Source organism: Xyrauchen texanus, chromosome 12 (genome assembly GCF_025860055.1).
Source record: "Xyrauchen texanus isolate HMW12.3.18 chromosome 12, RBS_HiC_50CHRs, whole genome shotgun sequence".
Taxonomy (NCBI): Eukaryota; Metazoa; Chordata; class Actinopteri; order Cypriniformes; family Catostomidae; genus Xyrauchen; species Xyrauchen texanus.
In genome coordinates, this window is record NC_068287.1 from 8827415 (window position 1) to 8899503 (window position 72089).

Below are 72089 nucleotides of genomic sequence, written 5' to 3' on the forward strand. Positions count from 1 at the left end.
CATGTCTGCAGGGAAGCAGCACGTCAAGTTGTTTTATGTTATGTTTAAGAAATACATGTCTACGTGTTTGTCAAGCCGGTCCCAGCTTCCTCCTTTGCCATCCTTGAATTTTTACAATTGTATATTATTTTTATTTTATGTTAAATGTTGTTAAATAAAATAAAATTGTATTCTCATTTTTCTCAATGGTGATTCTCATTACTGTAAAACATTACTGTATTTTTTTCAGTGGGAATTTCTTTTTATTATTTTTGTTTTCAATATTTTTTATATTTATCATAATTAAATAAAATGTACATGTATTTATAATATAAAATGTTCTTTTATTGAATTACCATAATGCATTTGACATTTTACTTTTAAGCTTTTTTATAAAAATTCTCATTATTCTTTATCATGAGTATATTGTATATTACTGTTTTACAGTAAAATGAACTGTAGTCATTTATTTATTAAAATAAAAAATAATTAAATACAGTCCAACAATATGACCAACATGTTTAAATGCTTTACAATTTAAATAATATATGATTTTTTTTTACACTACAGCAATGAATTATTATGTTTATTTTATTTTTGCATTATGGTAATGAGATGGGTGTTTGATCGATTGTCATTGGTATTTGGTCCTACAAATAGGCACATATCATTTCTTATTTATTAATTTTTTATTTATTGTATTTAATTTTTATTAGTGAAATATGACATTTTTTTTTAAATTCCTCAATTTAAAAAAAATTCTAAGACTCATTATATTACATAAGTCCAGCTCCCTAACAAGCACTCATGCATGTACAACAATAGCCTTTCTATGATCCAGCATGCAATCTGTTGATGTCATATGTAATTCTTTGTATGTGGGTCAAGGACTATTCCTCTGCTCAACTGTCATTTACTGTTGGCCCCACAGGATGTATTTGAGAACTAAAGAAAATTGCTTCTAGGTTCAGTCAGAGAGCACTTACCACAGGCCTTTATTCAAGCGTAAGGGCCACAGAACAGGAGACATAGGCATGTCATAGCCTAACCTTCCAGCTTTCAAGGTTTTAAGTGGCTGGGAGATTTTAAGGGCATTGTATTAAAATGTGCTCAAAAATTAAACTGCTGTCATGGCTGTAAGTAATATGGTTGACTGGGTACTTTCCACCTTCTAAGGTGCATCAAGGGACTCGATAAGTTGGAACATGATCTTATATGGCAATGGGGAAATTTCAGCCCTTCTATTTAGGGGGCCTTGCAAATAACAATCAGTTGCTCCGCTGTGTCATGGTTAAGTCATTGGATCCTTAGTTCATGCACACAAGATAATATGAGACTTTATGTGGTTTCTGAGTGTGTAATTCACATTTGGTTTTGTCTCTAAGCCCTGAAACATACTCTACATACAGTAGGTTTGCAAATGCTCAGCCGGCACAGATACTCCTAAGCAACTGTACAAGCTCTAAAGACGACACAGTTTATTTGTGACTGGCCAGACTCACCGATGACAACAGTGACATAAGTTTCATGGGCTGAGTTCACAATGCTTTTAAGCATACTTCACATACTGCTTCTGCCATATCAGTTTTAAAGAGTAGTGCAGTTAATAAATTGATAAATTGTCACACATTATACATACATTTCTGCATATACATGGTGAAATTATTTATTTTTCACATATCCCAGCTAAGCTGGGGTCAGAGTGCAGGGTCAGCCATGATACAGCACCCCTGGAGCAGATAGGTTCATGGGCCTTGCTCAAGGGCCCAACAGTGGTGTCTTGGTGGTGTTGGGGGCTTGAACCCATGACCTTCTGGATAGTAACCCAGAGCCTTAACCACTGAGCCACCACTGTTCTTATAACAATTATTGATCTGTAACAAGCAGCACATAACCTTTTCAAATGAATAATGTTTCTAGTTATTATGTGTAAAATTCAAGCATCTGTCTATCTGAATTCCACTTTGACTCCAATAAAGAAAGCAAACATTGTGCAATATTCCATGACTGACTGATGTATGTTCAGCACAGGACAGGAAGCGCAAAGTGTCCGGCTTGATGGCTCTTTTTTTTACTCCTCCCTGACTGCAAACGGCAAATCTTGCTGATCGGTAAGTCAAGGCGCAGTTCAAGTGGAACACACCTACTTTCTTCATTTGTCTTTTCATCTTGTTCTTTAGTTCTGTTCTGTTATTGGTTATCTTATTATCTTGTTACCCTGATCTGTGTATTTAAGCCCTGTGTTCTGTTCAGTCTGTGTCAGCTGATAACCTCATGAGACCAAAGCGTGACTGATGTGTGCATTTTTTCATTTCCTCTTTTTCTTTTTAACTAGTAGCGCATGTAAATATTCAAAAAAATTCAATTAAATAAATGTCTATAGCAAGCAGCTTTCCTTTGGCAACATGTGTGGACAGCGGGAATATGTTGTGACATTTTAAATAAAACTATAGAAAGTTAGTTTTTTTAAATCATATTGCTTAAAATGTCTCCAGGAGTGTTTGTTATTCGTGTTTTTGATATGTTACAGACATTACATCTGAAAATAGCATAATTCATTCTGACCAGCATCATTCAATCACTGCCAACCATGTTAAAATAAAATTATACATTATATATTCTGAATATGAAACTGAACTTTTAGTCGGATTTAAGTGATCTGCATAGAGAGCTTTAGGATGCTCCCTTGCTCCCTATTTAGTGTGCTGTCTGTCTGCACTGATCTCAAAACAGTTAAAAATGCACATTATTTTCATCCTAACTCCATATAAAGCTTCTGAAAGCAAAATGTTTCAGCTTTTGGATGAACCTATTGATTCTTAATGTGATAATGCACAGTAAATATAGGAAATTGCATATCTGAAATATATAGAATATATATATATATATATATATAGAAATCTGCTGTGATCGGCGCCATGTTGTTTAGTCACATGACTCCATCTGTCAAGCGTTTGAAAATGAGTCACCATTTCTCACTGGGTCTCCTGAACTGAGATCAGTCGGTTTAAATTAATTTAAATAATGCGTTGCGTATAGCAAAGCCAAAACACAACATCCACGTATGTGTAAGCAGGGTAACACGAGGTTAATGTAGTTAAGTTGTGGGTTGGCACATGTTTTGTTTCTTTTGTTATGGTTTTCCAGTTTACCCAGTTCTTGGATGCTTTGTTCTCTTGATCTTGGATATATGTTTTGGGTTTTCATCACATGTTAATAAATTGCAACTGGGTTCACACAACTCATCGTGAGCCTGCTTCTATATTACATTTACATTGTGTCTTACTAGTTTTCAGCCTCTCTGGTAATAGCACAATGTTTATAAGATGCTGTGTCAAGTTAAACATAGTTTGAAATGTTGAAAATGTGTCTCTAGATCCCTGCTTTTTAGTGTGCTCAGTTTTGAGTGTAGAAGGCTGTGCTGCCTGCTCTCTTTGGTTTGACGAGACACGTTGCCTGTACAGCTGGAGTTGCGCTGACTGCCCCCTTCTGCCACAGAGTCTCAAAAACATCAAGGTAGTACATCAAGCTTAAATTACTCAGATGATATAAACATTCATATGCGTAGAATATGAAGGAGACATGTGGAACATGTCTCCTTCACTGTCATTAAAACCAAACTTCATCCACCGCACTTTTTTATGGGACAAATGTGATTACGTTGTGTTTTTCATGAAGCCAATGTGAATATTTGTAAATAAAAAAGTAAACATTCACTGATCAATCTTTTAAGAGAGTATAGCTGCTCAACCACATACCACAGAGCTCGTCCTGTAGCATCGTTTCCATGGTGACCATGTCACTCACCCGAGCTGGTTCTCAACCAACAGTCATTGGTCACGAACTCAATGTGGCAAAATACTCTCCACTCATGTTTATACTGTGACAGCAAGCAATATAAGTTACCATTTGGCATCTGTTGATGTTTTTGATAATGACCTAAGATATTATTATGGTATTATAGCTTGCAGCTAAAAACAGAATAAGCTTAATTATGCACACAATAGGCGCTCATGCTTACACACGAATTCATTTTCACTTTGCATCTAACACTGTATCATAGTGGATGACACAACATTGCCAGGGCTTACCAGTTCATTTGCCCACTTTGACAATTGTGTGAGTCACTCACGGCAATAATGTCAGATAAAATTAAGGAAAGAGGCATAAAAAAACAATTCTCAATGCTTCCAATCTCAACAGAATGATAATTGTAAACTTTAAAAAAGCTAAATTAAAGTCACAGTTATAAAAACTTACACACTAAAGAGACCAATCTATTGACTCTAAACAATTAACTCTAAACTCTAAACAACTGTAAACAGGTAAAGCGATCTATCGACAGGAGTCTGCAGTTGTGCGTAAGTGTGTTTATTTCATTGTTTTTACTTTGTTGAATAGTGGTATTCATCGCTGACTTGTGCTGTTTGTTTACTAACTTGAACTCGCGTCGCTTAAACGTGTGTGTGTGTGCTATATTGTTTGACCGGTCCCAGAATACACACTGCTAGATTTAGAGTCGGTTATCCAGTGTGTGTGTGTAAAATTACTGTTGTTGTTTCTTAGTATCTATATACAGCGCTTCACTTATTTTAGAGTATTATTTATTGCTAAAGTGCAGCATCATTTATTTGCTGTGTACTGAAACCGCAATTTTTCCCGCACTTGTCACCTCGCGCGCCCCTCAGTTTCAGTTTACCACGTGACTAGCTTTGTTGAGCTAGGTAGCATTAGGGCGTGACCAGCTTTTTTTCCCCACTGAACGGCTCGTTTACAGCATGTATATATTTTGATCTGAATGCTGATGCGGAAGCGGCAGCAGAAGTGGTAGCCCTCGTGTAAAGCCCTCCTCGTGTGAAGACCTACATGTGTAAAGACCAGCGAGTCTACCTGTGTCAGTCCACCGAGCAAGGACACCGACAAGGCGCCACTCACCTTAGCACTTAAGTATCTTTTCATTCTCTTTACTTGTTTTTTGGCCATCTACTCACATCTAGACACCTCACGATTAACACATGCCTTCAAGCATATCCCTGTTATGTATTATAGACTATCTACATGGTATAGATGCAAGAGCAAATGCAACCCACACAACCTACGGCCACTTTGCACTTTAACAGCTGCTCCGCTCTCATATGCAGTGGGACTCTGTAACTGCCAGTCAGCTGTGAACAAAGCTGACTTCATTCCAGCCTTTGCCACACAGTCCATCTTTAGCATCCTAGCATTGACGGAAACATGGATACATCTGGAGGATTCAGCAACACCTGCTGCTCTCTCCAACATCTCCTCCTTCTTTCACACTCACACTTTGGTCAGCACGGAGAGACACTTATGGCTCAACTTTTCGGGCATCAGAGACAAAGTGTTCCTCCTCGATGCCCCGGTTTCACCTTCTGGCATGTTCGGTGACACTATGAACAAGGTCATCACCAGGTTCCAGGAGGTGAAGAGTCATGAGGAGGCCTTCGGGCAATTCCTTCCTCGCCGCACACAGGGGGAGGGGCCGCCGGCCACCCAGCTCTGCCCCGGTCCTTATAGAAGGGAGGCTCAAAAACAGAGCGCGGCGAATCACGCTCCCCCTTGTAGAGACTGGGGTCCAGTTCGTCACCCTCAGCAGCCCCCAAAGCCAGACCTCAGGACCGTCATCTCTAAGAAGAGAAAGCCCTGATAGTTTTGCACCCAGCCTTGTGGGGGTAGTCCCCCTCGGGACAGGGCGCATGAAACATCCACCTGTACTTTCCCGATACCCCCACGAAACCTCTCCATTCCCACCGCCTCTGGTGTTTCGGGAGTTAGTGGTTTCCAGCGAAATGTTGGGTGTTCCGTTGCTTCCCGCCGTAGTCCAGGACATGGAACACTCGACATCCCCTAAACAGGAATTGTCAAAATTGATACCCATCTCAGAGAACCTAGCAGTGTGGAAACTACTGCCGGGTGTCTCTATGTGGGTCCTAAGAACAGTAGAAAACGGCTACAGAATTAAATTCGTTCGCCGTCCTCTGCGTTTCAACGGCATGGTTCCCACTACCGTGAAACCAGAACAAGCATGTCTACTGTGGAAAGAACTGCAAAATTTCTTGGTCAAAGGGGCCATAGAACATGTTCCCCTTCCAGAGAAAGAGTCAGGTTACTACAGCAGATACTTCCTGGTTCCCAAGGAGGATGGGGGGTTGTGTCCGATTTTAGACTTTCAAGGCTTGAATCGCTCAGTCAGGGCGCTCATTTTCAAGATGCTAACCGAAAAGACGGTCATGTCTCAAATCCAACATCACAATTGGTTGGTCACAATTGATCTCATAGACGCATACTTTCATATAGAAATTCTGCCACAACACAGGAAGTTCCTGAGGTTCGCTTTCGAGAGCGAAGCTTTCCATTAGTTTCTTCCATTCAGCCTAGCCCTAACACCCCGCACATTCACAAAGTGCATGGATGCAGCACTGGCTCATTTGCGACTCCGGGGCATCCGCATTCTGAATTATATAGATGACTGGCTGATACTAGCACAGGGATATTGTCTTAGCTCATCTGGTTTCTCTGGGCCTGAGACTCAATGTCAAAAAGAGCATTCTCTCTCCCACTCAGGAAACTACCTATCTGGGGGTCATATGGAATCACCCATCCCCCCTGGGTCTGGACACGATGGCACATATATGGCCCAGAATGCGCCTGTATGCATTTCCTCCGGATTCTCTACTCCCGGGAGTCTTGGCCAGAGTTCGCCAGCAAGGGTCTTGCCTCTTACTGATAGCGCCGCGCTGGCCGAACAGGGTATGGTTCTGTGAGATAATGTCTCTCCTCGACGGCTCACTTTGGGCAATTACGGACAGGAGGGACCTTCTGTCTCAGGCACAGGGGACAATATTTCACCCCCGGCCCGAGTTGTGGAACCTTCATGTTTGGTCCCTGAAGGGTACCAACTGAGGGACACTGGGCTTTCACCTGAGGTTATCGAGACCATTCTAAGTGCTAGGGCTTCCTCTACTAGAAGAAGTTATGCCAACAAATGGGGTGTCTTTGAAAGATGGTGCAGTGCACATAATGCAGATCCAGTAAATTGCCAGATTGCTTCAGTTCTGGGCTTTCTGCAGGAAAAATTATCAGCAGGCACATGCCCCACCACTCTCAGGATTTATATGGCTGCTCTATCGGCTTGCCATGCCTTGATTGACGGGTTGCCATTTGGGAAACATCCTCTGCTGGCTTGCTTTGTTCATGGAGCCATGCGATTGAGACCTCCTGCTAGGACCAGGATACCTTTGTGGGACTTAGCGATAGTCCTTGGGGGTGTGGTTGAGACCCCCTTTGAACCTCTAGAGTCAGCGTCTGATAAACTTGTGACTCTAAAGATGGTGTTTCTTATGGGAATTTCTTCTCTAAAAAGAATTGGGGATCTGTAGGCTCTTTCCGTCTTGCCATCCTGTTTAGATTTTTCCCCAGGAATGGCTAAAGTAATACAGCACCATCATCCTGACTACCTGCCTAAGGTTCCTTTAATTGGTCGTACATCCAGTCACTCTTGAAGCCTTCTTTTCCCCGCCGTTTACAACGCCGGATCAGGAAAGACTTGATGGACTGTGTCCAGTCCGTGCCCTTCAGGCTTATGTCCACCGCACTAGCCTGTGGCGTAAGTCAGGGCAACTATTTGTTTGTCATGGGGGCCATAACAAGGGGACAGCCGCCACCAAGCAAACAATGTCACATTGGGTGAGGGATGCTATTTCCCTGGCCTACGAGGCATGCAGTCAAGCTTTGCTAGTAGGTATCAGGGCTCACTCTACCAGAGGGGTCGCCTCCTCTAAAGCTTTGGCCAGAGGTGTCCCTCTGCAACATATTTGTAATGTGGCAGGCTGGTCCTCTCCACACACATTCATAAGATTTTATAGTTTGTATGTTCATGCCACTCCGGGCTCTTATGTCCTTGAGTCAAAATCACAAGCTCATGTCTGCACGTACCATACCACCAAGCCCTTGGCTGTCTGACGTCCTTCAGGAACATCGGACTGATCTCAGGGCAGCTGAGAGGAGATGGCGGAAATCTAGAGATCCAGCAGATCTAGGTAAATATCAGTCTCTGCTTGCAACGTTTTCTAATAATGTTAAATCTGCAAAAACCTTATTTTATCATAACAGGATCAACAACACCACAGACACTCGCAGTTTGTATAGAACATTCAACACACTGCTTTGCCCTCCCCCACCACCACCTGACACCCTTTTTACTAATAAGGTTACAGCCATCAGCAATACATTCACAGCACCACACCCCATCAAACAGCTGTTGCCAATATGCAACACTTCTGTCTCTACATTCTCTCCTCTGACTAACACTGAGGTCTCTAAACTCCTCCTTTCTAACCATCCCACCACCTGTTCCCTTGTCCCCATTCCCTCTCACCTTATCCAGGCCAACTCTCCGTCCATCCTACCTGCACTCACAAACATAATCAACACGTCTCTACTTACAGGCACTTTTACCATTACATTTAAGCAGGCTTGAGTAACCCCACTGCTGAAGAAACCTGCACTTGACCCCACACAACACTACAGACCAGACTTTTCTCATCCCATTCATGGCAAAAACACTTGAAAGGACATTAAAATCTCTGCCTATCTCTCACAGAACAAACTGCTGGATGACAATCAGTCAGGCTTCAAAAGTGGACACTCAACTGAGACTGCCCTGCTGTGTGTCACTGTGTCTCTGAGATGGGCGAAAGCTGAATCCAGATCATCCGTCCTGATTCTGCTGGACCTTTCTGCAGCCTTTTACACAATCGACCATCAGATTCTGCTCTCCACCCTCTCCTCGCTGGGTATTATAGGAACTGTGCTTGACTGGTTTAACTCCTATCTCTCAGGTAGGTCCTACAAGGTAGCCTGGAGAGGTGAGGTACCCAAGCCACATCAACTACTTACTGGGGTACCTCAGGGATCAGTGCTTGGGTCACTTCTCTTCTCTATATACACAACATCACTGGGACCCATCATTCAGGCACATGGTTTCTCATACCACTATTACGCCGATGACACACAACTCTACTTGTCTTTCCAGCCCAAAGACACCACCATGACTGTTCGAATCTCTGCCTGCCTGGCAGAAATCTCGGCCTGGATGAAGGAACACCACCTGCAACTCAATCCAGCCAAAACCGAACTCCTGGTCTTTCCAGCCAACCCTGCTGTTCAACACAAGATCACCATGCAGCTGGGTTTTACTACAGTAACGCCTTCAAAATGATCAGAAATCTAGGGGAAACCATTGATAACAAACTACATTTCACAGACCACATCTCAAAGACCGCAAGATGATGTAGATTTACACTACAACATCAGGAAGAACCTTCTTATCTGAACATGCCACACAACTGCTTGTTCAGTCACTTGTAACTGTAACGTTCTCATTGCAGGCCTCCTTGCCTGTGCAATTAGACCTCTGCAAGTGCTCCAGAATGCAGCAGCATGTCTGGTCTTTAATGAACCTAAGGGAGCACAGGTTACACCACTACTTGTCTCTCTCCACTGGCTACCGGTTGATGCATGTATCAAATTCAAGGCTCTGATGCTGGCATAGAGAACAGACACTGGGTCTGCTCCAACATACCTCAAATTATTTCTGCAGAGCTACACACCCACTAGAAGACTACGTTTGGCTATGGAACATCGCCTTGTTGTACCAACACAAAGGAGGCACCAAAACACTTTCTCAGAATTTCAGGTTCATCATACCACATTGGTGGAATGACCTCCCCAACTACATCCTTGAAGCAGACTCACTCTCTGTCTTCAAAAAACTACTTAAAATGCATCTTTTCCAAGAGCACTTAACTAGTCACTATCAAAAAAATTACCAATTATTTTATTTTTTTAAATATTCACTTTTATATGTTTTGAATACTATTCTGATGCTAGTGAAACTTTGTAATATGGCACTTTTGTACCATCGTCTTTTGTAAGTTGCTTTGGATAAAAGTGTCTGCCAAATGAATAAATGTAAATGACTCTGAAAAACACCAAAAGAAAGATGCCCAGGCTCCCTGCTCATCTGCTTGAACATGCCTTAGGCATACGGCATGGATGCATGAGGACTTCAGATGTGGCCAGGTCAATACATTGCAATGTCCATACTGTGAGAAGCCTAAGACAGTGATACCAGGAAACAGGAAGGACAGCTGATCATCGTTGCAGTGGCAGACCACATGTAACAACACCAGCACAGGATCCGTATATCCGAATATCACACCTGCGGGACAGGTACAGGATGGCAACAACAAATGCCTGAGTTACACCAGGAACGCACAATCCCTCCATCAGTGCTCAGACTGTCCACAATAGGCTGAGAGAGGCTGGACTGACGGCTTGTAGGTCTGTTGTAAGTCAGGTCCTTACCAGACATCACCGACAACAACATCACCAATGGGCACAAACCCACCTTCGCTGGACCAGACAGAACTGGCAAAAAGTGCTCTCCCTGAGTTGTGGTTTTGTCTCACCAGGGGTGATGGTTGGACTTAAGTTTATCATCGAAGGAATGAGCGTTACATCGAGACCTGTACTCTGGAGCTGGATCGATTTGGAGGTGGTGGGTCAATCATGGTCTGGGGCGGTGTGTCACAGCATCATTGGACTGAGCTTGTTTTCATTGTAGGCAATCTCAACGCTCAAATTATCCCATAATTTACTTTATCCTGGCTCTTCCAAGCCTTATAATGGTAATGAATGGTACCTTAGAGTTTGAAGCCCAAAAAAGTGCAACCATCCATAAAAAAAGTAATCCATACAGCTCCAGGGGGTTAATAAAGGCCTTCTGAAGCGTTTTTGTAAGAAAAATATCCATATTTCTAACTTTATGAACTATAATCACTGGCTTCCTGTAACGGCTGTCCATGCATTCACTGGCTTCCTCTATCCTTTGTGCTTTCACGTTCGTCACTTCTCACCGGAGCTTACACTACGCCTACTTCATACGCCAGAACTCAACTGTCTCCTGAACGTGTGGACGGCTGTTACGGGAAGCCAGTGATTTTAGTTTATAAAGTTATAAATATGGATATTTTTCTAACAAAAATGCATCGCTTCACTTCAGAAGGCCTTTATTAACATATGGATTACTTTTTTGATGGATGGATGTGCTTTTTTGGGCTTCAAAATCTAAGGTACCATTCAGTCCCATTAAAAAGCTTGGAAGAGCCAGGATATTTTTTAATATAACTCCAGTTGTGTTTGGCTGAAAGAAGAAAGTCATATACAACTAGGATGGCTTGAGGGTAAATTATGGGATAAATTTCATTTTTTGGTGAACTAACCCTTTAATGCAGCTGGTGGCCACACCAGATACTGACTGTTACTTTTGATTTTGACACCCCCTTTGCTCAGGGACACATTCCATTTCTGTTAGTCACATGTCTGTGAAACTTGTTCAGTTTATGTCTTAGTTGTTGAATCTTTTTATGTTCATACAAATATTTACACATGTTAATGTACACTGAAAATAAAAGCAGTTGAAAGTGAGAGGACATTTCTTTTTTTGCTAAGTTTATATTATACGTTAGTACTGATTGTAGATGTTGGAGTTTGACTGAAAAGCAGGTCGGTAAATTAAATTAGACATATCATTTATGTATTATTGCTTGGTTTGAAAAATATAATCTAAAGTTATCCAGCAAAAGAGTGAGTGTTTTTCTCTAGCTATTTGCTGTCACATTGTGACCTACAAAGGCAAAATGCAGTAACTATGCCAACACTGAAACTGAGAAAATGGAAAAATTCCCAGCCAGATTCTCATTATAAAATGACACTATAAACAAACACTTCGTTTACTCTTAATCTTATGATGGTTGAGCCAAACCGTATGTCACAGTATCACTGTAAAAATTGGTAACCTGCAATTCTTATCATAAGGAGTTATTTCTACTTGATATAAACCCCAAAGCTAGCCTTTTGTGGTGAAACTTAATGTAGTTTAGTTATGTTAAATAATATTTTTAACTTCAAACCAATAATGAGTAATTTAGATGTTAGGACATGATGCACATTTTAAGTCGAAAGACTCTACTGCATATGTAAAAAATCAGGTAGCTTGTGTTGGGTAAAAATGTACTTTATGTGGTAACATCTAAATTAACTGCTTTTTTAATATGATTGAATCAACCTGATTACATAACTGTAAGTTCCCCGTCTGTCGCTCACTTCAACGTTGTGTCGAAGAAGTGACACTAGGGGTCTCTCTTGAGCACCGAATATACCTCTGATCTATGAAAAAAGGCCAATGAGAAGTTGGCAGACAGAATTTGCATGTACCGCCCCCGGACATATGGGTATAAAGGTGTAGAAATTTGTCCGTTTCATTCAGAAATTTTCTTTGGAGCCGATGGTCGTGTATGCAGTGAGCTGCGAGTCACACACCTGTTCCTCTACCTCTGAGCGATTACTGCTGTTGGATCTACAGCGCACTTCAGCGGCTTTCTCCTTCTCTGCACGGCAGTGCAGTTTGCCCCTGGGCACTTCGACAGCGCTAACTAAAAGAGTGTTTGTAAAAGAGTGATTTTCTTTAAAAGAGTATTTCCTCTAAAAGAGCAATACACAGCGGCATTGAACGTCCTTTTCAGGACGCGTCTTTATAAAGATGCCCTTCCACCCGTGTAATTCCTGGATGCGGTAGAGTGCTCTCCACTTCAGACGGCCACAGGCGCTGTCTCGTGTGTCTGGGCTGTGATCACACCGAGGCAGTGTTTGGGGGAATGGACACTGGCCAGAGGCATCTCCCTGGCAGACATATGCAGAGCAGCAGGTTGGGCAACACCTAATACCTTTGCGAGATTCAACAATCTCAGGGTAGAGTCAGTCTCATCCTGTGTTTTCTCAGGTCTGAGCCGGTAGAACTCGGTAACACGCTGATGGATTGACCGGGTGAATTGCTTGCACCTAGCGCCTCTTCCCTCGGCTGAGGTAATACTGTGCGCTTTCTGTCCCAGGAGAGCCCACTCACTTGGCTCCCTGGATGACTCCTCCCTAGCCCTGTGGGTCCGCAATTCGGCGTTGAAATCCGCCGACCCAATCCACTGCGGGTACTGAAATCTACCCTGTACTGGAATAGGTGCTCCACAGGTTAGGGCTCCTACGTGGACTTTCCGCCTGTGTGTATTTTCCATGGTACGGTCTCCTTACTAGTGGACCCGCGTCTCCCTTGGGCTGTCTAGGTTACGGATGTAACCTTCATTCCCTGATGAAGGGAATGAGACATTGTGTCCTCCCGGCCACGTCGCTGAGCCAAGCCACTGTTGTGGCCGGACCATTTCCGGCTCCTCAGAAAAATCCTGAATGAAACAGACGCATTTCCCCGCCCTTATACTCGTATGTCCGGGGGCGGGACATGCAAATTCTGTCTGCCAACTTCTCATTGGCCTTTTTTATAGATCAGAGGTATATACGGCACTCAAGAGAAACCCCTAGTGTCACTTCTTCGACACAACGTCTCGTTCCCTCCATCAGGGAACTGAGGTTACATCCGTAACCTAGACATTATGCCAACAAATGTAATATTTTTAAGATTAGATCAGGTTGAAATACTGTAGATCCACAATTAATATACCCCTTTTACAGTGTAGGCTATATGAAATCTAAAGCTTTCTGGTAAATGAAATGATTGAATTCCATGTGATCCCTTTTAATTGTACCCAATATTTTTTTTTTTAACACAGCATAAAATATATTCATATTCAGCATATTCTGTCCCCTCACTTTTAAAATGATGGCCATGCCCCTGGGAGCACACAGAATTTACATATGGTTTGGGGGCATGATTAATTGCATTGTTATTTTTCATATAATTAAGCACACTAATTCAGCATGTTAAATTGACAGCTATTCACAGCATTACAAACTTTAAAGCAATATGATATGAAAATCTAACTAAAGGTACAAGACAGCGTACTTAAATTATTTTTTTAGGATATTCTGCTGCTATGTGAATGTTGCCATAGACAGCTGAAATGAAGATGAACTTGTTCTACTCTGATGAAATGTAGAAGAGAAACAAAGCAACTGCACATACTTTTGTGCCCTGGGCATTAACTGTTGCCATTTTAAATTGGCTCACTGGTTTTGTGATATGACTGCTTATTGAGGGTGATGGTAGGAGTGGGTTGAACTCTCAAATATCCAGAAACATCTGCTTAGATCTGACTTGTAGGATTAAATTACCCGAAAATTAAAAAAGTTATGTTATCATTTATTCATCCTCATGCCGGTTCTGACATGTATGACCTTCTATCATCTGTGGAAAACTAAACGAGAACTCTGAAGACAGTGTTGGTTGCATATTTCCATGCAATTCGCTTTGTTTGCAAAAAAAACACTTTCTATGAAGCCCATATTTATAATGCATTGTAAAGTCATAATTAATTTCATAATACACCTTATAAACTTCTCATAATTAATTATAACCACATTTATAATGCATTATAATATTAACCTATTCATAGTTATACATTAGAGTATAATGAATTATTGTCACAAACTGGCAACGAAAGGGAGATGGGTCATGTAACACAGGTAAGTTTATTAGTGAATCGGCTGGAACACAGTGTTCAAACAGGTAAGATGGTCAGTAGAGGGGTTCTTAGAATGCAGGATGGTATGGTAGTGATTGAGGGATTGCCTTACAGGTTTCCGGAGCACACACACACACTTGGGAGGAGACGAGGAGACAAAGGAAGACTGGATGTTGACGTAGATGACTGGATGATAACCGGGAAGACTGGAGGATGGGATGTTGACTTGGGATGACTAGAATGATGAAACAACGCTGGTTGGATATCATAGAAGTTTGTCTTAGGTAGGTTTTGAGGTAGGTAGTCATGTAGCTTCTGATGAGGCCAGGCAATGACTGAGGGTATGTGTACTCTTCTATATAGTGGTGGTGATGAGGGTTGATGAGTGACAGATGTACCTGATTTGTGAGTGAGGGAGAGCCTGGCATGATCGTGACAAATATAACATCAGCAATGTCCATTTTTATATGCAGAAGTTATTATGTATTGTATGCTGTATATTTGAAATATATAAATACAATAGGTATGCTTTAAGTAAAGTGACAAAAGCAATATCTTATAAACATCCATAAGATATTTTTAAGTGGTTATAAGAAATTACATACATTAAACATGCAGAAAATTCAAAATAACACCCATTTTTAGATATTACAAAAAACACTTGTAAAGCAACAAATTTAAAACATTAATAATATATAATAATATTAATAAACTTTAATGTTTGTGAATCTTATTTGGAGACTTATTTTATAAGTAACTTCCATAGCATTGACTTGTAATGTATTGTGTTTTACAAATATATGTTATGGCTGTTTATAAGAAGGTATTGCTTTGTAACTTAAAGAAGACAAAGACCACTTATAATATGATCATATCATGAAGGCTTTTGACTATTTACACTATGGTGCTTTTGCACGACAGCATAAAGTTATAAAATGAACTTTATTAGCTTCTGCTATGTTAAAATTGGATGTTGCTTGTCTTATAATTCATTATACAATTAAGTATAAAAATAAATAGGTGTCTTGTAATGTACTCTAATTGTAGTTATACATATTTACGAGAAGTTATAACTTATTATAAGGTGTATTATGAGACATTATGAATGCAATATAATGCATGTATATTGCATTTACAATGTATTATAAACATGGGCTTCACAGAAAGTGTTACCAAAGTTTGTTCTCCCCATTGCTCTTTTCTGAAAGCAAAATGATGCAAGGGAATTTAGAGAAAATAAAAAGGAAGTGAAAACAAAATCTGGGAAGATTTCCAGTGTTTGACATTGCACGTATGGATTACAGGCCTCAGGCAATTATTCAATGCAAAGAATTTGCAGTGAAGCACTATATATGATTACATCATTTAAAATTATTTTAATTTGCCAAAATAGCCTTTGTAAAAACTCATCCCGTTTTTAATGCTTCCTGAGTCTGTGATTTTTATTTATGGTTTTTTTTTATATATAATTTTAAAACATTTTTGTGCAAACTTATTGATGAAACGTGATTTCTGCATACATGTATATATATATTATTTTTTTTTAATCCAAGATATTTTGTACAGAATAATTATATATTTACCTAATGTGGCAGATAAACTAGTGTGCAGCTATCTTGAAAATGTATTCATGGATCTTCTGTTGTAGCCGTTGCTATATAGATATCTATTGTGTTGATTTCAAAGTGTAATTAGTTAGCGAAGTGGATTTACAAGCTGTAGAGTTGCCAAAAGCTATCATGAAATGATTAACAAGTTGTCTATAAAATAAAGCAGAATTACAAATATAACAATTAAACACTTGTATCATGAAAAAAGTGCAGTGTGTCATAGCTGTCTGAATGTGATCTGCCAGATCCAATTTACCTCCGTGGGTGTCAGAAAACAAACATTTACAGTGACAACAAAACACCTCACTAAAGGTGGTGTAGACTCACACCATCACCTCTTGGTGAAATATACTTTGTGTTCCCAAACGTTATTCCATTTGGATCAACTCTTCTCAGTTGCTTCAATACAAATAAAATCTGGAAAAGATGACCGCTGAAAAGGGGCGGGTTCTGAATAAGGTAAATTAGAAATAAGTTTATACCGAAATTTCCTTTTAAAAATACACCTACCCTGAGAAATTCACTGGGATCAGCTATCCCCAGTTGCCTCTGTATTGATTTCATATTTTAAAGGAATAGTTCAACCAAAAATGCAAATGTTGTCATCATTTTCATTACATTTACAGTACATGGGTGTCATCAAATGTTACTATGGAGATGATGCAAAAGGCAGCAGTGCATTTGGATATGTCGTGAATGCATCAAGCTTTCCAACATGTATTTTGCTGCTGTCAAACACGAAGAAAAGTGATGGGATTCCCTTAGATTTACATTTTTGGTGGAAAATTTGCGGTATTTATAAAAAATTGGAAACAGCTGCAAATAATGGGTAAAATTCACACTATTGGCTTAGTCACTACTAATTAGTTACAATTAGCTTCATTTTGTTGCACCTCCTGTTCATAAGGCAAGACTTAACTAGTAGGTTGTAAGCTCTCTGTAAAGCATAGTCGCATAATATGACGTTTACATACAGTGATCCAATAAGCAGCCTTCAAATTTGTACACAGAAGTTTAAAAAGCTGTGAATTTCAATTTGATCTTGTTCAAACCTAGTTTGCACGTAACTGTTGTAACTTGTCAGCTGTAATAAATGATATCGCCATTGAAATACGATACGTAACAAAACAAGATTTCATTAATGGTGTATTTATGTAAATAACTATTCAATAACTGTATCTAAAATGAATAAGGGATAATAAATAAATAAATAAATAAATAAATACTAATACAACAGGCTGGAAAAATAGATATTTATTCATTTTAATATCTTATATATATCATAATTGTTGAAACTTGACACCATACACAGGAAAGTGCACCGTTATATCGGGTTTATGCTGAAGAGGTACGTTTGTTACATAATGTTTTCTACCGTAAATGTAAACGAGTGTATAGGCCAATATCATCATATACATGTCGAAAGGACTGAAGTCTGTCAACCAAAACATGAGGTCATTGATGTCAGTTAAGGAGTCTGCTTTTTTATTCCATCCGTTACTCCTGGTCGGAGTCTTCCATAAATATTTAGTTTACACGTAGGGTTACATCCTACCTAAATTTAATTGTGCAACGCTCAAATATTTAGTAGTGCATAAATTGTGACTTAGTGCCCATTTACACTACAACTAGTCTGAGTTGTTACATACGTATAGCTGGTGCAACCGGCCCCTTGTGTGGATAATTGTGTACTGCATATATGGAAATGTTATTAAAGGAGGTAGAATGCATGAAATCTCAGTCATTTAAAATCAAATGTGTTGGAGTACAGAACTAAAGATAAACAACGTTAGCAATGTTTTTACAATCTCCTTTATACTATGTGTAAGACATATGGTATTTCTAGAAGCACCACACGTTTTAGAGTTAAATCCATTATGTATATTCTCAGTATTACGTCTTTTCAGTACCTCCACTGATCAAAGACACAAAACAAAACAACTGCCCAAACAAACTTCAGATGCACAGTAGCTGATGTTGGAATGTCCTTAACATATCCCTAAACAAACTTCTGCACATCCCATTAAATTTACACATTTGGTTGGAGGATACAGTGAAGTTTCTGGAACATTCAGATAAGGATTCTAATTTTGCAAGTCAGTGCACTTCGTGGTGGCCACTAATGGCTACTGGAGTAAATAATTACAGAAGTAGTCTCCGATAAATCTGATTAGGTTTCTTCTCTGAGCTAAAGGAAGCTATGTGGAGACTGTTTTGTTGTAATTACATAGACTGTAGTGTAATGTTAATCCATGAGTCTGTTTGGGAAAGAAGTGCAGTCTGTCCAGAGCATTAAACTATCATTCTGAAATAAATTGGGTGTCATTTTAATGTGGATTAATAATCATGACCTTAAATATGGTATGAAGGATGCACAGATATATGTGGTTATAAGAGGCACTTGTTTGGACAAGTGCCTACAGCGCAGCAGAAATGACAAATGCAATCTTAAAGAAATTGACATTTTCAGTCATTTCGACCTGCTTTCCTATAGAGTGTAGGCATACACTATACCTCACATTCTATGAGCTATCCTAATTAATTAATATTTGTCTTTTCCTGGAGTATAATGTGATTTCTATTTTAATTCCCAAAGAGCCAGAACAACTCAAGCGGGTCATTGACTTAAATCTCTGCAATGACACACGTTATTCACACATATTCTTTGAATTTGCACGCAGAATATATGGATAGTTTCCTTTAGAGCTATGCATTTGGACTTGAATTTGGACTTGATGAATAATGTGATGATCACAAAAAAGTTTGAATGATCACAAAAGGTTTTGGATCCCTTCCTGTATTTAACGCTTTCAACAACCAGAACATCCAAAACGGATGTTAATACTAGGTGTAAAGGGGGCCATAGTGAAAACAGGGAAGAACGAGTTAAGTTAACAAAAGGACAAACTGAATGAGAGTGAGAAGAGAGAATATGGGCAGAGAGAGGAATGGGAAGTGTAGAAAAGGGCACACAAGTGCTCTCTTAGTCCATGCAAAAGCCTGAAGGCACCTTAAAATTTTCTGTGTGGCGTGAGAGTAATTGCAGCTGTGGCAGTGGGAGATGGAGAGGGAGCTGCTTTGTTTGACTTTTTGAGACTTGTTGGTGAAGAGGGCAGGATGCAATTTGCCGATGGAGTGGCTCAAAGAGCCGCTTCTGCCTGCGGACTCTCTGTTAGTGCATCAGTCCGAGTACCTGCTGGTTAAGTGACATGGAGGAAAGGGAGGCCAAGCCATCTAAAAAATTTACTGAAAATAAACATAACAACTAAAGTGACAAATCAACTGTTGTTTTATACAATTTACATGCTACGCTCCTGATGCAAAGGCCTACAAAACAAACTAACCGTGAATTATATGCATTTAAGTTAATGTAAAAAGATCAGCCTGGTCTTACAGAATCACATAACTATCCAAACATTTTTGCAGAAAGATTTTTACATGGCTCATTGTATGATTCATTGTTCTGCATAACGCGCTGGCTTTGTCACGATGTGGGAAAGCAGGGGAAGGCAGACAGAGGGTAAGATCCAAATGCGGCTTTATTAATGAACACAACGGTGAGGGTAAACAGACATGAACAAATGAAACAACCACGGTGGGTAAAACAAAACTAAAAGAGGGAGACATCAAAGGAACACAGAACGGATAAACATGGCTAGACGGGCAGCAGAGCGAACATCAGGACAACAGCATACACTCATGAACAAACAGAACTCTTCTTCTTCTTTCAAAGTTTTATGGCGGTTGGCAAACCAGCTAAAAGGTGCATTTACCGCCACCAACTGGTCAGGAGTGTGAAGCATTAACAGAGTGAAGCAAATTATCAAAAAAAAAAAAAAAAAAAAAAAAATATATATATATATATATATATATATATATATATATATATATATATATAATAATAATAATATAATATATATATATATCAACCTATATTCTGTTAACCAATCCTGTTTCCTTTAGATACCTCATTAAAGCGCTATAGACCCTTTTCTCTTTCTGTGCGTTTTGAAATATGCTATTGACTGACAATGTATCAATACCTATGTAGCTTAATGTTTCTGCAAAATTGATTCTTTCTCTGTCGTATTCTGTGCACTGAATCAACACGTGTTCAACTGTTTCTGACAAGCCACATTTATCACAATTTGCAGATTCTCTTTTCCCTATGATGAACATTGAGAAATTAAGGCATGTATGCCCTATTCGAAGCCTAGATATTATGGAATCTTCCTTTCTGCTTCCGTATTTATTTCTCTCACCCCCAACTTTATTTTGAATTTTATACAGATGTCTTCCTTTTGTCTCCTTGTCCCATTTCTGTTGCCACATCTTGTTTAGGGCAGATTTTATTATTGCTTTGACTTCAGTTTTACTCAGTGTTACATTAATGTCTATTACATTACGCTTCAGAGATCTCTTTGCCAACTGATCAACCTCCTCATTACCCTCTACCCCCACATGTGCTGGAACCCATAAAAATGAAATATTTACACCTATTCTGTATATTCTGTACATATTTTGTAGTATCTCATACAAGATATCCTGCCTGGACGCTGACTTTCCACTATTTATACTCAGTAAAGCTGAATAGGAGTCTGAGCAAATCACTACATCCATAGGATGAACATCTTCCACCCATTGTAGTGCCATTAAAATTCCAATCATCTCTGCAGTATATACTGAAGCATGATCTGTAATTCTCTTTTCAATACTATATTTAAAATGTGGAATGTAAACTGCTGCTGCTGCATGTCCAGTATCTGGATTCTTAGATCCATCCGTGAATATTTGAATACTGTTATAATATTCTTGACTTAGGTGCTGCTTCACAACTATATCCTTTGTTATGCTTATTTCCTTTGTTTGTATCTTGTCTTGCAATGTTAGATCTACATCCGGTTTAGGGAAAAGCCATGGAGGTATTGATGGTATTACCACTGTGGGACTAATATTTATATTATTTATTTCTATGTTCTGGGCTTCTTTTTCTACATTCCATCCAAAACTATTTATTTCTCCTTTTCCATACTCCCAGCATTTTTCTAGGATCTTTTTCACTGGGTGATTCTCATTGTGTCCCTTTAGAGTACTCCAATATGACATTTTTAATTGTAACCTCCTAACATCCAGAGGCATTTCTGCCATTTCTACCTGCATTGCTGGAATAGGGATGTTCTGAATGTTCCACAACATATTCGTAATGCTTGTGACTGAATACCATTTATTTTCTTTAACTTGGATGCTGATGCTGAGCTGTATATTATGCATCCGTAATCTATTATTGGTCTGATCATTGCACAATATATTCTTTTTAGTGATTGCCGACTTGCACCCCAATCTACCCCTGCCAGACATCTTAAAACATTTATTCCTTTTTACACTTATCTATTATTTTCTTTATGTGACTGTCAAATTTAAGTTTTGAATCCATCCACAACCCCAAATATCGAATTTCCGATACTTGTTCTAATGTTTGTTCATATAATTTTATTTTTATTTGTGGGCTACTCTTCTTTTTTGAGAAACAGATAACTTGCGTTTTTTCTACTGACAATTTGAAACCCCAGATGTTTACCCATTTTTCCACTTCCTCTACTGCTCTCTGCATGCTTTTTTCAACAAATTTAACATTCCGTCCTCTTTTCCACATGGCTCCATCATCTGCATATAGGGATTTACCTATTCCTTGTCCTACCTGAGAAAAAATGTCATTAATCATTATATTGAACAATATTGGGCTACAAACACTACCTTGAGGAGTACCGTTATCTATTGTGTATATTTTTGAGTAACTTGAACCGATCTTGACCTGTATTGTACGCTTGAAAAGGAAATCCATTATCCAATTATACAACCTTCCTTTAATGCCTATTTTATCCAACTTAATTAATAGTCCCTCCTTCCACAACATATCGTATGCTTTTTCCACATCAAAAAACACTCCAACTAACACTTCTTTATTTATAAATGCTTTCCTGATTTCTGATTCTAGACATATGATAGAATCCATTGTATTGCGACCCTTTCTAAATCCACTTTGATGTGGGCATAAAATATTTTTATTTTCTATTGTGTAATTTAGTCTAGCTATTACCATTCTTTCCATTATTTTACATAAGTTTGATGTTAGTGCAATTGGTCTATAGTTAACTGCTCTGGAATGATCTTTCCCAGGTTTGGCTATTGGGACAACTACTCCATGTTTCCAGGAAGAAGGGAGTTTTCCTGCCTTCCATACTTTATTGAACAGATGCAATATGATATTCAACGATATATCTGATAATTTCTTTATCATCTCATTACATATATCATCCTTTCCTGGAGATGTATTTCTTAAACCTGTCAATACCTGTTTGAGTTCATATAAAGTAAAATCTTCATCCAGAGTGTTTTCAGACGGCCTTCTTTGGACCATGATATTAGGATTATCTCTTATTGCTTGCTCTCCAAACAGAACTCAAACAAGATAACAAGGTGATAAACTAAAACCCAAAGACAACTAACGAGGGCAGGTGAAAACAATGAACAGAGCACACAAGGGCTGACAAGAAAACTATGGAAGTGCAAAAGGGACAAAAGTGAAAACTAAGGAATACAAAAGTGACAAAAGTGAAAAACAAAGGGCAAGAGTGAAACAAGACAAGGTAATAAAAGAAACTACAAAGGACTACAAAAACCAAAACAGGAAACAGGAACTAAACTAAACTTCAACATAAAAGCACAAAACAAAAGGCAACAGTGAACATGACAGGCTCATTTTAGCTTATCGCGGACCATTCGGCCCGTTTCGCGGCCGACCCACCAGGAAAATATTTTAAAATATTCTGTTAGCATGCTGGCAAGTAAGAGTGTGCACCAAAGTATTCAGTATCTCGCACGTGAGCTTTGATCTGGTTCAGACCGCTTTGCTATCATGTGTGAACATTCCAATTCGTTGTAAATAATCAACTCAAATGAGAAATTAATTTGTGAATCAGAAATCTTTAGTTCTGATTTAAACTGGTGATAGTAACTGCAGGTGCACAGCACAATGTAGTGTTTTAGCTTTGTCAAAGCTACACTGCTACCTAATCAAAAATATAGCTTTGCTAATGAAAACCTACTTGACTTAAAAACTAGCGAAGCTACCATCTTGCTACTCAGAAATTTTGTTAAGCTAATAGCTTTGCTATTTGTATCAAATCTACTGCCCAACACTGCTAACAGATACTGAGTAAAATGATATCTCTGACAGAATGAAGTCCCTTATCCATGTCTATTAAAGCACCCTTTACAGAAAAAATCCACAAAATTGACTCTTCGGTGTATAGCAGGAGTCAGGAACCTATAACCACAATTGGCTCTTTGTTAAAAATCAAGTGGCTCCACGAGTCTCACCATTCACCATCACATGATCGTTTAAAGCTTTCTGGAGTACACAATAATTTCCCTGCAGAAAGTGTGGGGTGCGATTGCAAAGCTTGAAGTCAATAACACTGTTTTGATTTCCATTGTCATACAGCCTACTCCTGGTGAACAAGGTTTGAAATGAACAACCGCCAAAGGCAGATTTTTCATGCAGAGTATTTTGCTGATGTACCAGTCACTGTGGAAGGTGACCGGTAAGACTTCTCAGAGTTAAAAGTTTACCAGAAATTAAACACAAAGAAACATATATGATTATATTTTGAAGAACAGATGAAAGAAAAGCCGCCGATGCACGTCTGATATGATATGTATGGGCAGTGAGCTCCGCTGTTCACAAGTGCAATGAAAGAGCTTCTCCAAGACAAGCACATTCATAGAGTTCTGGTCCTCATTCCCAATAACTATTGGTCTTTGCTGTTAAGAGCATTTTCTATGAGCGAATTTATGAATGTTTGTTATTTTTTATGTGTGCCCAGGGTGTGAACCAACACCCACCACACTCCAAATGTGACAAGGCTCAAATCACTTCGTGAGCTCCTTGCAGGTATTTCATGTGCAAGTAATTTTGCTCATCTACCCACAACAGGTGGATGACATGTAAGAAGTGTTTGGAGTGACACGTGACAAGAAATGCTGTTAGTCAAAAAGATGCACTTGAAGAAACACACTTTATTATATTTTTAAGAAGAGACAAAAGAAAAGCCATCAATGATCATGTCTGATTCATTGTTTGTTCAGAGGCATGCAGGACCACCACAGAGGACCCTGTCTGGTGTAATGAGTCATCACTTAATTTCGTTGAGATCATTTCATTTGACCGAAAACGGTTTACAAGAATAATGTAGTTTGAGCAGAGTTTCCGCTAGAAAAAAATGGTGCCGGTCAAAGTGACCGGCAGAGGTTTCGTTTTACGGACATTTTGATGATATGCCGGTCAAATATATCGCCTCTTAATTAGTCAAGTTGAGGAAAACTGGAGGCAGTCTATGTAACTTAAAAAATGACATAATCAGGCCGTATAGAATGCAACATATTATTATTAGCTTAACTTTCAAATAGACGAAAAAAAACATGAACGTCCGATTAGCGCCAATCAACGCCAATTGTTTTTTACTGTGGTTTCACACACATTCACTTTTTGAAACATTGAGGCACGGATGTACCTAATACAAATAAATAAAACATCTCCAGTTAACTAGCAGATCATTCATTTAGTCCGTTATTAAATAAGAGATCTAGCGCTAAAATCTGTTGTTTTTGAAATCAAGCTGAGCGCCGTGTCCGCTGCTATCAGTTGCATGGACGACGCCACGCGCGAAGTTGCGCAATCTTCACTAGGACGCTGTTTCAATCTATCGCCGCTATGGAGACTCTCTATTAATTCCGTGAAATCACAAAATAAAATGCACACAAACGTGTCCCTGCTTGATATAGACTGTAACCATGCACTGATGAACATAGGCTATTCAGTTTTGATGATAGAGAAAAAAACTGCACGTAATGCGCCGGATTAGAAGCACTGATCTATCTATAATGAGATGTTCCTGATTCACCATCGCCTGGCCTCTGAAAAAGCTTTTAAAGCTAGTCTGCCTGGGCCTGGCCATATTTGAAACGCCTCACTCAATCGCTCGTTGTTTAGGTCTATATTGCAGCCGCTTTAGGCGCGCGCTTTATTTGAAATGCAGCATGCGATGTTGTTTCATAACTTTCAAACGATAGAGCCTGTTCCTTTATAACATAGCAAGAGATCGGTGTATTTTTGCTTTATACATTTTAGGCTTATTCTCAAATTCAGATTGTGTTAGGGGACGGGATTATTAGGCAATTTTAATCGGACAATTTGACCGAGAGATTTAATTTTGTCGGACATTTAATTTTTTATCGCCAATGTCCGGTAATTACCGGACAACGGAAACCCTGAGTATGAGATTGCTGGAAATGATCTCCGATCATCTCGTGAGGTGCTGTGAGTTTAGTTCTTACACATTGTGAACGCAACTCTGCAGGTTCAGTAATATATACAGGTATCTTTGTATTAAAGAAACTTGTGCTTACATAAAACACACACATCTGTACAGTATATCACATTTGGATACAACAAAAGTCATTTTAAGGGTCAATTCAGGTACAAAATTCGAATTAGTTGACTCTCCCGTCATGTATTCACACTTAAATTCTAAAGACTCCTTGAACCTAAAATTGAGTTCTATTTTCTTTTCTTTAGGCAGCGTTAACTAAGCATTCGATAAGAACACACATTTGTCAGCATTTTTTGTGAAAACAAGAGAATTTATTAGGCTTATTTATTATGATGATTATTATAATTATCTTATAATTATCTTTACATTTATAATTGTCTGTAGTTCTTAATTTGTAGACTATTAGTAATTTTTCACCTGGTGTCACTGACGGATGCTTGCGTGCTGGTAAATTTTCATTGGCCTTTTCTGAATAAAGCAAGGAAGATTGAGGCTCTCAAGAGCAAACTCCTAGTGTCACTACATCGACACAACGTCTCATTCAATCCATCAGGGAACAGAGTTTATCTGTAACAAAGACATACTCAATTCCATATTGCAACATGTTACCTATTAATATTAATATTTGTTTTTTGTTTTGGAGTAGTCTATGGGTAATATAATCATTATATTTTATTGAAAAACTTTTGTTTGTGCTATGGCTCTTTTGTTAACTTTAAATGAATCCTGAAACTCTGAGTTTGTTCAATTAGCTTCATTGCATTGGCCTCTGGTGAAGAGAAATATATAGTAAAATATTTATGACATCCAGATTATTGAAGGATCTTAAATAGAGTGAAAGACTGAATGAGAGTGCCATATATATATATATATATATATATATATATATATACACATTTACATTTACATTTATGCATTTGGCAGACACTTTTATCCAAAGCGATTTACAGTGCACTTATTACAGGGACAATCCTCCGAAGCAACTTGGAGTTAAGTGCCTTGCTCAAGGACACAATGGTGGTGGCTGTGGGGTTCGAACCAACGATCTTCTGATTACCAGTTTAGACCACTACACCACCACCACACCATATATATATATATATATATATATATATATATATATATATACAGTGAGGAAAATAAGTATTTGAACACCCTGCTATTTTGCAAGTTCTCCCACTTAGAAATCATGGAGGGGTCTGAAATTGTCATCGTGAGGTGCATGTCCACTGTGAGAGACATAATCTAAAAAAAAAATCCAGAAATCACAATGTATGATTTTTTAACTATTTATTTGTATGATACAGCTGAAAATAAGTATTTGAACACCTGAGAAAATCAATGTTAATATTTGGTACAGTAGCCTTTGTTTGCAATTACAGAGGTCAAACGTTTCCTGTAGTTTTTCACCAGGTTTGCACACACTGCAGGAGGGATTTTGGCCCACTCCTCCACACAGATCTTCTCTAGATCAGTCAGGTTTCTGGGCTGTCGCTGAGAAACACGGAGTTTGAGCTCCCTCCAAAGATTCTCTATTGGGTTTAGGTCTGGAGACTGGCTAGGCCACGGCAGAACCTTGATATGCTTCTTACAGAGCCACTCCTTGGTTATCCTGGCTGTGTGCTTCAGGACATTGTCATGTTGGAAGACCCAGCCTCGACCCATCTTCAATGCTCTAACTGAGGGAAGGAGGTTGTTCCCCAAAATCTCACAATACATGGCCCCGGTCATCCTCTCCTTAATACAGTGCAGTCGCCCTGTCCCATGTGCAGAAAAACACCCCCAAAGCATGATGCTACCACCCCCATGCTTCACCGTAGGGATGGTGTTCTTGGGATGGTACTCATCATTCTTCTTCCTCCAAACACGGTTAGTGGAATTATGACCAAAAAGTTCTATTTTGGTCTCATCTGACCACATGACTTTCTCCCATGACTCCTCTGGATCATCCAAATGGTCATTGGCAAACTTAAGACGGGCCTTGACATGTGCTGGTTTAAGCAGGGGAACCTTCCGTGCCATGCATGATTTCAAACCATGACGCCTTAGTGTATTACCAACAGTAACCTTGGAAACGGTGGTCCCAGCTCTTTTCAGGTCATTGACCAGCTCCTCCCGTGTAGTTCTGGGCTGATTTCTCACCTTTCTTAGGATCATTGAGACCCCATGAGGTGAGATCTTGCATGGAGCCCCAGTCCGAGGGAGATTGACAGTCATGTTTAGCTTCTTCCATTTTCTAATGATTGCTCCAACAGTGGACCTTTTTTCACCAAGCTGCTTGGCAATTTCCCCGTAGGCCTTTCCAGCCTTGTGGAGGTGTACAATTTTGTCTCTAGTGTCTTTGGACAGCTCTTTGGTCTTGGCCATGTTAGTAGTTGGATTCTTACTGATTGTATGGGGTGGACAGGTGTCTTTATGCAGCTAACGACCTCAAACAGGTGCATCTAATTTAGGATAATAAATGGAGTGGAGGTGGACATTTTAAAGGCAGACTAACAGGTCTTTGAGGGTCAGAATTCTAGCTGATAGACAGGTGTTCAAATACTTATTTGCAGCTGTATCATACAAATAAATAGTTAAAAAATCATACATTGTGATTTCTGGATTTTTTTTAGATTATGTCTCTCACAGTGGACATGCACCTACGATGACAATTTCAGACCCCTCCATGATTTCCAAGTGGGAGAACTTGCAAAATAGCAGGGTGTTCAAATACTTATTTTCCTCACTGTATATATATATACATACATACATACATACACACACACACACACACACACACACACACACACACACACACACACACATACGTTTTGCCACAATAAAGGAGAGGAGGATAGAGTTGCTGTACACATAAGTGAGTAAATGTTGGATGGAATGGGGCTCTCCGTTCATTTATAAATGTTTGCTTTGGTCATAGTCTGTATGCTGCATGATTTGATCCATTCATTTACTATATTGAAAAGTGTTGGGTTGGTGACTGGAAAAGATTAGAACGTGTTATTAATCTATTTAATTTTGTCATTTTTTTTTTGTATCTATTAAGATTATTTAAGATATCAGGGAGATATTGTGTATATTATCAAAATGATATAATTATTTGATAATTATATAATATACATATATATATATTGGTTTGATCCTTATTGATTTACATATCAGCCTCTTTGGAAAATTACTTCACGGACCACAACTCTGATCTCTGTCCCAACTCTCTCTCCTACTTTCCAGACACAGGGTGAGCAGGGACAGAGAGAGGACAGTGGATAACAATTTCTAATGTCCTTCAGTCATGCTAAAATAGAGAGAGGAATGTTCAAATTATGTAACCTTGAAACTGCAAAACTGGAAACCGCCTATGGTTTATTTTGGCAGTAAACTGCATTCTGTTGAAACTAAGACTTTTATATTTTTCATTTCTAGCTTTTTAAAATAGATGCACTTTAGTATGCTCTCAAGTTATTCAACTGCCCGTTGTTACCATTTTAAGACAGTCTGAAACTTTCTCATGCATAGATGCTAACACACATTAATAGTTTACACGCTCCTACACACTCATGAAATTTATTCTCTAGTTTTTCTCCAGATCTCAAGGCAGCTCAAATAGACTTTTCATTTAATGGCATGAATTTTCAATTTGAATGGATACAGCACTGTATGTCAAACCTAAGGTCATTGACTGTTTGAGGCATATGAACACAAAATGGCAAATACTTGGCAAAATCACAAGCTCCAATCTGATGGATGGATTTATGCAACTTCATTGAGTCAAGTCTGCAAAACAAATTGCAAGGTCTATTACGTTGCTACATTCAAAAGGTAATTCAAAAGAATGAATCACTTGTCATTGTATACCAGTTAGTGGCGTCAAATATTTGAAAGAGTTTTAAAGATATTCTCTGTTTTGTTTAATCATGTATGATAGGCCATTTGACACGTTACTTGTTAAGCTAATAAACTTGTGTACTCTTTGTTTGTTTAACATTGAAATGGCCTCAGTTGTTTGCTGGTAAGCAATTTTCACTGTGACATGCTTCGAGATTATTCTGTCTAAAACCTAATCCTCAGCACCACAGGTCTTGATTTCCTTCACAGGGATTGTATGTACACTACCGGACAAAAGTTTTGAAAAACTTGACTGAAATGTTTCTCATGATTTTAAAAATCTTTTGATCTGAAGACATATGCTTAAATGTTTGAAATTATTTATTTAATTTATTTCATTATATAACTAAAATGTAATAAAAAAAATAAAGTTTTTTAAATTGATGACTTGGACCAAATAATAAAGAAAAGCAGCCAATAAGTGCCCAACATAGATGAGAACTCCTTCATTACTGTTTAAAAAGCTTCCCAGCGTGACACCTCAAGAAGTTGGTTAAGAAAATGTCAAGAGTTCATGTCTGCAAACTCTAGACAAAGGGTGAATACTTGAAGATGCTAAAATATAACACAATTTTGATTTATTTATTTGATTTGGACTTTGTCACAACATAATTCCCATAGTTCCATGTTATTCCATAGTTTTGATGACTTTACTATTATTCTAAAATGTGAAGAAAAAAATTTATAATAAATAAATGTGTTTCAAAACTTTTTACCGGTAGTGTATGTTAATTGTGCAGTAGCAGCATTTATGTTAAATAATTGTCATTTAGGGCCTGGGAAGCTCAGTTGTAAAGACGCTGGCTACCACCCCTTGAGTTCGCTATTTCGAATCCCAGGGTGTGCTGAGTGACTCCATCCGTGTCTCCTAAGCAACCAAATTGGCCCGATTGCTAGGGAGGGTAGAGTCACATGGGGTAACCTCCTCATGATTGCTATAATGCAGTTGGTGGGCGCATGGTGAGTTGTGCGTGGATGCTGTGGTGGATGGTGTGAAGCCTCCACACACGCTATATCTCCGCTGTAACGTGCTCAACAAGCCACGTGATAAGATGCATGGGTTGACGGTCTCAGATGCGGAGGCAGCTGAGATTTGTCCTCTGCCACCCGGATTGAGGCGAGTCACTACGCCATCACGAGGACTTATAGTACATTGGGAATTGGGCATTCCAAATTGGGAGAAAAAGGGAATTTTTTTCGAAATAAATTTTTTTACTCTAAAGAAAAAGCCCAATTTCAACTTTAGTTTCTACACAAGATGCTGAACATGCACAGTAAACAAGAGTTTATGGTCATAGTCAAGGGCTGGTTCCACATGGCATTGGGCAAAAGTCTGGCTCTCCTTGACAGAGGGCATAGCCTAATTTCTACAAACACTTCAAGAGAGGTCAATGAGGAAGAGATGGTCTTTTTTATTATCATTTTCAAATCATGGCTGTACATGTGCCAAGAGTACAGGCCCAATTTAATGTAATGAGCAATAGCAGGATCTCAAGACGTAGAAAGAGTTTCTAGTATCTCAAAAAGTATATATGTGGTAGAGATAGCACTTCATTTTCTGCCCTCAAGTGGGTAACAGCCAGTATTATTCTTATTCTTAAATTTAATAGTTTTGTTTACTGAAATAAAGCATAATTTAAAAACAAATTAATTCAAGTTTTAATTTAGGATACAGTATATTATTAAATTTGAAACCTTCATAACCCGCCTTCATTATACTGTACATGAAGATGTCACTAGATAGCCTTAACACCAGATGACCCTGAGAAATGTAACAGCATTAAATATTTAAATGATAGACAGTGTGAAAATATTAAAGCTAAACACTGAAAAGCTAAACTAAATCTAACACCAATTCTGTTTGTTTACATGCACACGAACATGCATGTAGAAATGAAAAATCACTTCTGACAATACAAGAAAACCGTGTTTATATGACATGATACTCGAAACATTGAGTTATTCTCTGCTTTTTTATTTCAAAATGTAAACAGGCATGGGCACAACACTTGTGCACACTGGATAAGCCGATTAGAACACAATTGTCGCCTTATCAAGAACAATTGGTCAACATGATCACATGGGAAGTCGGCATGTTTTTTCCGAGAGTTCCAGACCCTAAGGATCGGCCACATTATCCCCTCACTGTCAAACACCATCTTCTATCAGACATCTTTGCATCGGCTTCAGTGTGCATCTTCTGCCATGACTGGAAATCTGTTGCTTTAGCAGCATGGGAGACCCCACATTGAAATTAAAGTAATTGCATTTGCATAATCAGTGACGAGTGCAATTCGGAGGTTGCATGTTTTGCTTTAACAATACATTTTTACTCCAATGATGGTTATGGTTAGGTTTGGATGGTACAGTTTATAAAATATGCATTCCTCTTCACTGTATTACAGTCTGTGAGGCTGAAAACAACCTGCTTCAACTTGCTTTTGGTGCCCCTCCAAGGACATTCACTCAGAAAATAGAGCTTACACGCCCAACAACACGTACCGCTTTGGCCACTGGGGGGTAGTGTTTAGAATTTCGGCACAGACCAATTTTAGCTAAAGAAAACTCAAACTACTGTTTCTGATTTAACGGTGAGACCAGTCTGAACTAGTGTAAAAACTTTTATATAAATGCATTAGAGTAAAAAGAAACAAAACTACATTGAAAGCACAAACTGTTAAAAAGTTAAAAAAAATAAATAATAATAAAATAAATAAAACATGCAAATCTATATCAACCCTAATAATGCTCAACCTTTTCAAATCTTGAAGATTGGCTAACAGTACTCTAATTTTACAGTTGTTTCATGACTATTTAAGTTTATGCTCTTACCTTCACTTTTTTGAAGCATAAATGTAGCAATGCATTTGGGCAATCATTTAAGTGGACTAGAAAGTATCTTTATTTTTATACTTTTCTTTCTATCTCAACGCTTTAGTGACATTTAATTTTCAAAGAGCAGACTTTAGCACACTTTTTCACCATTTGTTCCCTTGTGGCATTAGTAGTGGCACATTCAGCGATTTATAGAGAACCCAACCGCATATTCTGTTTTAATTGAACTCTAAAATTGCCACAGAGATCTTTGAATATGGACTTTATCCATCTGTTTTTGAATCACAGATGTTTTATTATTGCTGATTACGTTGCAGAAACACTTCTAAAATGAAATGTCATAATTCTCCTCTTGTGAGCTATACCGCCACATATATTACCTTCTGTTGTAGTGGTTCATTTACCCTTCTCTTTAGTTAGTTTTTATTCATTATTTGGATCAAAATGAAGCATAGTGATTACACCACCATTGTCAGGGAGCTATGTTATAAGCCCACCATCTCACATTCTCACAAAGTGTATTATGCAAATACAGTGTCCGATTAAAGCATCTTCTGTTGTTCCCCTTCTGTCACTCACTCGACGTTGTGTCGAATGAAGTGACACAAGGGGTCTTCCTTGGGAGCCTCGCGTACCACTGAACTTGAGAAAAGGCCAATGAGAAATTGGCAGACAGAATTTGCATGTCCAGCCCCTGGACAAACGGGTATAAAGGGAAGGGAGCTTGCATCTGTTAGTCAGATTTTTTCTTCGGAGCCGAGCGGTTGTGCATCAGCAAGCTGAGTCTCACTACTGTTCCACTCACCTCTGTGGCAGAGCACTGCTGTTGGATCTACGGTGCATTTCCAGCGGAATTCTCTCTCTGCACGCTGAGCAGTCCATGCCCCTGGGCGCTTCGACAGCGCTTCTGTCTAAAGGAGTGTTCTCCCTCCTAAAAGAGTTTTATTTCTCTTAAACTGTTGATTTTCACTCACAAAAGAGCAATACACAGCAGGTGTTGAACGTCCTTTTCAGAACACGTGTTTTTAAAGATGTATTTCCATCTCTGTGTAGTTCCTGGATGCAGTCGATTTCTCTTTTCCGCTTTACGGGCAGAGATCAAGACTCTGCTTTTCAAGGATGCGATAGAGCCCCTCCCTCCAGCCGAGATGAAGAAGGGTTTCTACAGCCCTTACTTCATCGTACCCAAGAAAGGGGGTGGGTTGCGACCAGTCTTGGACTTGCTTGTTCTCAACCGGGCTTTGTGCAAACTCCCGTTCAAAATGCTCACGCAGAGACAGATTCTAGATCAGCTAGATTGGTTTGCGGCAGTAGACCTGAAGGACACGTACTTCGTGGTGTCAGCGCTTCAGCACTGTCTAGACTCGAGTCCCGAGATGGGCATGGCGCCGCAGCACATACTGTGTGGTAATCACCCCCTCCTGCCGACAGACTTTCAACTTTCAAGAGTCCCACTACAGCAGGTGTCCAGATGTGCCAAGGTCACCACAGACGCCTCTCAACAGGGTTGGGGTGCAGTGTGCAACGGGCACGCTGCCGCTGGCTCCTGGACAGGGCTCCGGCTACGTTGGCACATCAACTGCCTAGAGTTGCTGGCTGTATTCCTTGCTCTGCGGAGGTTTCTCCCGCTGATTCGGGGCAAGCATGTCTCCATCCGTTCAGACAGCACCACGACGGTAGCGTACATAAATCGCCACGGTGGCGTGCGCTCTCGTCATATGTCACAACTCGCCCGCCATCTCCTCCTTTGGAGTCAGCAGCAACTCAGGTCGCTGCGCGCCACTCATGCTTGACGTGCTGTCAAGACAGATTTCAACCAGCGGAGAGTGGAGGCTCCACCCCGAGGTGGTCCAGCTGATTTTACTTCATTCGACATCTTGTTGCCTCCCTCAGGGCACAGAGTTTACAACAGTAACCATGACAAATTGTTGGTTCTGTTACACACACCAAAAAAAGGTTTCCAGATGCACTTTATGATCCAGATCTGCTGTCGCTATACGGCAGGATAAAGATTCTCAACCTGTATTTAATGACTTGACCCATATTCTGCAAAACTATGTCAATAAGCTTAAGGGTTAAGGATAGGATTTAAGGTTGGGGTCATGAAAAATGTTATATTAGGTAAAAAACTATGACTGTATAGAGTCATCCAATATATTTATTACAGAAAGTATTCTTGTTACTATAGAGGTTGCATCCATCCATCCATACATCCATCCATCCATCTTCTGGATGTGTGGTTATCTCATTCCCACCTGCAATACTCCATAATCTTTATCCTTGTAAAGCAGACCTTATTAGAGATATATGATTGGTATTTCAAAGACTGAAATGTCATGCTATCTGAAAAGGTCTAGAATCGGATAGCATGAAATGGGACTGACAGTTTTTCAATGTTGTCAGTGAACTGGAAGAGCACCGATATCAATAAAGCAACTTTATTGCTATAAACATTGTTAATATTATCTAATGGAGAGCGATGAGGTAATTTGATGCCAGAATGAATGGTGAAAAAGAAATCTATAGTTGCCATGATTTGACGTTTGAAAGGAAATGTTAAAAATGCATGCAATCAGTTGACCTTTATGTACGATTCAAGTGACAAATAAGCATCTGTACATATGGAAATGCTTCATTGTTCCTCTGATATTGCATTGGCATTCAGATGTGTCTCCTGCCAAAGGCCATAATTCACTTGTAGTTGGACATATACAGACATAAAAAGCCAGAGTGATGTTTTGCAGCTGTTTTTTTATAATATTCATGATGCGGCTCAGTTTAAGTCCACAAAAAGACAGCTCAAGCTGAAATTCAAACAATGCAGAGTTTGGCTTCAAATCCCCTATTGTAATATTACACTCTGTAGAGTGTTAGGGTGTGTATTTTTTTCTGTGTTCAAACCTGTCTGAAATTAGAATAATTTTAGGGAATGATATGATCAAATTCTGTACTAAAATTCCAATATCCAATATTTTTGCTTTAGCTGTTGGGTAAACAAATGAACACAATGAAAGGATCAGCTTTATAAGGAAAGTAATAATTAACTTTTCATACATGTCTGGTTGAGGCAAGATATTGTGACAAGTTGTCACATGTGTTTTTAATGTTTTCAGTTTATTAATTACATCATATATTTGGTCAAAAATGGTTTGGTATTGTCATACATGTACAAATGGTCAATGTGTGTTCAATGAACTGGATATTTTTATTTCCTGGGTAATAACAATAACGATGTCCTTTTATGTAGCCACAACTCAACACAAGCCACAATTTTCCTTTTGATATACTATACAGCATAAACATTTATCAAAGCACCTTCAGTTGTATTACAACAATCAATGTTTCCCTGCTTTGTGGACCAAACGAAAAGACACTATCATATCACATGGCATGTATTGTAACAGTAAATATGTATATATTTAAGCTGTTGAATGAGACCATTTTGAATAGCACCATTCCGTGATCCCTTATTTGAATTTGTATGAAAAGAGACACTATTCTGTAACAATTCTTAGCATCTTCAGGTCACATAATGGTTTAAAACATTACATTACAGTAAGGCTGAGATGCTTTTGGTTATTAAAAAACCTTTATAACTTTCTCTGCCCAGTGAGAGACTGGACATTACATCCTCAGATTATGGAACAAATCTGGAGAAGGTTCGGCAGAGCAGAAGTGGATCTCTTGACATCACACTGTCCCTCTATGATTTTCCCTCTAGCATTGGTGCATCGGTGGCCGATCTTTACGCATTTCCACCAATCAGACTGCTGCACGTAGTTTTGCAGAGAGTTAGGGAGGATCCGGTTCGGCTTCTGTTAGTGGTGCCATTTTGGCCATCTCAAGTATGGTTTTTGACTCTGGTCTCACTGGAGAATGTGCCTTGGGGGATTCCATTTAGAACAGATATGTTTTCTCAGGCTTGGGCCAGCATTTTGGAACCCTCGCCAGACTTGTGGATGTTATGGGTATGGCCCCTTAATGGGGTGCACTTTTGAATGATGGGTTATCCTCCGCTGTGGTTGATACCATTCTGAATGCTAGAGCTCCAAATGCTAGAGCACCAGGAAGCTTTATATGTTCAAGTGGCATATTTTTGCTTCTCGGTGTACAGCGCAAGGTAAAGATCCAGTTCACTGCCCTGTCGGAAATCCCATCCCATTGGATTTTGGAAATCCAATGGGATGAACCCATTGATTCTCACATTGAGAATCAATGGGTTCATCCAAAAGCTGATGTTACTTTCAGAGGCTTTTTATTGAGTAAGAATTTAAATAATGTGCATTTTGAACTGTTCTGAGACCAGTGTAGACAGCAAGGGTGTAGCAGCCATGGGGGACATAGGGGACACGACCCCCACACTTTTCCAGGCTAAACCCATACCAAGTCCAAATGGTGGATTTGTATACAATATTCTTTGCGTTTTGTTACTTTAGGATGATTAAGTGACCATCCAGCCAATTACAGGTGACTTTCTTGAGCCGAAGCAACCCTTATGAAATAGGTCATCAGTCAGACAGTCTTATCAATGCTGCTCCATTCATTTCTACAAAGTTGCTTTCAACAATGTTCATTCATCCATGTTTATTATCAGCATTGATGTTTATCTCAATCAATAATCTATAGATGAGGATCACACAAATGAGAGTTGTTTATTGGCATATCATTCTTGATTGGCAGCATTAGGTGAAATGGACTACTGAAAATAAACAGAGGACAGTCCTTCTTTTAAGCACACATTGTAAGTGGAGTTTCTATCAGAGCATGAGTCTTCATTAAGTTATGTTTTTACATTATGTTTGTGAGGCAATAGTTTGATCGGTTGTTTTTGCCAATTTAAGCAGATTACTAGATCTGTGTTAAATATGTAAAGCTATTTTTAATATCAGCTCCTGTTTTTTACCTCTATGTTTGTATGCGGTCAACAAACTAGGAAAAAGTTAGATCTGCTGTGTTCTAGAATACTTATGCATTTTACATAAGTGAATAGGTATGAAGACATGCTTTGTTATACATGAAAAAATATGGATGTTATTTAAACTCATTTTAATTATTATAAGACTATTATTGTTGTCTTATGATAAAAGTCATGCTCAGCAGCTCACAATCTGTAGGGAAATCATAGATTTGCTTTGTTCTTGTAATGCTTAAAACCTCTACTAAAGTCTCTTTGCAGGTCTGTACACATACAAATTTTAAAGGATTACATTTTATTTTGATCATTGATTCAGTGACTATCTAATTTCACACAAGACACTCATTTGTCATCACCTTCTGGCATCACCAGAAATGGTAATTTAATCATTAAATGGATCTGAACTAATTTTGGTGAACGTAGACAAAACACTCGAGCCACTTGGATACATTTAAATCCCACAATGCACAAGCACAGAGTAAAAAATTGAATTGTTCACATGCAATTTTTATACATCATTTTAAATTTAAAATAGGCAGGAACAAACAAGGGACAGCTGCCACTCACCAGCTGAAAGTTGGCATGATCAGCGTTCCCATGGAAACAATCAGGGTTCCCATGGAAACACTGATTCTGTGTGCCAGTTGCACCTGAAACACATGAAGGAGAAAAACGTCAACACGCTTGGAACAAAACAAAAGAACATGGAGCATGAGTGTACGGATCTTGACCCAGAACAAAACCGAACCAGACTGGAAGTCAGGATCCAGACACCATGCCCCGGACATGAACAAGACTGAAGAGCGCACAGTGGTAACTTACAACTGGACCCGTGTGCTCACACAAGGAACGTACACGAAATACAAGACAGACAAGGAACCATGATATCATGGTCCTGTAGGAAAAAAACTAACCTGACAAGGTGACAAAACTGTGACATTACCTGAGAGTGCACGGCAGTAACTCACAACCAGACCTGTGCGCTCAATTCAAAGACAGGACACGAAATACATGACAGAACATGTACAGTACACTAAACAGATAGAGAAAAACAATTGATGCTTACAAGCATAGTGTGAAAACTGTTTAACAAATCATACAGAATTTCTTCAGAATCCCTCAACAGTGCAAATGAATGAGAAACTAAAGTCAGATTGTCAGATTCATCAGCCAATCAGACTGATTTATGTGTTTTTGGTGGGTGTGATCTTTAGGATATTTCCCGGTCGAGGCCTTCTAGCTGGCCTTGAGTGACACAATCATGTTTTAAGTGATGTACATAATGGTCGACTGTCATCACTGCTGGTATTACTGTTGAGAAAGAGATCTTTATGGATTTAAAAACAAGATATGTTCTGACTTAATTTATTAAATAGTAAAAGAGGACTGATTTTCACATCAGGTAAATTGGTACGTGCTTTCTGCATTGTTATAGCAACATCAGGAGTTTAAATTAGACTGCTTGAGCATTCCGTGTCAGATCAAGTTTTGAAAAGTACTGCTGTGTTCCATTCAACTCGGAAAGTCAGATTTTACAACTTCCTACTAGGAAAAGTGCAATGGAATGCATCTTTAAGTCAGAATTACAAGTTGTAGGCTCATGCCGGAATTCTCAACTCTGATTTCGCTGAGATACAGGTGCATGACGTCAAACAAACATGTTGAGACTGAGGAATATAAGTGATAAACATTTACATTATTAAATAATATTGATAAAACATTATAATCTCTTTTGATAATCGTACACCTGAAGCACAAATGTTAGCGCTGCATTATCAGTTCGGTTGCTCGGAGACATCTCTAATGAGAGTAAAACCCCTGCTTAGCTAACGGGAGCGTTGCAGTTCCGAATATCGGGGAATGGAATGCATTTATGGTCAGAGATCTGAGATATCAAGAAGAAATATCCCACATCCAACTTGAATGGAATGCAGCATAACCGTGTACCCTGATGAAACAAAATGAATTGCAAGCAACATTTAAATCATAAATATTATTAGATAGATATTTCCAAGTGTTATAGACCTCCTTGGTAGATTCATATGAAAAATTATGATTGTTGAATGTCTGTTCAGTAGACGTTCATTTCACAAAACAGTCATGTTGCATTTAAAAGTAGGCTTGCTTGAGCATTAAGTGTTATATCAAGTTCTGACTTTCTTGCGTGGACGGGTTTTTAAAATGTCAGCTGTTATTATTAGTTAGCTGCGAAATAATGTATGATGCCCAAAGGCATAAGGTGTCTTATTCATTGTTTTCTTAATGGCATGAATCACACCGAAGGCCTAGACTTTTAATGCACGGCCAGACACTGATATATATATATATATATATATATATATATTAGACTTTTATTTAAGCCCTAATGTGTTAATTAATTTTCTAAGGTAACTTTTAAAGGTTTAGAAACTGATTCTTAGTATTTTATTGTTTATCTGAATGTTTTAAATAATCAAAACCACAGCATGTGATCCAGTGGCAGTAAACGTGTGTGTTTGAGTTGAACTCCTGATGAGGTATAGTAGGTTATTTCTGTGCTGAGAGTGCCTGTGGAGGTGAGTTGATGGGCTGGAAACTCATTGTCTGTGACAGCCTCCTGAAACAAGCACTCTCACATCTGCACTGGAGACAGTGAGAACATGTCTTCTCAGTTAAGGGTGTTCACTTAAAGTGAAAGGCCCTAACCTTCTCGGAGCACAAACTTGCAAATAGTACAAAGAATTGGTCATATTATTTGTCAGATAGTGTTTCTCTCTCTTCTCATATATGAATCTTGCATAGCGCAGTAATGCATCATTGATGAGACAAAAATTTTCTCAAAGCTTGCTTTTAGAATCCAAATAAATACAGCATATGACGCTACTGAGTGTATGATGTCCAGATGAATGGCCGAGTCTGAAAAGAAAACCTGCAAGTAGAGCTAAATATGAGCTCTTATCAATTTTAGTCAGGGCAATTATGTTCATTCTCACTTACAATGATGTGAGAATGAATGCTAGATAGCTTGAATTGAAGATAATTATATAAGGATGCAAGGATCAGCTATGTACATGATTATGTCCCAGGGGTTGAATTTAAAAAAATCAAACACATTTCTCAGACCTTTTTCTTTCAAATGTCTTTTGTGTTTACATTTTTTTTTTACCCTTTTTTCACACTTAGGCTTTCAAATATAAAACTAGTAAATACTAGAAAATACACCATAAATGTATAGTCAAAATTTTAAAGCTATGATAATTTCAACAAAGTGTGACCTAAACAAACCATTTCAATATAAATTTTTACAAAAACTACAACTATCCAAACAACAATTTTGGCACTGATAATGATTAGTGTACTTGTTTACCGAGGAGTCAACAGTAGGGTGAACAGACGTCATGTTTTTCCCAGGACAGTATCGTAATTAAGCACTTTTTCTATGGTCACGACTTATTCTGAAAACAAATTGTGTTTTGTACTTATTTCCCCTCTCCTAAAATTTCTCTATCGCCTATGCAGCTTTCTCAGTCACTTGAGTATTCTCATCAAATGTTGATGATTTCTTTTGTTCAGTGAGAAACTTTTATTCAGCATTGGTGGATTACCTCCAAAATTGGAGCCTCTCATTGGAGAACACACAAAAATTTGAGCAGGCCCTACTGAGCGACATCCCAGAGTGGAAAGACATTCAGAGCAACCTCAAACACTTCTAATCCACAATTGTCACGATCCCCTGTTGTCTGCCCTGTGTTGCACTACATTTCCCATGATTCCCGGCCCTCATCACTCTGTCATTGTTCGCACCTGATTGTCGTTTGTGATCATCCTGTGTCTGTGTATTTAAACCCTGTTTGTTTCTCCATTCCTTTGTCGATCGTTGAATGTTTCTACTGTTTTGATGTTTCAGATGTTCTAATGTTCGCTCTGTTGCCTGTGTTGCCGTTTCATCCTGTCGTGTTCATCCAGTTTCGTGTACCTTCGATGTTTCCGTGTTTTAGTTTCAGTTTTCCACGGCTCTGCCTTCCACGGCTCCGCCTCCTGAGCCTTCCAAGGCTCCGCCTCCAGAGCCTTCCACCAGAGCCTCCTACGGTGCCACCTCCCTCGGCTCCGCCTCTAGAGCCTCCTACGGCGCCACCTCCCTCGGCTCCACCTCCAGAGCCTTCCAGGTCTCCGCCTCTAGAGCCTCCTACGGCACCACCTCCCTCAGCTCCGCCTCCTGAGCCTCCAGAGCCTCCCTCAGCTCTGCCTCCAGTGCCTCCCTCAGCTCCGCCTCCTGAGCCTCCCTCGGCTCCACCTCCTGAGCCCCCCACGGCTCCTCCTCCTGAGCCTCCCTCGGCTCTGCCTCCAGAGCCTTCCATGGTTCCGCCTACCACGGCTCCGTCTCCTGAGTCGCCCTCGGCTCCGCCTCCTGAGCCTCCCACAGCTCGGACTCCAAAGCCTTCTACGGTTCCACCTCCTGAGCCACCTGGGTCTTCCACGACTCCGCCCTCCATGGCTCCGCTACCAGAACCTTCCATGGCTCCGCCTACCTCGGCTCCGCCCTCGGAGTTCCCCATGGCTGTGGTCCTGAGGCCGACTCCCAGACCTCCCAAACCTGTCCTGTGGCCGACTCCCAGGCCTCCAGACCCTGAAAAAAAAAAACATCCATGAAGTGAACAGCTTATTTAATGTCATTTTTAATAAAGCTATAATTTATTTAAAATTGTAAATGGTAGATTTAGGCATGGAGGCGGCATCTTGCCAGGGGGTGGCACAAGGTGCCCACATAGACAAGTGGGCACCCTGAACTCCACTAGCCATCTCATTTCCAACCACAAACAACTCCCCAAGTCTATACTAACTGCAGTATTGGAGTCAAAATGTATTTAAATGGCAAAGAAACTTGAATGTAGCTTGAACGTAATGAAAAATACCTCCATGTCCATCTTTATTTACAGTTGTTTACTGTAAGTTTCAAATGTCAGAAGAATATCAATATGAGGTGGATAAGTGCCAGGCGATGTGTACGCAGTCTCATCTCTGCTTTCCTTTGGTAGTCGAGATTAACTGTCCTCAGCAATATCATCAGAACAAGTCCAAAATCAATAGAAACCCATGGAGTGTCTGACTCCCCTGAATTCAATCTCTTAACAGGAGTGGCAACAGAATCAAGCTCATTCATTGTGATATTGAGGAACAGAGATTGTGTGCACTCTATTGTGAAGAATTGGCTTTCAAATGTTATATAGTTTACGTGACCTTCCTGTATCTTGTGCATATTTGTTCTATGAAAGATATTTCATGAAAACATAAAATCCTTACAGCTCAAACAGAACCACAGATCCTGGGTGATACAGTACATATTCAGAATATGTATTTTCTATACTGAGCTACTTTTCTTTCTACTGCTTAAAATATAAAGGGTGAAAATGTTATTAATTCATGTTAAATAATATTTTTTACTTTGAAGCTTGATAAAAAAATATGTACAGTGTAGCTACATATGCTAGCCATGGAATCTCTATGGTGAAAGATTTGAAACATTTTGGCAACTCCATAAATTTTGTTTCATGTGCACCACACAAATGATCTTACAAAAATTGAGAGTTCTGTCAAACTTGCTGCAAATTTGTCCCTCATTATTTTCACATGCAAGTGAGTTTTGCAGAAAACTCTTCATTGTCACCAAAGGTTTTTTGCAGCTTCACCGCTACCAGTGAAGACCTGCAAACTTCTGGCAAACATTTGCAGTTTTCATGTATAAAATAATGAGTGGTAAATTTGCAACCAGTTTGCAACAAGTTTAACAGAACTGTAGAATAGCATGTTGCTACACTAATAACCTGATACTTTAATAAGTACTAAAAATACATAGTACACACAAATATTAGATGAATGTCACTCGTTATTGTCACATGTAAGTGAGATTTGTGGCAAACTCTTCATTGTCACAAAAGGTTTGCTGTAGGTTCACCATTATCGGTGGGAAGGTGCAAACTTCTGGCAAACATTTGTGGTGAATCACAAGCATATTTGCATGTGAAAATAATGAGTGGGAAATCAGCGAGTGTCAGCGAGGTGTGCGGCAAGTTTGGGTCAAATAACTCTTTTCAGGCACCCTCATCATGTTATTGAAATAAATGCTTAAAAGCAAACACATTTGTGAAGATAATGGCCTAAATTGCTGTGCTTTTGTTGTTTAAGTCTTGTGACGTTCTCTTCCTCTATCATTGACATTTTTCATTGCAGTAAATCTCTACCACGCTTATTAACAAAGATTAATATTCCTCAGCAACACAAGGTCACTGTGCTCAGAGCTCTCATAAACAATACTGCCCACAAAGCATCTATGAATTTATAGCATCCAGCTGAGTGCAATTTTACTTGCTCTGCTGTTGCGCAGCCAACGCTCCTGTAAGTTAAATCGCAAAGCAAAATGGCAAAAGTCACGACCAATTTTTTTTAACACAATTATGTCCCTTATTATGTTGGCAAGTTTTCTCTCGTATTTAGAATTTTAGGATACATTTTGTCACTTTCTGGGGCATTTTTGCCCCAAGCTCTCCTTAATTACTCACCTTGGTGCACTAATATACCAAATGGTAATAGCATGGTATGGTTTTTTAAAATGTTCATATTCACAAACCATAGTATTTACATGGTACTCCAAAGGAACTTAAAATGAAACTCAAACCTTGGTAATACCATGGTATTTTTTGTTTGATTTATTTATGTTTTATTTAATTTTTGTTAGTAGACCCAGCAAATGAGTACAATGCCATGATAGTGGTTTCAGGCTGCTAACTCCGTTTGGATGCACTTAATTTTGCTACACAGTTATTTTCTACACTATCATTACAGGCTCTCAGTAAATCCACTCATGGTAAGTAGTTTACATTTTCCAAAAGTGCTGTTACATTTCTAGCACCACAGACCTGTGTCACTTCTCTTTAGGATTTTGTTGAACTATTTAGTTTTTCTCTCAAAGAAGATGCTCAAGAGGTCTTTAGAGACAAAACATAGGTAGGTCTTGAAAGTTCTCACAAGACCTTTGTCAATAAAATTTGACAGATAAAGTTAATAGGATGGAGACAGTGGGGTTCGTTCATCAGAATGTCAAAGCCTACCGACCAATGGATACAGTTGCAACCCTCTAGAATATACAGTACCACTAAATGCTCTTCGATCGATAGTTGCTGAACATACAGCATTGGACTGCAAAACAGACTGTACTTGCACCAGCCAATACACAACAAAGAGTTTTTCTTTATCTTAACCTTTTTTCCTATACTTTTAAAGAAAAATACTATTATAAAGTTCAAACAAACAAAAATAAATGGGTAATTTGACTAGACCAACTGAAGACAAGCTTGGCCAGGCTGGACCTAATCTACTGGCTTATACAATACAAAACCAGCCAACGAGCTTAGGCGTTTATTTTATTTTGTTTTATTTTAAGCAGGGGTGTGTTTTTCCTTCCATCCACTGCAGCTACTTGTTTTCTAAAGGGCTTTCCCTGGTGCTCACCACTGATAAATAAACCAATTTACCTTTTCTACTCTATTTTAGAAGCATATCCTAATGGAACAGAGTTTTATGACTTACTTGCACAAAGACCTACAAAGACCATTTTACGTACTACTTGCAGCCTGTTCTGTCTGCCAGCAAAGTCAAACCTCCTATTACTTACTTTAGTAAACAATTAAGAGTCACCCTGCAGGCAGAATCATCCGCTGGATGATTATACTCATTCATGCAACACAACACCAGTCTCTGTTTGCTAAATATTCTTATAAGGAAAAAAGGCACAAAGCAACATATCTCAGTCGTCATTTATCTTATCTTCCTTATGAGAAAAATCTAAAAGCAAAGGCTTCAAATATTGTTCATGATTTCCTTTTGTACTCCATAGATTCATGAATATATACTGTAAATGTCTCCACTAAGGAATGCAATATAGAACTTTTATTCATTTAAAAAAAGGCAAAGGAGGCGTTATGATGGGTCATTACGAAGTCACTGCAATACTCCATAAAGAATGATAATGAGGAAAAGAGTAGCATATGTCACAGCTGACCAAATATATGAATGTTTTGGGGTACATTTATGATTTGAAATAAAAGAGAAGAAAATTATTTCCTATAAAGTTTATGGCAGGTTTATTATGGCAGAAAGTCACTCCAAAAAGTTAATTTGGTGGCCTTGGCACCTATTTTGTTATGAAGGTAAGTGAGGACCCAAAAGCGATGTATAAAAACAGAGTCTTTAATGAAGCTCAGAAAATAACGTCAACACAAAGTCTTCTCCTTGAGAGGAATACAAACAAAAGCAGCCCGCAGAGAGGGCGATAACAAAATGGCAAAACAAATGCTTCCTTCGAGCTGTAGTTAGTCCACGGGTAGCTGAAGAGTACCACTCTCTCGTGGCGTCAGGTAACTGGGCACAGAGACAGGGGATGGCCTTTACCGGTGAACAGTTTAGTGACGCGGATGCCAACAGGACAGGACTCTGGACAGAGACACACAGGGCTGTAGTTGCTTCTAGAGATAGTAACACAGAGTGAGAATCCGACAGAGAATGTAGTGAGAGCGAGGAGAGAAATAGAGAGCTAATCAGAGGAAAGAGGGAACAGGTGGATTAATGAGGAACTCAGGGAAGATGAGAAACAGCTGGGAGCGGAGGAAAGGAGAGGGAAAGTAACATAGAACGACCAACAGAGGGAGACAGAGTAGAGGGAAAGAACAGAAGTGAGACATAACATGACAGTACCCCTCCCTCAACGAGCGCCTCCTGGCGCTTCCAAGGAGGAGACCTGGCGGCGACGGAGGAAATCATCGATAAGCGAACGGTCCAACACGTCCGAGAGGGAACCCAACTTCTCTCCTCGGGTCCGTAACCCTCCCAATCAACCAGAAACTGATGACCATGACCCTGAGCGCGCATGTCAAGAATCCTGCGGACCCTATAGATAGGAGCGCCTTCAACACGAGCGGGAAGAGAGGGGGGCAGTGGGAGCGCTGAATAGCGGGCTTAACACAGGAGGCGTGAAAAACTGGGTGGGCGTGGCGCAGATAGCGGGGAGAGAAGTCGCACCGCGTCGGGGCTAATAACCTGCGAGATCGCGGAGCGGACCGATGAAGCGCGGAGTTAACTTACGCGAGACAGATTTAAGGGAAGGTTAAGGGTGGAAAGCCATACCCTCTGGCGGCGACAATATCTGGGGCTCTTAGTTCTACGCTTGTTAGCCGCCCTCACAGTCTGTTCCATATAATGGCAGAGAGCTGATCTAACACCCCTCCAGGTGCGCTCATAGCGTTGGACAAAAGCTTGAGCGGACGGGGCGCTGGAGTCGGTGATTTGCGATGAGAACAGCGGAGGTTGGTACCGAGGCTGCTCTGAAAAGGAGACAGGCGGTAGCAGGCGCCGAGGCGAGTTATGGGCATATTCAGCCCAGGGAAGGTGTTCCGGACCAGGAAGCGGGGTTCTGGAAAGATAGGCTGCGCAAGATCGCGGCCGACAGTCTGATTGGCCCGTTCGAGCTGACCGTTAGATTGAGGGTGGAAGCGGACGAAGACTGACGGAAGACCCAATTAAGCGACAAAACTCCTTCCAAAACTGGGGCGTAAATTGCGGACCTCTATCCGAAACAATATCAGAGGGAGGCCATGAATCTTGAAAATATTCTCGATGACTATTTGCGCCGTCTCTCTGGCAGAAGGGAGCTTAGTGAGGGAATAAAATGGGCGCTTTAGAAAATCGATCGGCGACAGTGAGAATGACAGTATTGCCGCCCGGCGCAGGGAGTCCGGTAATGAAATCTAAGGCGATGTGTGACCACGGTCGAGAGGGATGGGAAGTGGTCTGAGAAGTCCGGCCGGAGGAGTTCCTGGATTTAGTCTGCGCGCAGAGCGGAACAAGCCGCCGCGAAGCGGCGCATGTCGCGTTCCGAGTGGGCCACCAAAAGCGCTGGCGAATGGAGCGGCGTGCCCGAGCGCCGGGGTGACCAGCCAATTTGGCGAGTGAGCCCACTGAAGAACAACCAGGCGGGTGGGGGCGGGAACGAAGAGGAGGTGTCTAGGACTAGGTGTCTAGGGAGTGAGAGCGAGCGCTCGTTTAACCTGCCTCTCTATTCCCCAGACAGTTGACCCAACGATCACGGGCCGTAGGGAGAATCCCCACGGGGTCCGTGGAGACTTCGGGGAATAGAGGCGTGACAGGGCATCGGGCTTAGTGTTCTTGGAACCAGGGCGGTAGGAAATAACGAAATCGAACGGGCGAAAAACAGAGCCCAGCGAGCCTGGCGGCGTTGAGTTGTTTGGCGGGCGAATGTATTCCAGGTTCGGTGGTCAGTCCAGGCGACAAAAGAGCGGTCACCCCTCCAACCACTGTAAGCCACTGCGCCTAGAGCTAGGCGGATGGCGAGCAGCTCGCTGATTACCACGTCATAGTTACGTTCGAAGCGGCGACAAGCGATCGCGAAAATGCAGCGCACGGATGGACCTTGTTGTCGAGGAGGCGTTGGGAGAGGATGGCACCACGCCCACCTCTGACGCGTCAACCTCGACCCACGAACTGTTTGGACAAATCAGGCATAACAAGGATGGAGCGGGGCGTGAAGCGGGTCTTGAGGAGATCAAAGGCCCCTGGGTGGAACGGACCATTTGAAGCATGACTTGACAGGCGTAAGGGCAGTCAGGGGGCAGCCACCTGACTGAAATTACGAATGAATCGTCGATAAAAGTTCTGCGAAACCGAGCGCTGCAGCTCGGCCGCGACTTAGGAGCGGGCCAGTCTAAAGCGGCTTGGACCTTAGCAGAATCCATCTTAATGCCCTCTGCAGAAATGACAGAGCCGAGGAAATTAGCGGAGGCGGCATGAAAGGTGCATTTCTCAGCTTTAGCGTAAAGGCGGTTCTCTAAAATGCGCTGGAGGGCGCGACACACATGCTGGACATGAATCTGGAGAGACGGAGAGAAAATCAGGATGTCGTCGAGATAAGCGAAAACAAAGATGTTTAGCATGTCTCTCAGGGCGTCATTAATTAGTGCCTGAAAAGCGGCAGGGGCGTTAGCGAGGCGAGCAGGAGAACCCGATATTCAAAATGCCCTAGCGAGTGTTAAGCACAGTCTTCCACTCGTCCCCTCCCTAATGCGCACAAGATGGTAAGCGTTACGCAGATCCAATTTGGTGAAAAATTTGGCTCCATGCAGGATCTCGAAAGCTGACATAAGAGGCGGGTACGATTCTTAACTGTTATGTCATTCAAGCCTCGATAATCAATGCAGGGACGTAAGGAACAGTCCTTCTTCTGCACAAAAAACCCCTGCCCTGGCGGAGAAGAGGAGGGACAATAGTACCGGCCTCGAGAGCTCACGGATAGATAATCCTCGAGAGCTTGGCGTTCGGGAGCCGACAGCAGTAAAGTCTACCCGGGGGTGGTACCTGGGCGAAGTTCGATACTACAATCATAAGAACGATGGGGGAGGAAGTGGCCGGGAGCGACAGAACACCGTTAGCAGATTGTGATATTCCTCCGGTACTCCCGACAAATCACCAGGCTCCTCCTGAAAAACAGAGACAGAGGATACAGGGGAACAGCAGACATTAAACATTTAACATGACAAGAGACATTCCACGAAAGGACAGTATTCTTAGCCCAATTAATAGAGGGATTATGTTGAACTAACCAGGGATGGCCTAAAACAATAGAGGCGAAAGGGACTGAAAAATAAAAAAAGAAATGGTCTTGCTGTGATTACAGGAGACAGTGAGGGTAAGGGGTACCGTCTCACGCTGAATCTTAGGAAGGAACTGCCGTCCAGGGCAAGCGGGGCTGTGGGCTGACATAAGTCCATGAGAGGGATACCATGTTCCCGAGCCCAGGTGTAGATCCATGAAGCAGCCCTCCGCGCCAGAGTCAACCAACGCCCTGCAGGTGGCAGCAGAGCCCGTCCAGCGGAGATGGACAGGAAGAGTGGTGCAAGACCTCGAAGGAGAGGCCAGAGTAGTAGCGCTCACCAGTAGCTGTTCTCTTACTGGCGAGCACTGGCCCTTTACCGGGCAGGAGGTCCGCGAAGTGTGAGGCAGAACCGCAGTAGAGGCAGAGGCGGTGGGTGATTCTCCGCTCCTTCTCCTTAGCCGAAATGTGGATGCCCCCAGTTGCATGGGCTCAGGAACCAAGGTGGTGGAGGAGGGTGGTAGTGCAGCGGAGAGAGGTGCAAATGAAAATGTAGCCTCCTGGTCGCGAGCTTGGCGACGGCGTCGAAGCGCCTCTCTAGGCGAATGGCGAGCTCGATCACAGCATCCATGCGGGAGGGTACCTCTCGGGAAAGAATCTCCTCCTTTACCTCCGTGCAGAGACCATCCAAAAAGCAGCTGAGCAGCATCGGCTCGTTCCAGTCACAGGAGGCTGCGAGTACTGAACTCAATGGAGTAGTCGGTAATGGACCGCTTACCCTGACACAAAGACGACAGGACCTGGGATGCCTCCTCCCCAAAGACAGAGCGGTCAAAACCCGTATCATCTCCTCCTTGAAATCCTGATAACAGTTAGTACATACAGCTTTTGCCTCCCAGATGGTAGTTCCCCACTCTCGAGCCCGTCCAGAAAGGAGAGATATTACGTAGGCGATCACGGGCTCTGCTCTGGGAATAAGTAGTGGGCTGGAGAGAAAAACTACATCACACTGGGTGAGAAGCAGCGGCACTCTGTGGGCTCACCAGCATAGCACGGCGGGTTATTGATCCTGGGTTCAGGAGGCACAGGAGTCTTGGAGGCTGACCGATGAATCAAGGCGAAGAAGGTGTACCTGACCTGTGAGGTGGGCGACTCGAGCAGCCAGGGTCTCGGCGGCATGTTGCGCAGCAGATAGCTCCATCTCGTGTCTGCCCAGCATCGCGCCCTGGAACCTGACGGCAGTCCGTAAAGGATCCGGAGTCGCTGGGTCCATCTTGGTCGGATTCTTCTGTTATGAAGGTAAGTGAGGACCCAAAAGCGATGTATAAAAACAGAGTCTTTAATGAAGCTCAGAAAATAACGTCAACACAAAGTCTTCTCCTTGAGAGGAATACAAACAAAAGCAGCCCGCAGAGAGGCGATAACAAAATAGCAAAACAAATGCTTCCTTCGAGCTGTAGTTAGTCCACGGGTAGCTGAAGAGTACCACTCTCTGGTGGCGTCAGGTAACTGGGCACAGAGATAGGGGATGGCCTTTACCGGTGAACAGTTTAGTGGCGCGGATGCCAACAGGACAGGACTCTGGACAGAGACACACAGGGCTGTAGTTGCTTCTAGAGATAGTAACACAGAGTGAGAATCCGACAGAGAATGTAGTGAGAGCAAGGAGAGTAATAGAGAGCTAATCAGAGGAAAGAGGGAACAGGTGGATTAACGAGGAACTCAGGGAAGATGAGAAACAGCTGGGAGCGGAGGAAAGGAGAGGGAAAGTAACATAGAACGACCAACAGAGGGAGACAGAGTAGAGGGAAAGAACAGAAGTGAGACATAACATGACATATTTATTAACACCAGGGAAAACTACTTATTTAATCAACATTTATGCCTCGTTGGAAGTATGTGTAACATGCAGATAAAATTCTCAACAACTGAATCCCTCTAATGTGTTCAATAAAAACATGTATTTTCTTTCTACTCAGCTGTTTTATGATACTCTAAGTTCTAAAGTGCTTGCTCTCATCAAGAAAAAAACTGACCCCTGACCAACCGTTAATCCAGGAAGACAGACCCTGCGCAGTTCATTACATCCTGGACTCCCGACAGGGGTCATCTCGAGTACCTCGTAGACTGGGAAGGGTATGTACCTGAGGAAAGATCATGGATACCCCAAGACGACATCCTGGATCTGACCCAGGACCTCCAATTTCCACAACACTCACCCAGACCATCCAGCTCCTCATGGATGGAGTCGGCCGGGGAGAGGGTGTAATGTCACGGATCCACCTGACCTACCCGCCACAACACTCAACTTTACCGCTACCCCGAATACTAATCACCATCACCTGCCTCCAATCACCATGTTAATCAGCTCCTCTATATAACTCTTCACTCTCCCTTAATTCTTCGTCTGGTATCATCGCAGTATACAGTCTCACTTAACTTCTACTTATCTGACTCTTCAGATGCCATTCCAGCATGCTCCCTTGAGATACCTCTACAGCGATATTCCGAAGTTTATTCCAAGTCTTCTCTCCTGCATCTCCTTCCCTTAGTGTGATTCTTCAGCCCAAGTAATACTTCAACCTACAAATACAACAACTACCATCAAGTACAGTTGTCTGTTCCTGAATCGATCTGCTCATTCTTCACTCACCTGCTAATTGCTGTCTCTGTTTGTGTTTGTTCCAATAAATACCTGCATTTGGGTCCACCACCATCTTCGAGTCTGGGTTACTGTCACAACATCGAGCAGATGTCTGGGTGATGCACAAATGCTATCAAGGGAGGTTGTAAAGCAAATTGTTTTTTGCTGTAAAGGATATAATACAGTGAAGAGGAATGCATATTTTATTAAGTGTACTTCAAAACCCAACCCTAAACCTAACCATCAGTGGAGAAAAATTGAATGTAAGAGGGAAAATGACACCTTCAAATCTGCTCATCACTGATTATGCAAACAGGATTACTTCCTGGTTTCAATGTGGGATGTGAACCTGGGTATTTAAACACTACTGATGCAATGCACTTCCGGCCGTGCCACAGGAAAAGGTAAACATATACAGTATAAACTGATGCAAAAAATGTCTAATGGGAGATGGCGCTGGTCAGTAACTTGGCATAATGAGGCCAATGTCAGGGTACTGGATCATTCGGTGACAACATTCCAACTTCCCATGTGATCAAGTTACTCTGTATTATCAAACTGGCTCTTCTAACAAAGATGTCATATTTCAGCCAACTTTAGAGGAGCGGTTTTACCTATTTACAGGTCACCGCTGTGAGAGATCACACTGGTAAAGTTGGCAACCTGCAAACAGCATTTATATACACCAGAGCTTCTGTTATAGGAGGTTAGTGTTTGTCCAGAAGCGAGAGATAAGATTCCTTCCCTTAGGATTCATGCATGCCTCACCACAGAGAAGTACCTGCCAAATAAGTGCTAATTAAACCTTGTTAAAAAGCATTGGTAGATGACCTACACAAATACAGTAGTATTTTTTTTTTAAAGCTTTTCAAACATTGCCTTCAATTTTAAAGTTCTAAGAACACCTTTTTACAGTGTAGCTTTGTTAAAAAGATAAATAAACACTGTCAATACAAGCCCTGTATTTCAAATAAAGCTAGTTAATTGATTCTCATTAGCTCATCTAGGTTAGAATCTGAATGTTTATTTCTGTACAGTACTGTAGATTCCTACACAGTACATTTGCATTAATGAAGATGCACTGAGGATGTTTATTACTGTTCACGCATGTATGAAATGCATAATATGTCTTATTGAGTATTTTCTAAGACTTTAATGTAGAAAACTCAACAACACAATGCTTCAACACCAATATTCTATAAACATAATATTTTTAACTTCAAAGCCTGCTGAAGTCAAAATCTAAAGATAAGATCCATGTAACGCTCATATCCAGTTTTCTCACAGGAGCAAAAATCTTTTGAAACTAATTCATGAAATTTTGACCCCTTGTGAAGTCATTTAGAGAGTGTAATGTCTCTCAAATGAGGAATATTCTCATTGATCTTTTCTCATTTGACTTGCTGTCCATTTGGCTGGTGTACTGCTGAGTTTGCTATCAGTTAATATGCTCTTTTTAGCATCAAAGCAGCAATTATTAGCAATCTCAGTGGGAATTCCAGATGCATGCAGTCATACATTCACCTTCAACAAAGTCAACTGCTCACTATATGAAACTGAAAAAAACGTATATAAAAATAACAGCCTGATTTCATGAAAATGATGTGACTGTGGTATCATTTTTGCTAAATTAGTTTTTTAAGGTTAAGTGTCATGGTGTCATAAAAGCATATTTGAGGGGGCCTGGGTAGCAAAGCGAGTATTGACATTGAGTACCACCCCTGGAGTTATACAGGGTGTGCTGAGTGACTTCAGGCTGGTCTCCTAAGCAACCAAATTGGCCCGGTTACAAGGGAGGGTATAGTCACATGGGGTAAGCTCCTCATGGTCCTCGTTCTCAATGGGGCGCGTGGTAAGTTGTGCGTGGATCGCGGAGGGTAGCATGAGCCTCCACATGCTGGGATTCTCTGTGGTGTCATGCACAACGAGCCACGTGATAAGATGCACATATTGACATCTCAGACGTCCTCCATCACCCAAATTGATGTGAGTAACCATGACACCACTAGGACCTACTAAGCATCCCAAATTGGGGAGAAAAGGTTTTTAGTATTTTTTATTAAATAAAATATAAGCATTTTTGAGATGAAAACCAGAGGTTTTGAAGGTTAATGCTCTATCAAGTTTAAAAGCAACAAAACTGACCTCTCTAAACTTTGAACCTAAACACAATGGTTATTGTCATAAAAGCAAATGTGAGATGAAAAACACAAAAGATGAAACATATGAAGGCCTTTCAACGGCATTAATTTGCGTGCGTTATTGACGCTAACGTGAGCGATATATTAAAGCCACGTGAGGAAAAAGGAAGAACTCATCTGCTGCTTTTGCTCGCTCAAAAACTTTTATCGTCGTGGGGTGGGCTTTGCTCTTTTGCTTGTAAATTAAAATGTCATTGGTTACCCTTTTCCGGAAGTCTGTTTTTTTTATTATTATTTTTTTATTCTTGTATGAACATCAACAGAAAGGCAGTCATACCTGAAAGATTTACAAACAAAAACTGAGATTACAATTCAGTCACATTCTCCACAACATACCAAACAATACATTGCAAGTAAATAAGTAAAATAAACAAAAAATAAAGTAAGGGAGTAGGAGATTTACAAAACCAACCCTTCAACAAAGAATACACATATTTTGCTTTGGGACTTTTCTAATTGGGGAGGAATTTTGAAAAATGTACATTTGTGTATGTAACATTTCAACAAAAGCAATAATTTATGAATAACATAATATACATTTTATCCTTAATTAATAAACCAAATTTTACAATTTCCCATGAAATGATCAGTCTCGCAGGCATTTTTTGTTGCATCCAACTAAATGCATCCTTCCAGAATGAATAAACCAAATTACATTGAAAAAACAAGTGTTCAGCTGTTTCTATCTCTGACTTGAATATTTGACACAGTCCCTAACATTAAATATTATTCTTAAAAATTCTTTAGTTGGATAAATAGGATTTATAATTTTAAAGCGCACCTCTTTACATAAAGGGGCAATGGGAAATTAAAAGAAATGGGTTCTAATTTAATTTCTTTCCAAATGAGGAAAAATGTAAGATCTCTTTACAGGACCTGGAAAATATTGTTGTTGTAAACCATCTCTCAAAAATCTGTTAGAGCATTTTTTATCTGCAAAGTTTTCATATTTATCATGACATCATGCAATTTAGGTTTTACCACTGAATACATTAATTGTTCCTTAACTAAATTAATCATTGACAATGGGATACTTACACAAAAATTACTGAGACTCATTATATTCCCAAAGTTATCAATAACATGTGTCAATGACCATATGCCTTTTTGCCACCACTCATCAATAAACAAAGATTTTCTGCTCACTGTTATACATCTGTTACTCCAGACTGACATCTAAAATTATGTTTGAAAATACATTTCCAATATAATAGTACTTGTTGGTGAAAAGCAGAAAGTTTTACAGGGAATTTAGAAGTCACACTGTAACAGAAAACTTTTGCCACCACATTGTTTAAATACAGCTGAAGGAATCTCAAACCAGAATGAGGACTCGTTATTAAAAAACTATTGTAACCATTTAAGCTTGATAGCCCCATTCATAATGTCAACGTCAATTGTCTTAAAACCTCCGACTTCATAATCTTTATTCATATCACTTTTATGTATATAATTACTTTTCCTATTCATATAAAATCATAATTCGGTTTATTTATTGCTTTTACATTTTTAGCAGAAGCTGCTAGTGAGAAACACGGATAAAAGAATCTAGAAAGACTCTCTACTTTCGTCAATAGAATTCTTCAGAATATCGATATGTCTCTCTGCAGTCAAGTATTCATAAATAATTTACATTTCTCTACATTTTTATCAAAAATATATATATATTTTTTATTATCCACTGGATTAGATATCCAGATACCTAAATATTTAACGTCGTTTTTGACTTGGATATTATACAATGTTCTATTAGGTTAATCAAGGATGACCAATAACTCACGTTTTGAGAAAATAATCTTACTTTTGAGAACAGTGCTAGGGGTATTTGCTGTTAATTTTTTATTTATTTTTAAAAGAAGCAAACTGACTGACAATAAATTGATTACCTTCTAAATTAAAGAATATGCTGCCCATGTCCAGAAGTCTGTTGTGATTGGATGCCTGTTATAAAAGGATTAATGACAAGCTCAACTTCACCTTTGAAATGGCTTCACCAACGGACTGCATGTGAGTCACTGTTTGAGCAAGCAAAAGCAGCAGAAGAGATTAGATAGAGCGGGAGACTTTGGGGAATTGTTTTGCGCGTGCTGTCAAGAATGTCCTGGCATGGGAGATCTTGTATTGCGCGCCCGTTTCCTCGTGCGGCAATGAACTACTGTGCGCAAGTGTCAATAATGCGCGCGAGGGTTTAAAACGCGCGCGCGAGTTCTTCCTTTTTCCTGGCGTGGCATTAATTTATGGCGTGCATGGATTAATGACCTTCATAGAAACAACCTTATCATTTTGTGATGTCGACTCCTTTTCATCACAAGAGCAACACTCTAGCTGCAGACTGATCTCACACTGAAATTGGAAACAGTAGGTTGTCTTTTCTTCAGGTAAAATAAGTCTGTGCTTAGCAAAATAGAAACACTGCCCCCTGTGGCGAAAGTGTGGGGCGCACTTGTGAGATCCATTTTGTTGGTGTAATGTCCACGGAATGTTTTGAAGCAAGTTTGTTTTGCTAGGTGTTTGTTGAGTCCACCCTCAAGCCACTATAAATATGACTCCGGTCCCTCCACCAATGTAAGTCTATTTTTTTTTAACCTGCTTTATTGTCCACCCAGTTTAAAATAGTTAAACAATAGTTCAGACAGATCCCATAGAAACGTAACAGCACACTTCTCCTTAACCAAGATGCATAATTTGAGGTATCATTCATGTCCATGGTTTCATTATAATAGGAATTGTCAGTATGTATATTGTATTATAACTTTCATTACCAGTGACGGTAAATAATGAGTTTCTTTTAGCTAAAGTGAATTTTTATTAGTAAAACAAAGGAAGTTATGGGGAGATGCGTGACCTTAGCTGAGTTTAGATTCGATTTTTATTTTAAAAATGTAAAGAACATTTCAGATTATTTTTTACAAAGAAAATAAAAAATAGTCCTCCCCCAGATTTCTGTTGTAAGTGGTTGTCACACATAATGGTAAGTGTATGTTTACACATGTCCATGGCTAACAGGATTAACTCGCATCATGTATTTCAAGGGAACCAGAAAATCAGAGATCCAAGCAAGCTGTCCCTCTGTACAGACTTCAGTTCAAACGTAATCGGACGACTAACTGCATGCTGACACAGGGCCTGTATATGTGGCAGTAGCTCACTGGGCTATTTCTTCATCTCTGCCGGCATGTGTCTAATATGGGGAGAAGCCGATGATAGCCACTAGACTGACCACTGGAGCAGAGGGCAAATCACAAGCTCTGCTTTTTAAGGCTGGGGCCAGGGAGGGCTGGCCATGTAATTGCATTAGACTGGTCACAATCTGGCATCACAAGCTTGCTAAGCTTGGCTGCTGATGTGTGCATGCTATCCAAACTCATACCCTCCTGGCAGGCATGAGCTGCTCATGGGGTCCCAAAACTGCTTACATAAAAGACTAATTTTTCAATCCCACAGATTTGACCAGTCTGAATCTTCTTTGTGTCGCTTCGATAAATGGTAGCACTGACAGAATGGCTGCTCTTTGAAGCGGACTAAGATGCCCATTTCAGTCTATAATGTAAATTTAAATTAAACGCAAAGCCATTTACACAGAACCCCCAGGAGAGGCTTATCTTCACCAGCCACCAAATGAGTAGAATCCATTACATGATTGATTCTGTATTAAACATCAATTTGAAACCATTTATATTTTATTATTTATTTACTTGTGAATATTGATTTATTTACTAGTGATAATTATGAATATAATGAGATCACCCTGGGCAATAATAATAATTATAAGGCATTTTTTATAATGTATGTTATAGATAGGTCATATTAGAAAACCCCGGCCCATAGTCGTTGTGTAAAGCTATAATAGGGTCCACAGACGGCCTTTCTTTTGTCAAATAGAGGTCAGAGCACTTGAACTTAAAAGAGAATTGAGAATTGTAAATGGTTCTTTTGATAGGTTGTGACTCACTCTGCCCTGTCCAAGACATGGTTTGGGCTTAGCTGGTGGCATATTGCTGTTGTCCTTGGATTCTAAGTCGAAGTCCCCTTAAAAATAACGGGTTTCAGTTTAAAGGTGATGTGTGCATTCTTTTTTTTTTCATCAAATATTAAAAAGATTTTCTCCTTTCTCCATTAATATGTGACATTGGCAAAACGATGGCAAACAAGGGGAGTGTTTGGGAAACCTGCTTGAAACAGTAATTATTTGTGCAATTCTGTTTGGTTGCACTAGTGCTACAGATATGGCATGATGACATGGGAAATCGATATGTTGCTTCATAATGTTTATATACCCTGAAATCAACCCCATTCTGGAGGTTGCATTTTCACTTTATTTTCACTTAAATTTGTACTCTACTGATGGTTAGGTTTAGGGTTGGGATTGTCATTAGGGAGTATGATTAATAAAATATCCATTACTGTTGACTTTGTTACACCATTTACAACTAAAAATACAACTCGCTTTTGGTGCCACCTTGAGAACATTTCACCTCAACAACACTTTGCGTACCTATTTGGACCGTGCGGATGCATCTTGGCCAATGATTCCAAAATTGGTTGGAATTTCAGTTAGCACAGTTCGATTTTAGAAGCAGAACTTCACAATGTGATCAGTGTGGAAATTATCCACCTAACCTTTAATTGCCTATTTTTTTTTGACCACATAAAAGACCCTTGATGTAAGTCACAAATACCAAGCACTTAATTAATTGTTATCTCTCCAGTATTGCTCACTTTAACCATCCAGTTAGTGATAAACTCCTCTAAAGGAGGTAACTAACCAGCTGCAAATTTCCGTAATACACATAGCAGCTGTGCCTGAATTTATATTGCTTTTTTATCTACAGTATGTCTTTGTGAGTGGCAGAGAGCCTGGCCAAAGCTCCATCCCTGAGAGTAAATGTACAATAATTGCCTTGGTGTTCATATAAAGCCACAGCCATTACTGTTAATTAGTTCTTTTTGTCACTTGGGTTTCAGCCATTTTTTCAACCAAATGCCATCTCTCAGTGGCCATCAGAGAAGGCTGGTCGATTTGCAGAATGCTCCAATCAGACCAATAAGATCTGTTTAGGCAAAGCCTGGTCTCATTATGTCCATTGACAGCCATCGATCATTGTTAGCTGGGAAAAATAATGCATTTTTCCAACACTGACTCTGTTCACGATGTTTGATTAAAAAGCTTGGACATGATCTTGTTATCGATGATGCTTGCTTAGGAACTCCACATGGTTTCTCAAGAAAAAACTGCAGCCCATTAATTTTGTTTAGTCAGTGGAGTAATAGAAATCTCTCTCACTCTGGAACTCTGAGACCTGCAGGGATTTCACATTGTGAAATAATTTTCCATTTAACAATGGAAATTCATTGAAATCCCAGTTTCTAATATATAATATATAATTTAACTATATTTTACACATTATTGTGTAATAATTCAGACTGCCATTTTCAGTAACATGCTGCTCCAACACAGAACAGGTGGTGGTTAGGTGGTAGGTGTGCAAAATGTTCTTATAGCATCACGCGTTGTGGTAAGATCCAGCTATAAGCTGTAAATATAAAGATAGGTTTGTAAAAATTACCTAAATTGCAGTAAATGGTAAACATTTATAATAATGGTCTGTCATTAACAGGTAACTATGCAGGAATTAATGCAGGACATATGAGTAGTACTACATTAACTCTTTAGTTGCTATTATTAACTACTATGATTAACTAGTCAGTAGCGAACTGAGGAAGTTCACTGTTAGGTAATCAATAATTGCTGAATTTGAATTGCCTCATTGAGAACTAACTAACTATGGCTAATTAAAAATAACTAATAAGTACATGTGTCTGAAATGTGAATGATATTGTTTTTATTGTGAACATGATCATGAAATGCGTTTTCAGAGAAACATGCACCTCAAGTGTGTTCTTTGCGAGAATTACAGCTCGCTAAATCATTGCTACAGTGTCTGCTAGAGTATGATAGTCAGCTTACCTTACAGAAATATAGGGACGTATGTGCCCAACCTGTGTATAACTATAATATATCTTCTTTTAATTATAAATTATTAACTTTGGCATGTTTGATATTGCTGGAGGTCTTTTTAAAATAAATAAAGTAATGGGTCAAGTGTTACCAGATAAAAATGGGAATTACTAATTATTTTAAAGTGAGGGTCATGGTAATGCATTATTAATGAATGAATATACACTATATGTATATACTTTTTTTACAATTAATTGTTTTAGTCAAAGATACTGAAATCTTACAAAAAGTGTTTAATTTCTAAATTAAACTAAAAAGATCTAATTTATTAATAATTCATTACCATTACCCTCACTTGAATAATGGTCCAGATAATTAGTAATTCTTTCATGTTTATGTGTCAACACTTGACTCATTACTTATGGGTTACCAGAATTATATAAAAAAAAAAAGGGCTTCATCAATATCAAACATGCCTAAGTTAATAATTTGCAATGAACAGAAGAGCAATCCCAAGGAATACACAGGTTATGATCTTGTTCACAATAAAAACATTTTAGACACATGTTAATATTTTGATTAGTAATTAATTAGTAGTTATTTTAAATTAGCCATTAATAGTTCTCAATGAGGCAGATCAAATTCAGTAATTACTGATTACCAACTACCTCAGTCATCAGTTCGCTATTATTTACTGACTGGTTAATCGTGTTTCCATAGTAGTTATAGTAGTACCTAAAGTGTTAATGTAGTACTACTCATTTGTCCTGCATTAATTCCTGCATAGCATAGTAATGGTCTATCATTAATGATATACCATTATTATAAAGTGTTACCCAGTAAATTACTGGTACATTTTTATATATTTATATAACTTCTGTAATTTTGAACAGTAAATTGCAAGTTCTACAACAACTCTAAAAGGTATTGTAAGTTTTTATCAAAACGCACTTGTAGATCTAGGTATACTGGCATGCACTGTGCTCCCAAAATATTTTTAAGCTCTTGTTCAGCTTTTAGTATCTAATGAACAGGCATCTGAAACAAAAGTCACAAAATGAACTTAAATATAGACAAAAAGCCAAATCTAAGCCAAAAATATTTAATGACCCCATCATTGGAGACTTCTGCTATGAATATATAGTCGCCCTTCTGTCACTCACTCGACGTTGTGTTGAATGAAGTGACAAGGGGTCTTCCTGGGACGCCAAACGTACCTCTGAACCAGAGAAAAGGCCAATGTCAAGTTGGCAGACAGAATTTGTGTACGCCTCCCGTATCCGGGTCCCCTTCCAGGACCAGGAAAGCTCCGAAGCACTCCTGAGATGGCGACGCAAGCAGTCAGACATTCGCTCCGGAGCTGGTACCAAGACCACTCCGTCCCCCGGTGGAGGGCCGGGAAGAGAATCCTTGTTTAATTTGCCGCACTGCCTTCGGGCTTCGGCACCCACATTCTCAATAAAGAGCAATTTCCTCACTCCCTGGGTCATCCAGCCGGTCCCCGGCCCCAAAACTCTACATCTCGGCTCCCTGGGCGCAGTTCCCTCGCCTCTGGCCCCGCGACTGCTAAGCCCCGGCAGGCCAGCGCTGACGAGTTCCAAAGATGCCTCTCTAGGACCCCTGCCGGGTGTGCGGAGCAAGGTAAATGCTTTGAGTCTTTTCTCAGCACCCAAGCCTCGGGACACTCTTCTGCCTCCGAACGCGCTATTACCTGCTCCCCCCGCCGCGAAGTCCCGCCCGGTACGTCAAAAGCGATCGTCCGGTTAGTGCCCCTTGCGCTGAGTTTGGATGTGTGGCTTTCACTTCCCAATCTGTTGCGCTGTCTGGCCAGGACCATCTGACTCAGCTACATGATTCAGTTCGCCCGGCTCCCACCTCGTTTCAGCGGTGTTCGCTCCACTTCCGTATGCGGCGAGAAAGCCAGCTCCTTATGAGCAGAGATCACAACCCTGCTCCTCAAGGATGCGATAGAGCCCGTCCCTCCAGCCGAGATGGAGAAGGGTTTCTACTGCCCTTACTTCATCGTACCCTAAAAAAAAGAAATGGCGGGTTGCGACCAATCTTGGACCTGCGAGTTTTCAACCAGGCCTTACAAAGACTCCCGTTCAAAATGCTCACGCAGAAACAGATTCTTACCTGCGTTCAACTGCTAGATTGGTTTGCGGCGGTAGACCTGAAGGACACGTACTTCCACATCTCCATTCTGCCTCGACACGACCCTTGTTACGGTTCGCGTTCGACGGCCAGGCGTATCAGTACAAGGTCCTCCCCTTCGGCCTGTCCCTGTCCCCTCGCGTCTTCACGAAGATTGCCCCGCTAAGGGGCAATCTCAGCCGTCTAGGGCTTCAAGTCAACTGGGAAAAGGGCAAGTTCGTCCCGGTTCAGAGCATCTCTTTTCTCGGAATGAAGTTAGACTCCGTCTCAGTGACAGCGCATCAAAGTCATCAGCTGTTAGAGATGATGCAGGTGGGGGAGGAGGTGGGGAAAGGAGAGAGGAAAAGTTTTGAAAAGTGTGGGAGTATCAGAAGAATTATTAATTTTGTTGTGATAGTATGATGTTTTTGCAGTGGAGACATTAGCAGAGAAGGAAGAGAGGAGTGACTGATACATACTTAAGTCAGCAATATCTTTTGATTTGCGCCATTTCCGCATATTTGCATATTTAGTTTTTATTTAATTTTATTTTTTTAAATCATTCAAGATAGCCAGTTAATATTCATTCAGAATATTGTAATTTTCTCTAATAAATGCACTATTAAAGTTATAAAAATAACTGAAACCACTTAAAGAATCATTCAAGGAATATATTTTTATTCTCCAGTTCTTAAAAAAAAAATTTAGAACATGAATTTAGAAAATTCTGTAGATTAAAGTTGTATAGGTTAACACTTTACAATAAGGTTTAATTTGTTAACATTAGTTAATGCATTAGCTATCACAAACTGACAATGAACAATATATTTTTAGAACATTTGTTCATCTTTGTAAATGTTAGTTAATAAAAATACAATTGTTCAATGTTTGTTCATATTAGTTCATTAACATATGCAACTTTTGATTTAAAAACGTATAACTATGTGTTGAAATTAACATTAAACAAGATTAAAAAATTATGTAAAAGTATTTTGCATTATTAGTTCATGATAACAAATGGAACCTTATTGTAAAGTGTTACCCTTATATCAAACACCACAAAAAAAAAAAAATATATATATATATATATATATATATATATATATATATATATATATATATATATATATATATATATATATATATATAATTATTATTACATTAGTTAACTTTTGCTTGGTCATTATTTAGTTAAGTGAATTAACTTGTTTCTCTGTATGTCATTAAAGATGCACTCAGTAATTGTTTCCTCATTAAAAGAGTTTAAGTCCTAAAGATATTAAATTTAATTTTGCAATATATGTGGGAAATCATGAGCACTCATATTAAAATGAAGACTCCAGTCATATTAGTACCCTTATAAAAGCTGTTTTATTCTACATGGAGAGAGTACATGGGGGCTGCTAGAATTACATGACCAGCTGTATACTACTCTCTTAATCTCAGTAACTGTCCTGTTGTTTGACACTTTCACTCATGGATTAAAGTAATTATGGCTAACTGTGAATACTGCAAAAGTTACTGAATTCACCTTCAACTCGTGACTCATTATAACGGCCATGTCATGTTTTTTTGTTTTTTTTACTTTATTATTTTCCTAACTGGTTTACTTCTAATGCTAGTGTAAGGTTTTTGTATAGTATAGTTTAAAGATTTTGCACAAAAAAGCAGTCATAACATAGTATTAATTGACCATTTTACTCCCTGTTTCTCTGGTATGTTTTTTTTTTAATGTCCCCTTTAAGACCCCCCACCCCCCCCAGCCTAGGGCTGTCACAGAGACACGTGTGACATCTCAGGGCATCTATTTCAGTGATACATGTCAGGAATAGGAATGTTTTATGCATGGCATTCCAAAAACGTTAAAAGTACCTTTAAAATAAAACGCATATCCAAGACTTGACGTCACAATGGTCTAATAAAATATTTTTTGTAAGAAAATAAGTAAGCAAGTGGTCTGCCCAACGTGCAAGATCCGATCTCAAAATAGCTGACTATACCAGTGGGGCCAGGTTTTAAAAAGGGGATCAGCTGACCAAGGGTCTTCACAAAAATACCCAATAATCCCCGCATGCCGAACTGTCTTAATTAGCTTTGTCTGATGTGCAACAGATCCATTATGTTTCTAATTAAGTTCCTATCAGCCACCCAGAAATAATGGAATACTGCACATCAAAAATGAGGCATTACCACTCTGACAAGATTATGAAAATATCTTGTGGCAATCTGCCCAACATTGGGATAGGTGTAGTAGGGCATCCTTTAAGGATTTCAGTGGGCTCATCAGAGAAGCCCTATCAGCAAACGAGAGTCCTAAATGCATTCGGGACTTGAATTAGACTTATCTGTACGGCACAGCAGAAAGACCTCCATCACTCTTGCGTCTATCTTCTCAATACAGCTAGAGGACAAAAAAGAAAACAAGCATCCAGCTCCCTAAGAGACACACATGCCTAATTTGATGCATATGCAGTGCTTGCTTTATCCAGAGTGCTCGCTGATAGATAGTCTGAGTGACACTTAGACACTTGGTCTGCTCTCCTCCCATGAGCGACTGATCCATACAAGGTGACACGGAGGTGGAGAAAAACTAACACTAATAAATGGATAGCCAGTCTAAGCACATAGTAGTTAAAAATAAGGCACTGTTTACCAGTGGCAGTCCATTAAAGAAGGTATAAGACAGAACCTCTTCAAAGAAGTATTTAAAATGAACCTAACAAATAAAATGAATTAATTTAGCTACTATTTTGCACGTTAACATGCAGCTTTATGAACATAACACTTTATAATCCATCCATCCATCCATCCATCTTCAACCGCATATCCGAAGTCGGGTCGCGGGGGCAGCTGCTCCAGCAGGGGGCCCCAAACTTCCCTATCCCGAGCCACATTAACCAGCTCTGACTGGGGGACCCTGAGGCGTTCCCAGGCCAGTGTGGAGATGTAATCTCTCCACCTAGTCCTGGGTCTTCCCCGAGGCCTCCTCCCAGCTGGATGTGCCTGAAACACCTCCCTAGGGAGGCGGCCAGGGGGCATCCTTACCAGATGCCCAAAACCACCTCAACTGACTCCTTTCGACGCAAAGGAGCAGCGGCTCTACTCCGAGCTCCTCACGGATGACTGAGCTCCTCAACCTATCTCTAAGGGAGAAGCCCGCCACCCTTCTGAGGAAGCCCATTTCGGCCGCTTGTACTTGCGACCTAGTTCTTTCGGTCATGACCCAACCTTCATGACCATAGGTGAGGGTAGGAACAAAAATTGACCGGTCGATCGAGAGCTTTGCCTTTCGGCTCAGCTCTCTTTTCGTGACAATGGTGCGATAGAGTGAATGCAATACCGCCCCCGCTGCCCCGATTCTCCGGCCAACCTCCCGCTCCATTGTCCCCTCACTCGTGAACAAGACCCCGAGGTACTTGAACTCCTTCACTTGGGGCAAAACCTAAAAAAAAGGGAATGAGGTTTTGCCCCAAGTGAAGGACGCTTTATAATATCTTTCATAAATAAATCATTAAAAAACTGTTAAGTTTATTATATAATTCTTAACAGATCATTAGTTAATGCATATTCAAATAGTTAGAAATGTGAGATAATGCGCTTGTTATGTAAACTAGTGAATTTAACAAACATTATACTTAACAGATCATTAGCTAGTACTTACAAATGTTACTAAGCTTTCATTATACCATATTCAGTTTGAATACTCCATTCTGATTGGCTGGAATGTGTGCATTAGGACCGTTTAATGCACAGGTTGTTCAATTGAGAGTTTTACGCATTTGTTCAAACAACCTCTGAATACGAATATAGTTTCAGAGCTGCGATTAACCACATCACAAAACAACATCATCAAGTCATTCAATGCTGTATTTAAATCAACTGAAATGCGCTACAGGAAACATGGAAGAGACAACAGTTTTCATCAGCCCAGTATTACTCACCCATAGGAATGTTTGGTTTGACAATCAGCTGTTTTTCATGGAGAGGGAGAGAAGATAATCGGGACCTAATAAATGCGTCTTTCACGGTCTGTCAAGACGAGGCAAGATTATTTACATTTTAATGTGATAAAAATCATCTAATATTGCTGCACTGCTCTACATGTGTGCTTATATCTGCTGGAGGGTACCACCATTTTATTAGGGCACAAATAAATTAGGATATGTTTTATGGACTGCCAACCCTTCAACTTTATGTGACTATTATTATTTCTGGATTGAATATTTAAATGTACAGTTTTTCTTCACCCTCCATTCCAACAGGTTCCAGACGTGCTCAATTGGATTGAGAGCCGGGCTCTTCGCTGGTCATGGCAGAACACTGACATTCCTATCTTGCAGGAAATCATGCACAGAACGAGTAGTATAGCTGGTGGCATTGTCATGCTGGAGGGTCATGTCAGGATGAGCCTGCAGGAAGGGGACCACATGAGGGAGGATGATGTCTTTCCTATAACGCACAGCGTTGAGACAACAGGCCTACAATTTGTCAGTCTAGCCTCTCTCAGCCTATTGTGGACAGTCTGAGCACTGATGGAGGGATTGTGCGTTCCTGGTGTAACTTGGTGTGTTGTTTCACATGGTCTGCCTCTGCGAGAATGATCAGCTGTCCTTCCTGTCTCCCTGTAGCACCGTCTTAGGCGTCTCACAATTCAGACATTGCAGTTTATTGCCCTGGCCACATCTGCAGTCCTCATGCCTCCATGCAGCATGCCTAAGGCATATTCACGCAGATGAGCAGGAACCCTGAGCATCTTTCTTTTGGTGTTTTTCAGAGTCAGTAGAAAGGTCTCTTTAGTGTCCTAAGTTTTTATAACTGTGACCTTAATGGCCTACCGTCTGTAAGCTGTTAGTCTCTTAACGACCGTTCCACAGGTGCATGAAGTTTCGATAGCCACTCTTTCTCAATTTTTATTGAAACAAATTTTGCCAAATCCGCGTTGGTCATCATGCTTACACTATATCCATATTAGCGCTAAATAACAGATTAGTTATGTGAACTTCAACGTGCTGACACAAAACTAAAATCTAGATATCGTGATTGAATGATGGAGCTTCTGATTAGCTAACTACCTTGGCCATATGTATTAATGGAAGTGACAATGAATGAATGTACAGAGTTAAATGAAAGGGTGGTAAACAATGCTTTGAATCAGAGAAAGCATGATATAAAGTTCTTATACCTGAGGGTGGCTCCAATCGAATATATCAATAACTGTCTGTCCTGCTCAACTGAGATAAAAGAGGACGAATTTGAATGAAAACAGTAGTTTATATTAACAATTATATTAAAATATTTCATAGAGTAAGTTTTCTTTTCAACCTTATGTTAGGTAAGCACTGCTTAACTTGCTTATATAGACAGCATGTCCCTGCCAGAGATAAAGTTAATTGTTACTGTTATTCTTTCAGTCAAAATTTGCATATATGAAGTAAGGGATAAACCACGGCTAGGTGTGCGTTAAACAATTTTAATGCACTTTGCGGAAGCAACCACCCAACACGAATTTGCCTACACATCCTGCATTAAAATCATTTACAAAAAATTAACTCTGCCAAGACCTTAGTAGTCTAGAAGGCGTGTGATGCTGAAGGATATCCGTAATATAGGGAGGAGACATGCCATGTAATCCCTTAAAAGTGAATAATAAAATCTTAAAATAATTCCTAAATATGACTGTAAGCCAATGAAGAGATGCTAACATTTGAGATATGTTGTTGTGTTTTTCTGTCCCGGTCAACAATCTGGCAGCAGCATTCTGGACTAACTGCAAACGTGACAGTGAAGTTTGAGAAATGCCACAGAGCAATGAATTGCAGTAATCTAATCCTGAAGAAATAAAAGCATGTATAACAACTTCCATGTCCTTAAAAGATAAACAGGGTTTCAATTTCACAATGTTCCTTAAATGAAAGAAACCACCTCTGACCACAGAATTGATGTGTTAATCAAGCTTTAGATCAGGGTCAAAAATTACTCCAAGATGCTTAACTTTGTCGTGTAATTTAAAAGCAAAGGAACCTAAATCATGAATCATGCATTTGGTAGAGCCAGGTGAACCAAACACCATCACTTCAGTTTTTGATTCATTTAGGTGAAGAAAATTCCACTTTTTTATATCATTTATAAAGCAGATAAGAGAATCTAAAGCAGAATTGTCCCCAGGATTTAAAGGAAGGTAAAGCTGGGTATCGTCAGCATAACAGTGATAGGAAATATCATACTTTTGACAGATCAAGACATATTTCAAATCAAGAATAAAATCTCACAACAATGGTATTATAAATGTAGCTTTCTTTTTAGCTCAGTTCCCACTAAAACTGTGGGAGAAATTCACTATCAATGAATTTCACCCAGAAAAATTGCTGTTTATTTGCACACTTTTCCGGGACCATATATGAATTTGCTTTAATTAAGGAATGAAGAATAGAGGTGAGTAGATTTATTTAGATGTAGAAGTAGTTTAGATGACACTGCTTGATTTGTACCATTTGTTTACTTAATGAACAAGTGTTAAATGGTTATCAGTATGATTATGTGGTGTTAATTATAACTATTTTAAGCTATCAGGGAGAGACCAGCTGTGTATTGGAGCAATTTTCAAATGAAAAAAAGAAAACAGATATCATAATAAAACCTACTCTAATATTTTTTGGGTTTGATCAATACTGATTTTTATGTCAGCCTCCATGAAAATTCCCTCACGGACTGCCACTGCTGTTTACTTGGAATGGCTGATTTATTATCCTCAATGAAGACTGCTGATTTGAGATGGAGCCGTCACTTGTTTATGCAACTGTTATTTACATGCAAGGAGGGCGAGTGGCTATACACAATAATGCAATAAAACAACACTGTCACTCTCAAGAGAACGTTCATTCTCATTTTTCCTCAAATATTTATGTCTGTTGTGCCATTTTCTTTCTCTTTATAAAAAAAAGAAGAAGAAAAAAGATGTAAATAAAACAAACCCACAAAACCAGACAGGAATATCGAATGTAAACAAGACTTTCATTGGGGCATTTTCTCATGATCTGTATTGTTGAAGTCAAACACAACCAAAAAGTCTTTCAGAATGATTTTAAAAAGAAGTTTTCAAGAGATTCTAAGGATACAAGCTCATATTCTCTGATCAAACAGCTTTGTGCATTCAGCATACTGTAGCCTATATCTTTCATGTAGTGCATATAAACAGTGTTGGATATACAGTACAGAGTAACTGCTAGAACTGTAAAAAAAAGACTTTCAGAGGTGGATTTCAGCATCAACCACCATTTCTGTGATGAGAGCCCTTGGAAATTTGGCTACAATAGCTCAAGAGCAGTCCTTCATTCAACATATACAATTCATCAGTTTACAGACACTTGTCATCAAGACAGATGGGCTTCTTCAAGGGCTTTGGGATGAATGGGAAAACTATGGTTGATAGCGCCACACACATACAGCCTTTTCCGAAAACGCAATGTAATTTTACCATTTAAAAGTCAAATGTGAGAAGGACCCATTATCAAAACGAAGTTTTCTTGAAAATTCCGTATTGATGCTATAATTGAACAAAGCTAAAAGATTAAAGGCTACGATACATACATGCCGATGTTCTTCTTCGTTCTTCTTTACACATGTGAAAGTGCCTATTGATGCTCAAATATGTATGCACATATATATGCACCCCCTACCGCTGGTTTGATCACGGATATGTGCAGATCATTGGCATTGTTTGGGTGAGGCTCGTAGGGGGATTTCTTGAGGAAGAAAACTGTCATTACACTGGTCTATAACACGGTGTTTGGCTTTCACCCACCATTGCACATTGTCAGAATTGGCTAAACATTGAAATTCTCTCAGAACAGGCTTTTTCTGTTCAAGAACCCTTTTAATGCCGTCTGCACCTTCATAGAGCCGAAGTGTATTGTGTAACAAAGCAGACTCACTTCAGGCAACAGGGGAGACATTTGCTTTCGAGGTGCTTAATTTGTCATGCATAGCTTTGCTTCTAAATCACTGACCCAAATTAAAAGGCTATTGGAAAAGCAGTACAGCCTGGAACGGTGAGCACTGAGGCTGACTGCAGAGCTGTGGGCCAGCAGGACATTTATTTAACCCTCTACTGGAGCAGAAATATCAAAAGTAGGCAGAAGTCTAATCTGTTGAGGGACAGTACATTAGGACAGGCAGGATTCCCTTTGGATAAGGGGAGTCTATGATAAAGCCAGATGATGGAGAGCTGGAGCAGCCCCAATATCCCACAATCACTCACGTTAATACATTACTATTAATACTTTATTTAGTTATTAATACTATATATATTCCCATCTGAAAACTTCAGGCAGCAGCACCAGTTTAAGATATTGCATTATATTACACTTTAGCGGCCATGACACCATTTTGTAATAGATAATATTAATGAAAAACGAATTCTCCAAAGTAAAGCCAAGTCTATAATCTACAAAATACTCTATGTAAGTCTGCAACCATAAGTGTTTTAGATACACAAGAAGCATTGCCATAATGGATGCTATAGAAGTCTTCTACAGTTTCCTCTTTCAATAGTGCAACACTGTGAAGAGAACTTGCATAGCCAATTTAATGTGTTTATAGCTAGTTACAGTACCTGAAGAAATACAACCTGTTTAATGTCGCAGACATTTGAAGGTAACTCTATTGCCCCCTTGAGTACCAAGGTTTGTTGCCGTCACAGTTACACAAGGACCAATGTAAAGTAGGTACAATGGGACCAGGCACTTGCAAAGTGTTGACCAAGTTTTCACATCCATGTTTGTGCACTTGTGGAGAGTATGTTTTTGGCCTACTTTTGGGAGACTGTGAAGATTGGAAAAATAGAAATACTGAGATCTATTGACCTGATTTTTCACATTCTTTGTATGTATTCCAGTTCAGTATTTTGCCAAAAAAACAAATAAGATAGACTCATGAAACACAAGGAATGCTATTTCTAGCCATTTTACATGCACTTTAACGGACATCTTTATCAAGAAAATTCACATTGGATCATAATTTATTTTTTTCTAGTAAGACCTTTGATATTAGGCAAAAATAGTATCCTTGATAATCATTTTTGTATTGTTTTCCTGTAAAAATATCTAAAAATCCTTAAAACAATTAGATTGATCTTGTTTTACAAACAACACTGCATAGGATATTTAGGTTTTTCAGAGAATGTATTTTTAACAGTGTATTTTGTCTTACTGTACTGGCAGAGTTGTTATAGTCAAAACAAGTGAAAAAATCTCCCAGTGCTGAAGAAGTAATCCAAAGTGTTTAGAATACATTACTGACCTCGAGTAATCTAATGGAATATGTTACAAATTACATTTTACAACATGTATTCTGTAATCTGTAGTGGAATGTAACCTTCCCAACCCTTTATATACAGTATATATATTGTTTTATTTGTTGTTGTTTTTTCAAAGCAGAGCTTTGAACGCCGTCTGCCATCCAATTCATATTCACATATTTTATTTCTTTCATGTGAAGGCCAGCTCTTTGAGTTAGAGCATGCATCATTCATGAAAGGATCTAAGGCCATCTGACTCACGAAACTGATTTTCTGAGACAACATGCACATTAAGTCTGTCAACAGACTGCCTCTGTTTCCCTCTCAGATGAGAGCCTGAGAGGACAAATCTTTGACACAAGGAAAAATGTATTGCTTCTGTTCACCATGCTGAAGACATTTATGATGACATGTCATCTCTGTGTGTGGCATCACATTATTATCTCGTAAATCTATCTACATAAGGTCTAAAAAGGATTTGACTTATTTGAACAGAACAGTTAAGAACTACTGTAATTTTATTTTGAAAAACACAAGTGCAAAACACACTGCCATGATACTAGGGTGTGGTGGGTGGTTTCCAGAGCATTGTTATATGGTTGCTAGGATGATTTGGCTGGATGCCCAAGTCAAAAGAGCCCACACCCAAATTATATTCTGGTCTCTTGATTTGGCTTGGGTCCTTCCTTCAATGTAAGCCAATGAGATTTTATTGCCTGCCATGTGAAAATCCACAGAGGAATCTGCTTTTACTCTAATAAACTACAATACTAAGCACTAAAAAAGACAAACATTTATCTGGATAGATGATTTCAGCACTCATCAGCACTTGTCAGTCTTTTAGTAAACTAAAAGAACAGTATGTAATTGACACCAGATAGTATCATTGTTCAGATTTTCAGTAAAACAACCACTGGTGAGAGAACTGGCTTTAATCCAAGATGTGCACAAGCCTGGAACCCTCTTTGTACACAGAAAGAAGGGGAGTTATGACAATTGAAAAACAACTTCATTTATCAAATGTATTCTAAAGACTTGGACTACAGAGCAC